Source organism: Sorghum bicolor, chromosome 4 (assembly GCF_000003195.3).
Source record: "Sorghum bicolor cultivar BTx623 chromosome 4, Sorghum_bicolor_NCBIv3, whole genome shotgun sequence".
NCBI lineage: Eukaryota > Viridiplantae > Streptophyta > Magnoliopsida > Poales > Poaceae > Sorghum > Sorghum bicolor.
In genome coordinates this window covers 27,281,872-27,353,960 of record NC_012873.2, presented here as the reverse complement: position 1 = coordinate 27,353,960, position 72,089 = coordinate 27,281,872, and the positions used below count along the sequence as shown (strand labels likewise).

At 45.5% G+C, this 72,089-nt stretch overlaps 1 protein-coding gene across 4 annotated transcripts; it reads left to right on the top strand.

Annotated features, from left to right (window-relative positions):
- Nucleotides 32,629-65,756, top strand: LOC8077788. Of its 4 annotated transcripts, none has more exons than XM_021460144.1 (13): nt 32,631-33,085; nt 33,176-33,273; nt 33,344-33,430; nt 33,530-33,674; nt 33,766-34,149; nt 37,981-38,120; nt 38,203-38,394; nt 38,736-38,826; nt 38,905-39,052; nt 39,323-39,439; nt 39,532-39,625; nt 57,553-57,632; nt 65,367-65,756. In XM_021460144.1, exons 1-12 carry the CDS (start codon nt 32,906-32,908, stop codon nt 57,587-57,589), a joined length of 1,713 nt encoding a protein of 570 aa, XP_021315819.1. In that variant the 5' UTR covers nt 32,631-32,905; the 3' UTR covers nt 57,590-57,632; nt 65,367-65,756. The 4 variants fall into 4 exon arrangements, with proteins under 4 accessions (XP_021315821.1, XP_002453760.2, XP_021315819.1 ...); XM_021460145.1 differs by having other exon boundaries at nt 32,791-33,085; nt 33,769-34,149; XM_021460146.1 differs by lacking the exon at nt 38,203-38,394 and having other exon boundaries at nt 32,629-33,085.

Genomic DNA, 72,089 nt, shown 5'->3' with positions numbered 1-72,089 from the left:
CTCGAGCTGGGTGTATGTCGGTTTTAGTGGCATGGTTCCGAACAGGAAGTGATAGGTGACTGCGGCCATTATGTTGACGCCTGACCTAGTGTCGCAGAGTGTCTTCTGAAGAGAATATCCATTGATTGTGCACTCGATGCTTGGAACACCAGGGTCGTCCTTCTTGATCAAGAAAGGCGGCTTGAGTTGACGATCTTGACCTTCTTGAGCTGCAGTGACCATCTTAGCTGACTCAGTCCACATTTGCTTGTTCCTGTTCCTCTTGTTGGTCCTCTTTCTTGGTTCATATCGGGATTGCTCTGAGATTTGTGTAGTCTTGTTCTTGAAGGAAAACGTCTCCTTCCTCCCTTTGATGTAGAAACTGATCTTGGCAGCACTAGCGTAGATGACAGCTCCCTAGGTGTTTAGGAATGGCCTCCCCAGGATAATGGGTGCCCTCTCATCAGTACCAGTCTCTATCACTACGAAGTCTGCTGGGACGTACAAGGTACCAACTCGGATGTAGAGGTTCTTCAATATTCCCCTGGGCATAATGTTGACGCTGGAGCCAAAGTTGTAGAGTGCTTCTGGGAAGTCCACCATGCCGATGGAGATCGGGATGACAGTGCGTCCTGGATCGCCTCTCTTAACTAGCAGAAGGTTAGTAATTACTTCCACAACGGGGTTACTCTCATAGTTACATCCTCAAGCATCTCATGGCAGTGATTGCCTGAGTGTCCAGCTCCAGTGTGTGTACTCGTAGATCTAGGTTCTTCACTTAGTGGAGTCTAGGAGTTATAAAAGTTCTTCATAGTTTACTTGAAGTGTACCTGCTCATAGAGACAAGGCAGAGATCAAGTGCATGGGCCCTGTTGGTGGAAAACACCAACAGAACCAAAAGTGTATTTGTTCTTCTCTAACCTTAAGCATAGTGAGCAAGACAAAGTTGATGGATAATAAGATTATGAGTGTAGCATTTAAAACATTTGTCAGATCAGATCGCTCAACCTAATGGAAAGATAATCTATCTATATTTATCTTTTTTTATATCTTCCAAAGATTGCGTGTGCAACATTTTAGCTCATATGATTAGGAGTGTGGGATCACAAAGGTGGAAGGACTAAACATGTTGAACCGATTAGGTTGGTTAATCTAGAGTTGTAAATCATACATGTTTGTCTCTTTTATTCATGTGAATGCCAGAACCAAGGAGAAGCTTATAAAAAGTGTTAGTCAAGTACCTTAAGATGTTACCTTACTTGAAGAGTGATGGTACAGTATCACCTTGTGGAAGCTTTCCTTTCTTAGCGGTTGTGCAACGTGTTTGTGGCATCCTCCATGGATCATCTCTTATGAGCTATGCCTTCCTTGTGTAAATTGTTAAACTTCATGTGTCTCTCTCTTTGTCTCCAATGTGAGTTTATCTCAGGACTTCCCAGGTCGATATTGAAAATTTTCCTGCAGGGGTTAGTCCAACAAAATATCCAATATCTACTATAGCATACTATCGGCTCAAAAATCAACCTAGACATCATGTCTAATTTGATTTAGGAGGGCATTTTAACCTAAGCATCTTGCTTAATTTAAAAATCCTTTGGAAGTAAGATCATCATTCCTAAACTAAGCACTATGCTTAATTAAGAGATAAATGAAACTACTCCAAACCTAGACATATACTAAAGCAAATAAAGGTAGCATGAAAGCATTTATAGAGATCTACTCAAGTGGAGATGAAGTAGTGTGATTAGTATTTAACAAGTTGAGCATGTCTCAAAGGTAGGGACAACCAACATAGCAACATGGCAAAGGATGTTTTTATGTAAAGTACTCCCCCAAGCTTGAATTTTGCAAAATTCAAGTTTGGATGAATTTAATTCAATGTTGTATGATGGTTGGTTGGACATACCTTGTGCTTGTCATTCATCCGATCTTCTTGCTCCAATCCTGGAAAGGTTAGTGACAAGAATACCCAAAAGAATTTTTTTTTACAATTATCCTTATATGCTCAACACACAAGGTAATGTTGCAAATAATTAAAAGCTCATGTTACAATCTGATCAGTGCTTGTTTTAGGACACTAAGCTTGTCCTTGGAAAACCATCAATTTATGTCGGCGAAGTGGTTTCCCCTCCAACGCTGACCTATATCAGGATCAACTCAACGAGATCTGCAATATTTAATATAGACATATGCATCGACAACCACCCTTTTAAAGTTTTTATAAATAGAAAGGATGAGGGGGTTCGAGATCTCGAATGTGGTGATGTTGGAAAAACCAATGGATTCGGAAGATGTTGCATATGAGCATGGAGTAAATGAAGTGGCTATGAAATAAATTCCATGCTCATTAATGCCTAGAGTGAAATCCATGTGGTATGGTGAAAATGATAAGGTGAGTGTGGCAAAAAAGGAAAAGAAAAGGATACACGGATGACTTGGTTCGAAACTAGCACAACTACCGTTCCCCGGCAACGGCGCCAGAAAGCTTGTTGGGTATTTTAAACGCAAACAGAAAAAAATCCGCAAGCGCATGGATACCGATGTAGCTTTCACCCGGGAGTATTCCAGAGTATCGATTTTCCACAGAGAACGTGAGTGTACTAATTAAGATTCAAGATCGCCCAAGGATAACTATACAATTATTTTTGGTGGGAAGAGAGGAAGTTTCCTGAGAGTTCTCTAGTTGATCTAAGAATCAAGAATTACTTCAAGATTATCTATTTCGGGACATCAGAGCACTAACCAAAGAAAGAGATGAGAAGGGGGCTAGGAAGGTCTGACTACGGTCCTACAAACACCGATCCGAACGAGGTGGAATACGTCGACCGTTAGGGCTGTCACTACCCTATGGCTACCACAACAATCCGCAGGATTGGGTGCAATTCTAGGTAATTGCAAGACTAAACACCACGTCTAATCTATTAATTACTACTCTAGCGTTATAAAGACTAGAGCACTTGATGCAAGTGGGAATCCAATAAATAACTTGAATGTAAATAAAAGTAATTAAAGAACTCAGGAATTATGAATTGAAGAACTTGGAGAACGATGAAGAACGAACCAGTTGCTGCAAAAGTATAATGTTGAGGAAGATCCGACAGATCCGGCTTCTCCTCCTCCGCTCTCCTCTTCTCTCTCCCTATTTTCTAGATTACAACTAGAACTAAATAGAACTAGAACTAGAACTAGAGGAACTAGAACTAGAACTAGATGAACTAGAACTAGATCTAGATGAACTAGAGGTAGAACTAGAAGAACTATAGGGATCCTCTCTACTTGGATGAAGAATTGAAACCCTAACTTTGATTCTGTAGAAGAGGTATGATCTCCAGGGGCCAGGGGGACTGGTTTTATAGTCCCTTCAAATGAATCTAGGTCGTTGGATCAAACCGACATTGATTGAATGGTTATCCTTGATCCTTTAGGTTGGTGGAGCAATATCCCGAAAGAGAGTCCTGATTGGACTCTATGTGAGGGCGGGCGCCCAGGTCAACTGGGCGGGCGCCCAGTGCCTGGCTCTGTTTGGCCTCCGCTTCCTTCCCGTGGCTTCTGGAGTCTTCTAGATGTAAGATAATTGCGCGACACGTTAATATCTCTATGTAAACCCGACGTGTGGGCCTTTCCTCTGTATTTCCTGATAACCCCCTGCAGAAATAGACAAATACCAAAACTCGTGGAATTCTGTCAGATAAAACCTAAGTCTAGGTGTTGGTTGCATTTGGATCCTTTTCCATGATTAATTGATGGTTAAATATGAGCATTAAGGACCGTCAACAATAACATGCCCCTACTCTACTTTGGATGGTGGTGCATGGCATCTCTCTTTCTTGGATGAAGTGATGAGAGCAAAGAAAGCAAAAGAGAGGGGGCAAGACAAGACTAGGAGTTAGTGGCATTTTGTGTCATGAGTTCTCATAGGAGAATCCTCCTCATCCTTTTGTGATTAGCTTAGTGCTAAATAAGCTCGCTTAGCCAAAATGAATGGTGGATTGGGGCATAAGTGAGGTTAGGGAGATGGATTGTCATTAAAATTTTCCTTTAGTCCCTTGGATTGCTTACGGCCAATTTGTTAATTCTATTTTCCTAAGCAAGAAAGTGAGGGAGAGCCACTAATTCCTAGGAATGCAAGTCGATAGCCACCTGTCTTACATTCTTGCAACACTTATCCTAGAGCCATAAGATCACAAATACAAGAGCTAGAGGGAGGTGGACCCAATATCATGGTCGGCCGACCATGATTTGGCCTCTCCCAGGCTCTGGTGGCACTCAAACAGAGCAAACATGCATTGTGCAGTAAAACTTCTTTGCTTAAAGTCACAAAAGTTACCAAGCTAGCTTCATCTAGATTCTCTAGAAGGCATGTGAAGCAATTCATGTCATGAAATTCAGTTTTCACTTTGGCACAGACATCAGCATGGGACTGTGTGATGATGGAGCAAAATTGAGCAGGTGGACCCACCAAGGGTAGGTCGGCCGACCTGGCCTTGGGCCCCACCTAGTGTCCATTTGCTTAGCATGTTAAGTAGAGGTTGATTTTAGGTTTTATTATGCACAACTGTGGTCGACAGAAAAAATGTTTTGAATTAAGAAAAACTAAGAATTAAATGCTGAATTTTAAAAGTTTGGAAACTCACCTTGGTTTGACTTACCTGGATGGAAGAGCAGTTGCCTCAGGTCCTTTCATCACTCCCTGAGGTGCTGTAGAGGCCTTCTTGGGCGGACGCACTATTTTTCTCTTCCATATTTGCTTGGCTTTTGCCTGTGGTTTTGATCTAGCCTTCTTTTTGGTGTGCATCAGGGCAATAATTGTAGCCAGCTCTATAGCCAAGATCATTGAGCACTGCTCAACTTTTGGCTTGAAGTTGAATTTCTCCTAGGCCCCATTGATGGTGAATTGAATTTCTCTGGCTCCAACATCAATATGTGCCTTAGCAGTGCTGAGGAATGGTCTCCCAAGGATGAGGGGGACCTTTTTGTCAACTTCCATGTCAAGAACTATGAAATCCATAGGAATGAGGGAATCCTGTATCTTGACAGGGATGTTCTCAGCTACTCCCGCTGGATGGTGAATCGACTGATCCGCTAGCTGCAAATATATTGATGTAGGGGACAAGGTAGTATGATTTAACTTGTCAAAAATTACCTTTGGCATGACATTGACGCTTGCTCCCAAGTCGCACAGTGCATGCTCAAAGTGATGTGTCCCGATGGAGCAATCAATGGTGGGGCACCCGGTGTAACACCCCAGTGTTATGGTTGCATCAATCATGTGCATAGCATGAGCATCATCATCCATTCAAGGCATCCATGATCATCATCTATCTTGAGGCATGTCATTCTATGCAAAAATGTGTTTTAAATTGCTTAAATAGGTTTCCTATGCTTATGTTTGAGTGAACAATGTTCATGTTGATCACTTTTCCAAAATATGCTTTTAAGTCATACTTATGAAAATAGGCCCTAGAAACCTCTTTTGCTTAGGCTTTTAAAAAGTGCTTCATAAAATGTTTGCATGTCAAAACTTTCTACAGCAAAGTTGTAGCAAATTTTATATGGAACAAAAGTTGTTTTATGGCCATCTCATGAAAATGATCACAAATAGCTCAAAAGTGGTCCACAAGGCAGATTTGGGGCTGTTTCCAACACTTAGAAAATTTTCTAAGTCCTGGATAGAAACCAGTTTGCTTGTTTGATTTTGAAAACTTCATAACTCTCAATCCAGGCCGATCTAGCTCTTGCTCCAGTTGACAAAGTTGTAGATCTCGCTTAGTACTCCAAGTTTGTCAACTACGCCATCTCCTAATTCGCTCTGGTTTGGGAGATAATCATCGGCAAAGTCACTCTGTCAGTCGGCCATTGCTTTCTCTGAATCGACTTGGAGCTCGCCGACGTGGCCGACCGGCGGCAGCTCAACGGCGACAATTGGCGCCCATACGCCGTTCCTGGCCCTGCCTGTCAGCTCTCGTCGCGTGCATGACCTCCACGGCGTCGCCCGCGCAGAGTGGACGCGTCCACTTCGCTCTTCCTCGCCTCCACTCGCCAGAAAAGCTCCCGCAGCGAGCCCTCCGCCGCGAGCTCACTCCGGCGAGCTCGTGTGCGCTCCTCTCAGCGCCTCCGTCCACCAAACTCCACCCAAAGCTCCGCCGTGAGCCGCTCTCCAAGCTCCACCCTCTAACTCGCCGAGAAACCCACCGGTGAGCCGACATTCTCTTCTTCCCCCAAATCGGTCCGCCGTGACCTTCTTCTCCGGCGAACTCAATGCCGAGCGCTGTGAAGCTTCTCATCGTCTCTGGTTAGGTCCTAGAGGTAGCTTAGGTCCTTAGCGAGCTTTTGCGCCACCTGGTGGACGCTCTACCGGGTTCTCCGTCGCCGGACACGGTGCGCAGCGCCGCCGTGCTTCCGCCGGAGTTGGGTGCTCTCGTGGCCAGCGTGTTCCACGGGGATCCAGGCCAAGCCGCGCACCTAGAAAGCTTCGCCGTAGTCCGCTGGTGCTGTAGAAGGCCTTAGGTCACGCTCTACCGGCCTGAGGGCTCCGGCGTAACGCCGAGCACCTCCGCCGAGCCGCCATTGTCGACGGTGAGCCCCTTCCGGTGGCTCCGCCGTGGGAAAAGTGGGGTCAATCGAGTCGTTAGGGTTCGGGGATCACGTTGATGCCTTTGGTTTGGCCGGAGACCTCGCCGTCGCGGAGAAATCGCCGGCAAAAGTCGCCTCGGCCGTGAGGAAGAAGAGCCTGACAGATGGGACCCACTGTCAGCGACTCTCTCTTTCCCTCCTTTTCTTTTATTCAAAAATCCTGATTTTTGGCTTTCTTGCAAAAATCATATCTCCTGTTTCTGAGATCCAAAAATTGTGAAACAAATTTTGTGTTGTTTCTTGAGATGGCTAGTATTTAATAAAAATATAAAATGAATCATGTTTTCTGAGAAATTATTTATTAAGGAATTAATCTTGTTATTTATGGATAAATGCATATCTCTGGTTTTACTGCTTAGTTTGCTCTGAAAATTTTATGGTAGCCTTTACCTGGCATTAGAGTGCTCTAATAATTATTTTATGATTTTTGGAGCACTGCAGTTGAGATATGTAATTTGTGTTTGAAATATGGCTTGTTTCTTTAATTAAATCATATAAAATAAATGGTGCTTATGCTGGTGTTCTACTTTGGTAGTAAACTTGTTTATGATATTCCTAAGATGTAAATAATCTGAAATCTGTTGTTTGACACCATATAAGTCATGTCTATGAATTTATGAAATAAATGCCTTGATACATGTTAAATGCATATCTTTAATTTGGCATGTGCAATGGTCCTGAAATTTTTATGGTGATGATCTGATGTTATACTTGTGCCTCTGTAATTTTTGTAGATTTTTCTGAGCACTTTAACTAATATCTTGTAAATATGCCTTATCTAAAGTTAATTAATAAATGCCTTGTTAAGTAATTGTTTTGGGGTTTTCAACTGATGATCTGGTGACCTTGTAATATGTTTGTGCTCATGAGTCATATCGTTGGCATGGTTTGTGTTTTGGTCATGTCATTAAATAATTAACTATAGGGTTAAATGCTGTTCTGGACAGCAAGGGAGCAATGTAACTGTTACTTACTGATAACTTGACTTTCTGTGAAACTTGTCTAAATCAAAGTTGTACTAAACTTGTTGAACTAGCTGTGGTTTAAATTTGAGGTCATTTGGCCAAGTAGTTTGAAAGTTATAGCTGTTCCAAGTGGGGTTCCAGAAATAGGTGTTCTCTGTTTTTCTGGAACAGAACCTGGAACTTTGTTTAAATGACCAGTTTTAATTATGAATCTTGCTGTCATGTCTAAAGGTAAATCGTAGAAAATTTCATAAGCTTTCCAGAATGTCCTTACTCATGTTTATTGGACCTGTCTATCTTTAGTTATGATTTATTTACTGAGTATACTAGTTGTGTTGTTTGCTGCTTTAGTGTCATGATAGGTTTTGGTTATGTTAACTTGTTCTTTGTGTGAGTTAGTATAACCCTTGCTCCGTAAATGAGTGTCCAATGAATTACTTGTGTTATTAAGCATTCATCGTTAGCATGTGCATCTTCTTATTGTTCGAGCATGCAATAGGTGCACCGGACGTGGCAGTTTCCTTCGAGCTCCAAGCGAACCCCGAAGGTCAGGAAGGCAGCCAAGAGGTGGAGGTCCAGCAAGTCGGACCCGAGGAGCCCGAAGAAGAAGTTGAGTGCCCGAATCACGAGCCGGCATCGTTCGTGAAAGGCAAGCCCCGGAGCATTCTAAGTCTCCCTCTATTTTCGAAAGTTTACTTAATATGTTATATCTATCGATGCATTACGTATAGGAGTTGTGATGAAACTGTTGCTGCATTCTACTCTATCCTTGTCCAGATAACTCACCCTCCCTGGTTGTAGAGTTAGATTCGAGTAGCAGCTTAGCTATGCTTTAATCGGTAGAAGTCGGGTGATATCCTGTCATCCGCGCGATATAGGGTTGTGTCGGGTCACGATGGTCTATATGTGCTATCGTGGATGCAACCTGATTAAATTGACTTAAGCCGGGCGGAGTTTTGCAAGTGTGTAGTAACTCCATCTGTGGCAGCTAAGGACCGATCGTTGTACGTCCTCTTGTCATGTTGAACGCATGCCTAACACTTAGTTGGCCGGATAACTCGTTCCGACCGCGAAGCCGAGTAGTACGACTCAGGCCGGAAGACCAGCAAGTATAAAGTGCGCACTACCGGAGGAAGTGCGGTGTGCGGGGGACCATTGGCGTAAGTCCAAAGGCAGGTGAGTTAAAATTCCTGACCTCCCTGGCAGAGTGGTAGCCCTGGGAGTGCGGTGCTGATCGGAGCCGCGATTCCTGAGTTGTACCAAAGGTGACCCTTTGGCTCTCCGGCAGGGGATGCTTGGGTGAGTGCTAGGAATAATCCTCCAGCTGGATAGGAATTCGATTCGAATCGCCGTCTCTCCCGGTTAGTGAGAACTTGACAGAGCAGCGGCAAACGTAGCTTTCACTAATGAATTTGGTTCACGATAATGATGATAGCAAGAAGAACATATGATGAATTTGATATGGTTATTATTGTTTGTAATAATCAAGTGATGTGTTGTAGTACAGGTGCTAATCTAGTGGTAGGTTGATGATAAAATCATGATGATGCTCCTAAAATGATTTAGTTGTAAGTTAAGCTTTTGGCAAAAGGTGAGTCAACCAGCTCCACTTGATATTTAGCCTTGCATGATCCTTGGTGTCTTTTATGTTTTACTAGACGGGTAAGTCTAGCTGAGTACATCCTCGTACTCAGGGTTTATTCCCACCTGCTGCAGATGACATCTTCTATGACGGTTTCTGCAAGACCTGTCTCCATCCCGCTGGGGATGAGGACTAACCGTTGGGCACGGCTCTCTAATCTTCTCGTCTGTGATGCTTTTGGAAGGATGGCATAGACTCTGGCAGTAACAAAACTTGTGAACTGAACTTTGAACAAGCGTGTGTAATTATTTTGCTTCCACTACTTCGAACAAGTGTTGTAATAACCTAAATACTCCGATGTGGTGCCGCTTCGACGGCAATGTATGACTATGTAACATTCGTTGTGTTTATGTTGAACTATTACGATCTTGGTTTGTTGCGAGTTGGTTTGAAGTCCTTCGCGATTTCGATTGACTACCGGGATTATATGGGCTCAAGTTTAGAAACTTGATTGCGTAGCGATCGTTTCTGCACTTGAACTCTTATAATTTGGTCGGTTCTGTGACAGCTGGCATCGGAGCAAGTTCAGCATTATAAATGCAGCGTTTGTGTATTTAAAACAAAAGAGTTTTTAAATAAAATGGTGTAAAACAAATAATTAAGTTATGCCAGTGGTCGAATCCTCCTTGGTCGAATCCTCCTTGCCCACATAAGGACTCTAGGTGGCTATTTAAGTACTGACTTGGGGGGGTTTTATTTATGCATCTCCGGCAGTACTCAGGTATGAATGTGTGATGACCGCACTATGCTACCCTGTGGTCTAATAGTGGAGGTAGCCTTCATATGTGAATTAGCCACATATGTCGCTAGATTTAAATTATGCAACGTCGCACCTACGCTCAGGTAAGTGTGAGCTGTGAGAGCATGATCGTCCAAACGGTGGTCTAGGGGAGTGTTCGCGGTGGTTTTCTGGAGTGGTTAGATGTCGAACCATGGAACCACGAAAGAAACTTAATTGGGGAGCATTTAAATTCTCGGGTAGCTGTGGTGTCATTGTTTGTGCATGTTGGGCATGTCCAAGCAATGTGCACTTAGTTTACTGCTTTCTTGAGTGATATATTGGGAACTGTTGGGCTGAAATGAAGTTTTCTGCAGGTACTCTAACAGCGCACGTGTAAACCGATAGTTATCGTATCGAGAGACGAATGTATGCCACCGTATATCCGTTAGAATATTAATTTCTAAGTTTGTGAGGACGTACGGTTCGCGCATGCATCATGTCGCATTCATACATACATTCTGTCTACTCCTTCCCTTACAATTTCGTCCCTTTTAAATAAATAAATGTTGCTTCAACTAATCCTCTTTTACCCATGGTATTCCCATTCCTTTCCACAGATGGACGCACCCGCTTCACCCCGTCCCAGTGACACTTTCTTGCACGAGTTTGGCACTCCTACCCTGCTCTGGAGAGTGTTACGGACTGTTGGGTATACTGAGCCACCTTAGTATTCTTGGTGGGAGATGGAGAGCACAGGAGGGATCCAGTGGTTTGCTGTGCAGGGAGTTGTTCCTCCACATGGGGACAAGCCTGCATGGACAGGCTGGACTTGCAGCTCAGATGGGCAGACTCCCTAGGAGGCAGCTCAGGTTGCAGCCCAGACTATCCTGCTCGATATCTGTCAGAGGTGTGGTGACGAGCTGACAGGAGGACCAGCGGCCTCCATTCCTAGTGCTGACCCAGCAGCCGCGGAGTGGAAACAGGCTGATGGTTGTGCTTTGGTTCGAGGCAGGGGAGAGAGAGCTGAGAGCTCTAGTCCTGCTATGAGTGCTATGATGGCTGTGCTCAAGCTGATCAGTCAGCGAGAGGGCACCTATGCACAGGTGATGGTGGCTGTTCGCAAGGCCCAGGAGATGCAGCGGAAGACTGAAAAGCGTGCTCGCAAGTTTCGCAAGCAAGCTAGACTCCTGGAGCAAGCTCAGAAGGACCGCAATGACTGGGAAGACATTGCGGAGTACCGTAGGCAGCAGTGGGTGAAGGCCATTAGAGAGAGAGATCATAAGCAGGATCGGATGAGCCAGTTAGCTAGAGAGAGGGAGACCTTGCAGGAGCACTTGGTGCAGCTCACCCGTGAGAGGGATACTGCACTCCGCGTGTCGGAGAACAGGCGCCAAGCATGGGAGATGCACCGAGTTCAGTCGCTTGAGCGGGAGAACTATCTGCAGGATCAGATTGAGGCTAGTCTTGTGGAGATTCACCATCTCAACAACTTGCTACACCCTATTCCTCGCCCTATCCCAGTGTATCCAGAGGTGGGACCTCAAGTGATTGTGGCCGATGATGATGGTATGGAGGTCGATGGACCAGCAGCGGCTGCACCACCTTTGCACGAGGACGTGGAGGACGAGGAGTTTGAGCCAGTTAGCGACGAGGATGGAGAGGTGATCTTCGACGCTGACTCGGACGACGAGCCTGGAGTGTAGGGAGTAGTGGGTAGTGTGATGCCAGGATCTTTTGTAGTGTGCCAGTCGGCCGTGGTGCTTTGGTAACCATGTTGTAATCCGAAACTTTGACCTTGACTCATGGCATGTACTGTAATGGTGTAATAACTTTATGGACCCCTTGTGCAATCTAATATGATCGTTATGTTATGCCGATGTTTTCCGTTGTGGTGCGTATTGCGGATATCTATGTCATGTGTTGGATTGGTGATGTTGTTTTGTGGAATTGAATTGTTGTGCCTTTTCTGTAAAGATATTCTCTCGAATACTTTCAGGCATAAATATAAGTTCTTCTACGGCAAATCTTGTCATCATCAATGCTCACTGACTGTGTCTTTACAGATGTCTCGTGGCACCCGAGGTGCGGAACAGCGTGCAAACATGAATCCACCCCCTCCTCCTCCACCACCAAATCCAGCTGAATTGATGCAAATGATGGTGGAAAATCAGAGGATGCTCACCGAGACCATCAACCGGATGGCAAATCAGGGTGGTCGTAATGCATAGGAAGGGCCAGCTCCTAACCAGTACAGTAGCTTCAAGGACTTCATGGATACGAAGCCCCCACCTTTCAGAGAAGCCGAAGAACCCCTTCAAGCTGAAGAGTGGCTGAATACGGTGGAACAAAAGTTTCGCCTACTTCGGTTGACTGAAGGTTTGAAGGCGGAGTATGCAGCTCACCAGCTGCAAGGTCCGGCAGGCATCTGGTGGAATCAGTACCGGGAAGCTCTTCCGGCTGATTCGGTGATCGATTGGAATCTTTTCCGTGAGGCTTTCAAAGGGCATTTCATTCCTCCTGGTGTAATGGAGATGAAGCACACCGAGTTCATGCAGTTGACTCAGGGCAACAAGACTCTGAAGGAGTATTTGCATGCTTTCAATCACTTGTCAAGGTATGCTCCTGAGTTTGTGAACACGGAGACGAAGAAGATCGCTAGTTTCAAGCGGGGTTTGGGTCCCAAATTGCTGAAGACTATGGGCCGCACTAAGTGTGCAACTTTCAATGAGTTTGTCAGTGATGCTCTTACTCAAGAGAACTACAACATTGTGTACACTGCGACCAAGACTCGCAAGAGGGCTTTTGAGGCCGGGGCAGGGTCATCTCAGTCCAAGGCTCCAGTGGCAGCTAAGCCCCCATTCCGTGCTGCAACCCCCAACCAACGATACCGCCCTCCAGTGAAGAAGAATCGCCAAGACGGGTTTTCGCAAGGGGTACTCTATTGCTCTTCCTAGGGGCAATACGGGTCCCAACTATGCCAAGACTCCACCTGCCAACCGTCCATGCTGGAATTGCAATCAGACCGGGCATTGGCAGAGCAACTGTCCTTACCCGCCAAAGAAGGGCAACCAAGGGAACGTCCGTCAGGGGCGTGTTCATTACACAACTGTGGAATCAATCCCTGCTGGTGAGGTAGTCACGGCTGGTAAGTTTCTGGTTAATCAACATGATGCACTTGTGCTTTTTGATTCTGGAGCATCGCATTCTTTTGTGAGTTCTGAATTTGTATCTAAGCATAGCATCAAGACCATCACACTTGATAAGGGCAGTTATTGCATTAGTGCTGCGGGAAATGATATTTCCACCAATCAAGTGGTTTTGGGGGCAACTCTGGAAATAGGAGACCGTCAGTTTCTTGCTGATCTGGTTGTTCTACCCGGTGTGGGCATAGATGTAATCCTGGGAATGAAGTGGATGAGTGGTAATGGAGTTCTTATCGACACCACCACTCGTGTAGTGATGTTGAGAGACCCAAATACCAAGGAGGCATTTCTAGTGCAACTCCCTCGTGATATTCAAATCCGTAGCACTGTGAATGCAGTTACATCTAAGGCTATTCAGGATATTCCGGTGGTGTGTGAGTTTCCGGACGTGTTTCCTGATGATTTGCCCGGGCTTCCTCCGGATCGGGATGTGGAGTTCAAGATTGAATTAATTCCAGGCACCGCTCCTATCTCTAGGAGACCTTATAGAATGCCACCCAATGAGTTAGCTGAGCTTAAGACCCAACTTAATGAGTTGTTGAAAAAGGGTCTTATTCGTCCTAGTTCTTCTCCTTGGGGTTGTCTGGCTATCTTTGTGAAGAAGAAGGATCAATCTTTGCGCATGTGTGTGGACTATCGTCCCCTAAATGCGGTGACTATCAAGAACAAATACCCTCTTCCTCGCATTGATATCTTGTTTGATCAGTTGTCTAAAGCTAAGGTATTCTCCAAGATTGATTTGCGATCTGGGTACCATCAGATCAAGATCCGTCCTGAGGATGTACCTAAGACGGCTTTTTCGACGAGGTATGGGTTGTATGAGTACCTTGTCATGTCCTTCGGGCTTACGAATGCACCTGCTCACTTCATGTATCTTATGAATTCGGTGTTCATGCCCGAATTGGACAAGTTTGTGGTGGTCTTCATTGATGATATCTTGGTATATTCGTGCAATGAAGAGGAGGATGCAAAGCATCTGCGTGTAGTGTTGTCGCGTTTGCGCGAACATCAGCTTTATGCTAAGTTTAGCAAATGCGAGTTTTGGCTAAAGAAAGTACCTTTCTTGGGCCATGTCTTATCTGAAGAAGGCATATCGGTGGATCCGGCTAAGGTGCAAGAAGTGCTGGATTGGAAAGTTCCAACTTCGGTGCACGAGGTTCGGAGTTTTCTCGGTCTTGCGGGGTATTACCGTCGATTCATTCCGGAATTCTCCAAAATATCCAAGCCTATGACTCGTCTATTTCAGAAAGATGAAAAGTTTGTGTGAACACCTGAGTGTGAAGAGGCATTCCTCAAGTTGAGGACATTGCTGACATCAGCTCCTGTCCTAGCTCAACCGGATATCGAGAAGCCCTTCGATGTCTTTTGTGACGCATCGGGCATCGGTTTAGGCTGTGTGTTGATGCAAGAAGGTCGCGTGATCGCGTATGCCTCGCGTCAACTTCGAAAGCATGAGGTCAATTATCCTACTCATGACTTAGAATTGGCAGCAGTTGTTCATGCTTTGAAAATCTGGAGGCATTATCTGCTGGGTAATCTGTGTAATATCTACACCGATCATAAGAGCCTCAAGTATATCTTCACCCAACCTGAACTGAATATGAGGCAGCGAAGGTGGCTTGAGTTGATTAAAGATTATAATCTCCAAGTGCACTATCATCCGGGCAAGGCAAACGTGGTGGCGGATGCCTTGAGTCGGAAAGCGCACTGCCACTCAATCCAAGTGGAAGATCCGTTGTTGTCACATCTTATGCATCCACTTGTACTCAACCAGATTTCTCTAGAAAGTACCATTCGCAATCGAGTCATCGAATTGCAGCAAACAGATGTAGGCATCCACCATATCAAGAGGAAGATGAAAGAAGAAGAAACCAAGCATTTTCGGGTTGATGAAAACGGAATCCTTTGGTTCAAGGATCGACTTGTGGTCCCAAAAGACCGCGAGCTGCGAAATCAAATCCTATCTGAAGCTCATTCATCCAAATTGTCTATCCATCCTGGTAGTAGCAAGATGTATCAGGATCTGAAACCTTTGTTTTGGTGGACAAAGATGAAAAAGGAGATAGCTGCTTTTGTCGCTCGTTGTGACAATTGTTGTCGTGTGAAGGCTGTTCACATGAAAGCTGGTTTACTTCAACCCTTGTCAATTCCTGGTTGGAAATGGGAAGAAGTCAGCATGGATTTCATCAATGGACTCCCAATTTCTGTTAAGGGTTATGACTCCATCTGGGTGGTTGTAGATCGTTTGACCAAGGTTGCTCGATTTATTCCAGTCCGAACTGACTATCGTCCCCATCAGTATGCGGAGTTGTATTTCGAGCACATTGTTCGTCAGTATGGTGTGCCTCGAACAATCATATCTGACCGTGGACCCCAGTTCACTGCTCGTTTTTGGGAATGTCTGCATGAGCAAATTGGTACTCATTTAGTCCGCAGCTCTGCTTATCATCCCCAAACAGCTGGGCAAACTGAACGAGTTAACCAGATCCTTGAAGATATGTTGAGGGCATGTGCTCTCTCCTCAAAAGGTTCTTGGGTTAAGTGGTTGCCATTAGCAGAGTTCTCCAACAACAATAGTTATCAGGAGAGTATCAAGATGGCTCCATTTGAAGCTTTGTACGGTCGGAAGTGTCGAACCCCGTTGAATTGGGTAGAAGCTGGAGAGCGAAGGTTTTATGGCATCGATTTCGTGAACGAAGCGGAGCAGAAAGTCCGTATTATCCAGCAACATCTGGAAGCTGCTCAAGCTCGTCAGAAAAGTTATGCCGACAAGAGAAGGAAGCCAATTGAGTTTTCAGTTGGTGACCATGTGTACATCAAGGTGTCTCCAATGAAGGGTGTACAAAGGTTCGGAGTCAAGCGAAAGCTTGCACCTCGCTATGTGGGACCCTATCGGATTCTCGAAAAGAAAGGGAATGTGGCATACAAAGTTCAACTCCCAGTTGCGCTTCGAGCTATCTTCCCTGTATTCCACGTATCACAATTGAAGAAGTGCCTTCGTGTACCGGAGGAGCGAGTGGAAATTCGAGATATCAAGTTGAAGTCAGACCTGGTGTATGAGGAGAAGCCCGTAGCGATTCTGGATCGCAAGGAACGGGAAACGCGTAATCGTGTGGTTAAGCTCTACAAGGTGTTGTGGAGTAACCATGGAGAAGAAGATGCCACTTGGGAGACGGAGGATTATTTGAAAGAAGTTTACAAAACCTTCTTCGAAAATCAGTAAGCTTTCAAATCTCGGGACGAGATTTTTGTAAGGGGGGAGGGCTGTAACACCCCAGTGTTATGGTTGCATCAATCATGTGCATAGCATGAGCATCATCATCCATTCAAGGCATCCATGATCATCATCTATCTTGAGGCATGTCATTCTATGCAAAAATGTGTTTTAAATTGCTTAAATAGGTTTCCTATGCTTATGTTTGAGTGAACAATGCTTGTGTTTGTGCTTAATGCTTTGGTAATTAGTTTATCTATGCTTAACTTAATCTTGGGAACAATGTTCATGTTGATCACTTTTCCAAAATATGCTTTTAAGTCATACTTATGAAAATAGGCCCTAGAAACCTCTTTTGCTTAGGCTTTTAAAAAGTGCTTCATAAAATGTTTGCATGTCAAAACTTTCTACAGAAAAGTTGTAGCAAATTTTATATGGAACAAAAGTTGTTTTATGGCCATCTCATGAAAATGATCACAAATAGCTCAAAAGTGGTCCACAAGGCAGATTTGGGGCTGTTTCCAACACTTAGAAAATTTTCTAAGTCCTGGATCGAAACCAGTTTGCTTGTTTGATTTTGAAAACTTCATAACTCTCAATCCAGGCCGATCTAGCTCTTGCTCCAGTTGACAAAGTTGTAGATCTCGCTTAGTACTCCAAGTTTGTCAACTACGCCATCTCCTAATTCGCTCTGGTTTGGGAGATAATCATCGGCAAAGTCACTCTGTCAGTCGGCCATTGCTTTCTCTGAATCGACTTGGAGCTCGCCGACGTGGCCGACCGGCGGCAGCTCAACGGCGACAATTGGCGCCCATACGCCGTTCCTGGCCCCGCCTGTCAGCTCTCGTCGTGTGCATGACCTCCACGGCGTCGCCCGCGCAGAGTGGACGCGTCCACTTCGCTCTTCCTCGCCTCCACTCGCCAGAAAAGCTCCCGCAGCGAGCCCTCCGCCGCGAGCTCACTCCGGCGAGCTCGTGTGCGCTCCTCTCAGCGCCTCCGTCCACCAAACTCCACCCAAAGCTCCCCCGTGAGCCGCTCTCCAAGCTCCACCCTCTAACTCGCCGAGAAACCCACCGGTGAGCCGACATTCTCTTCTTCCCCCAAATCGGTCCGCCGTGACCTTTTTCTCCGGCGAACTCAATGCCGAGCGCTGTGAAGCTTCTCATCGTCTCTGGTTAGGTCCTAGAGGTAGCTTAGGTCCTTAGCGAGCTTTTGCGCCACCTGGTGGATGCTCTACCGGGTTCTCCGTCGCCGGACACGGTGCGCAGCGCCGCCGTGCTTCCGCCGGAGTTGGGTGCTCTCGTGGCCAGCGTGTTCCACGGGGATCCAGGCCAAGCCGCGCACCTAGGAAGCTTCGCCGTAGTCCGCTGGTGCTGTAGAAGGCCTTAGGTCACGCTCTACCGGCCTGAGGGCTCCGGCGTAACGCCGAGCACCTCCGCCGAGCCGCCATTGTCGACGGTGAGCCCCTTCCGGTGGCTCCGCCGTGGGAAAAGTGGGGTCAATCGAGTCGTTAGGGTTCGAGGATCACGTTGATGCCTTTGGTTTGGCCGGAGACCTCGCCGTCGCGGAGAAATCGCCGGCGAAAGTCGCCTCGGCCGTGAGGAAGAAGAGCCTGACAGATGGGACCCACTGTCAGCGACTCTCTCTTTCCCTCCTTTTCTTTTATTCAAAAATCCTGATTTTTGGCTTTCTTGTAAAAATCATATCTCCTGTTTCTGAGATCCAAAAATTATGAAACAAATTTTGTGTTGTTTCTTGAGATGGCTAGTATTTAATAAAAATATAAAATGAATCATGTTTTCTGAGAAATTATATATTAAGGAATTAATCTTGTTATTTATGGATAAATGCATATCTCTGGTTTTACTGCTTAGTTTGCTCTGAAAATTTTATGGTAGCCTTTACCTGGCATTAGAGTGCTCTGATAATTATTTCATGATTTTTGGAGCACTGCAGTTGAGATATGTAATTTGTGTTTGAAATATGGCTTGTTTCTTTAATTAAATCATATAAAATAAATGGTGCTTATGCTGGTGTTCTACTTTGGTAGTAAACTTGTTTATGATATTCCTAAGATGTAAATAATCTGAAATCTGTTGTTTGACACCATATAAGTCATGTCTATGAATTTATGAAATAAATGCCTTGATACATGTTAAATGCATATCTTTAATTTGGCATGTGCAATGGTCCTGAAATTTTTATGGTGATGATCTGATGTTATACTTGTGCCTCTGTAATTTTTGTAGATTTTTCTGAGCACTTTAACTAATATCTTGTAAATATGCCTTATCTAAAGTTAATTAATAAATGCCTTGTTAAGTAATTGTTTTGGGGTTTTCAACTGATGATCTGGTGACCTCGTAATATGTTTGTGCTCATGAGTCATATGGTTGGCATGGTTTGTGTTTTGGTCATGTCATTAAATAATTAACTATAGGGTTAAATGCTGTTCTGGACAGCAAGGGAGCAATGTAACTGTTACTTACTGATAACTTGACTTTCTGTGAAACTTGTCTAAATCAAAGTTGTACTAAACTTGTTGAACTAGCTGTGGTTTAAATTTGAGGTCATTCGGCCAAGTAGTTTGAAAGTTATAGCTGTTCCAAGTGGGGTTCCAGAAATAGGTGTTCTCTGTTTTTCTGGAACAGAACCTGGAACTTTGTTTAAATGACCAGTTTTAAGTATGAATCTTGCTGTCATGTCTAAAGGTAAATTGTAGACAATTTCATAAGCTTTCCAGAATGTCCTTACTCATGTTTATTGGACCTGTCTATCTTTAGTTATGATTTATTTACTGAGTATACTAGTTGTGTTGTTTGCTGCTTTAGTGTCATGATAGGTTTTGGTTATGTTAACTTGTTCTTTGTGTGAGTTAGTATAACCCTTGCTCCGTAAATGAGTGTCCAATGAATTACTTGTGTTATTAAGCATTCATCATTAGCATGTGCATCTTCTTATTGTTCGAGCATGCAATAGGTGCACCGGACGTGGCAGTTTCCTTCGAGCTCCAAGCGAACCCCGAAGGTCAGGAAGGCAGCCAAGAGGTGGAGGTCCAGCAAGTCGGACCCGAGGAGCCCGAAGAAGAAGTTGAGTGCCCGAATCACGAGCCGGCATCGTTCGTGAAAGGCAAGCCCCGGAGCATTCTAAGTCTCCCTCTATTTTCGAAAGTTTACTTAATATGTTATATCTATCGATGCATTACGTATAGGAGTTGTGATGAAACTGTTGCTGCATTCTACTCTATCCTTGTCCAGATAACTCACCCTCCCTGGTTGTAGAGTTAGGTTCGAGTAGCAGCTTAGCTATGCTTTAATCGGTAGAAGTCGGGTGATATCCTGTCATCCGCGCGATATAGGGTTGTGTCGGGTCACGATGGTCTATATGTGCTATCGTGGATGGAACCTGATTAAATTGACATAAGCCGGGCGGAGTTTTGCAAGTGTGTAGTAACTCCATCTGTGGTAGCTAAGGACCGATCGTTGTACGTCCTCTTGTCATGTTGAACGCATGCCTAACACTTAGTTGGCCGGATAACTCGTTCCGACCGCGAAGCCGAGTAGTACGACTCAGGCCGGAAGACCAGCAAGTATAAAGTGCGCACTACCGGAGGAAGTGCGGTGTGCGGGGGACCATTGGCGTAAGTCCAAAGGCAGGTGAGTTAAAATTCCTGACCTCCCTGGCAGAGTGGTAGCCCTGGGAGTGCGGTGCTGATCGGAGCCGCGATTCCTGAGTTGTACCAAAGGTGACCCTTTGGCTCTCCGGCAGGGGATGCTTGGGTGAGTGCTAGGAATAATCCTCCAGCTGGATAGGAATTCGATTCGAATCGCCGTCTCTCCCGGTTAGTGAGAACTTGACAGAGCAGCGGCAAACGTAGCTTTCACTAATGAATTTGGTTCACGATAATGATGATAGCAAGAAGAACATATGATGAATTTGATATGGTTATTATTGTTTGTAATAATCAAGTGATGTGTTGTAGTACAGGTGCTAATCTAGTGGTAGGTTGATGATAAAATCATGATGATGCTCCTAAAATGATTTAGTTGTAAGTTAAGCTTTTGGCAAAAGGTGAGTCAACCAGCTCCACTTGATATTTAGCCTTGCATGATCCTTGGTGTCTTTTATGTTTTACTAGACGGGTAAGTCTAGCTGAGTACATCCTCGTACTCAGGGTTTATTCCCACCTGTTGCAGATGACATCTTCTATGAGGGTTTCTGCAAGACCTGTCTCCATCCCGCTGGGGATGAGGACTAACCGTTGGGCACGGCTCTCTAATCTTCTCGTCTGTGATGCTTTTGGAAGGATGGCATAGACTCTGGCAGTAACAAAACTTGTGAACTGAACTTTGAACAAGCGTGTGTAATTATTTTGCTTCCGCTACTTCGAACAAGTGTTGTAATAACCTAAATACTTCGATGTGGTGCCGCTTCGACGGCAATGTATGACTATGTAACATTCGTTGTGTTTATGTTGAACTATTACGATCTTGGTTTGTTGCGAGTTGGTTTGAAGTCCTTCGTGATTTCGATTGACTACCGGGATTATATGGGCTCAAGTTTAGAAACTTGATTGCGTAGCGATCGTTTCTGCACTTGAACTCTTATAATTTGGTCGGTTCTGTGACACCCGGGGTCCTTCTTCTTCTCTGGGAATTTATTCAAGATGACTTTGCTGCATTCTTCAATTAGTTTAACTACCTCAGTTTTAGGCAGCAGCTTCTTGTTGTTGAGGATGTCTCTCAGGTACTTGGAGTAGGTTGGAACCTGCATTACATCAAGTAACGGGATATTGACATATAATTGTCGAATTACCTCAACAAATTTGCTGAATTGTTCATTGATCTTTTGAGTCCTCGTCCTAGGGAATGGCATCAGTAGGTTTGTATCATAGAACTCATGTGGTGCCACTTTCCCATTGAACTTGGTACTTTCTTCTGTTGATGGAAGCTCTACTTCTTCTACCTTGTCTTCTTCATCCTGCTTGTCCTTCCTTGCCAGTTTCCTTGTCATGTTAGGATATGGTGGATCACGAGTGGTCTTACTCCCTCTCGTGGTCACCGCATTTGAGGAATAACAAGAATTAACAGAAGCAACAATTTGAGTCATCCGGGACTCTAAGACCTTGTTAAAGTTCTGTTGATCCTTAACAGTAGAAGCTAGAGAGTCCACTTTAGAAGTTAATAATTCAAGAGTCTTGTCATTAGCTAACAACCTCTTATTTATGCCTTCATTAATTTTAGCTTGATTAACAACAAGATCTCTAAGCGTAGGCCAGCTAGATTTTTGAAAATTACCTTGGCCTTAGAAGCGTGGAGTCGGTCCGTTTTGTTATGATTGCCCATTGTCGAATGTGGAGACGACCTCTAGAATTTCTTCTTGCACCTCGCACCTTTGGATTGCTTCAACAGCACGTGCTGACGTGTATTGTTGGATGGCCTCTCGATCTTTCTTAAAGTTGGATGTTTCTTCCATTTTCTTCATCAAGAGTTCCATCTTTTGAGAGATGACTTTCACCTCCTCAATGGTGTGGGTGCCTCTTTTCTTGGGTTTAGGACATTCATCATTCCACTCTTGATTTGTTCACAATGTTCTCAATGAGCTTCGTTGCTTGTGCGACATTAAGGGATGTGAATGATCCTCTTGCAGCAGCATCAAGGTGACTACGGGCGTCTAGTGTTAGCCCATGGTAGAAACCTTGGATCAGGAGCCATTCCTTGATTTCATGATGAGGACATTCCCAAATGTACTCCTGGAGATGTTCCCATGCTTCAGGAATGGTCTCTTTTGCCTTTTGACGGAAGCTAGAAATTCTTACCCGCAGAGCTGATGTTTTGCTCCTTTGGGAAGAACTTGTTGAGGAATGTTGTAGCACACTTGCTCCATGTGTCAACATCATCAAGGAGAGTGTACAACCATTGCTTTGCTTTCCCAAGCAGAGAGAATGGGAATAAGCGGTGGTGGATGGCTCCCGCTGTGACTCCTTTGATAGCGATGGTGCTACACACTTCCAGAAAGTTCTGAAGGTGTGTGTTTGCATCCTTGTGTGGTTTCCCACTAAATGTACTAGCTTGCACCATACAGATTAGTGATGGCTAGATCTCAAAGTCGATATCTCCAATCTCTGCTTGTGGTCCCAATGAGATATGGGTCGGAGAGGGAGATGAGAAGTCGGTGATGGGCTGATGGGTTGGTTGACCATCGACATCCTGATTCTTGGTGCTAAGCTTCCTTCCTTGAGTGAGTTCAAGTGTGAGCTGGATCTCTGACGGTGGACTAGACGAAGTCTAGAATTCCTTCGAGATCTCTCTGAATCGGCTAATGTGGTTGCCTTGAACTGGAAATCACTCATACACTACCTAGTTTCACAATGAAGAGAAACACAGGCAAGGGTAACTGCCTACAACTAGTTGATCCTAAGTTGATGATGTTTTACCACATTTGTTTCTGCTACAAATTTCTAGGCTATGCTTTCTCCGGCAACGGCGCCAGAAATGCTTGTTGGCAAATCTTAACGCACACCGGCTAGAGTAAGATGTGACAAGTATCTAGAAATGGTGGCACCTAACCAGCACTGCTTAATTGCAAGCCTAAGCTATTACTAGGATAGGTTGTCAGGCTACCCTGAGCAACGGCTCTAGAAATGCTAAGCAATGCTAAACTCTAGCGATGACGCAAGATGTACTAGGGGTAACTCTGCAAGCACACAGATACCGATGTAGCACTTCAACCGTGGTGAGTATCCGCGGTGTCATAATTTATAGTTCGTCCAAGGGAAAGTGTGCTAGAGGAGATAGCAAGGAAGGGAAATCCTATCTCAGCTAGGATCAACTAAGGTAGTGAGGTAACGAAGACGTAGAGGAAGGTTGATGTGGGTCTGGATAACTCTAAGATAACTAGTGTAGTGTAGCTAAGTGGGAGGACAACGAGTGAGAAAAGACTCCTATGACTCTAACTTTACTCCTGTGGACCAATCTAGTCTAGTAGCGGACACACACTAACGTCGCTAAACTTAACTACTTGTTTGCTGGAAGTCAACTGCAATAGGAGGACGAAACTCCTATCCAAGCAGACTCGTTTCTTATGGGCGCCTACAGACCATACCAGACGTGAATAGAACCTACTGGGAAGCAGAGGCCTGTCACGCTTCGCCATTGCCCGCTATCACGTTTGATACGATGGTATTCAAGGGTAGGCTTTAGCCTAAGCACCACGCTTATGCTAACTCCTACTACTCAGACTAAGTATACGACCTAGTCCAAGCACCGTGTTCCCGGCAGGGAAAACAACCCAAGCACTTAAGACTAACTTAGCTAGTATATAACAACTACAAGACAGACTAGGACACTAAAATAGAATATTGCACTAAGTAAATACTGAAAGTAAATACTTAGAAAAGTAAATGAAAAGTAAATATATTAAATACTCAAAGTCTTACAAGAGGAAAGGTAAAGAGGAATACCAGACTCTCCAGAAGACGACTCCAGAGACTTCAAGCTTCGCTCGACTCAACTCTAACTCCCACACTAGACTAACACTAACACTTACAACTGGAAAGCTAGAGCTAACTTAAAAACACACACACTAAGAGGGTGGATGTAGCCTCTATTTATAGGGGGAGTAGAGGGGGTGCCATGTCAGTGATCCATGTGCTTTCCACTTTTCCACCCTTGGATAAACCGTCATTAGAACCGCCTTAGATGGACATCCAAGATCATCTACACATGTTGCCAAAGTCGGTGGAGTGTAACCGACCTTGAGTTAGTCCATAGCACAGGTCGGTCGACCTGATATTCTGTTAGGTGGGGCCACTCTGAGCCTTCTAGAAGGTCCTGGAGGTCGGTGGAGTGAAGCTGACAGGTGGGTCCCACCAGGGCCCGGTCGATCGACCAAGGTTTGGTGAGGTGGGCCCACCAGCTTTGCTCCATTGCTGTCCCCATCTGTCATGGAGTGCAACATGTGTTCATCTCTGGTTTGGTTCTTCTGGTGGGTCCATGGATCCTTGTACCTCCATCTTTCACCCTTGAACAGAAACACAAATGTGATCTGAGGGTCGAGATGGACTTGGATGTGTTGTCTTAGGATCCTGGAATTGAGTCAGCACCTGGACCACCCTAAGTGTAGGTCGGCCGACCGGGACTTGGTGGGTCTAGGGGCTCATTTTCTCCCCAAATGTAAGTGTTCCTGCATCCAAATACTTAGAGCACAAGTGGAACCTCTTAGTGATGAAAGATACCTATGCTATGCCATTCTTCCACTATTTCCGGCCTATTGACGGTGTTTTCATGTGTGGATTTTATAGCTTATCCACCGTCAACAATGTCGGAAGTTCGTAAATCGGTCGTTTTATTACGCTGCATAAGATATAAAATAGACAAACAATGGTAATCCTGCTTGAGCAGGGGTTAGTGGTTATCTCGATCACAAAATTAAGTATAAGTCTATCAATGTTCTTTAACTGCCTAGCTACCTTCCCTGGCAACGGTGCCAAATATGCTTGTTGGTATAAATTAACTTCACTCCTTTAAATAAGATTTAAGTAAGATTATCCGCAAGCGCATAGATATCGTACCAATGTCACATTTTACCCGGGGGGTTTAAATATCGTATCCACAGGGAAGGTCTATATGTAGGACTTATAACTATAACGTATACTATTGATGTGAACGATAAACCATAACTAGAATCCTACTCATAACACGGATAAGTCACTTGATAAAAGATATAAGATAAATAATGATCAGTCATCATAAATAGATAAATATCAGAGCTCTTCTAGTCAAAGTAATAGCTAGCCAATGGATAAACTCAAGAAATAAATACTAAGGTAATTCTATAACTACGTTAATGAATAACTCTAATTAGTGCAATTACATCTAGAAATCATTGTTAAGTCAACCCTATATCATAATCACATGCAAATAGGCATCAACTAATGAGGGTTTTAAGATGCAACCATCACCTCCTTCGCAACCGCGCCCAAGCTAGTCCTACATACGAGGGGTGGACTATAGAGGAACCAACACAGCTGTCACCTGCGCAGACTACCACCTGACCCGGCACATCAGGGTGCCCTCGCAGATAAACAAGATATCTAGACACCACGTCTACATATTGTCTACCATCTACCCACCCATGGATTGGGTAAACGCTATACGAGCAATTACATGGATTCAATAAGATCAAACCAACTATCCTAGACATATAATCAAAGTAAACAATGACTATTGCAGTTAAGAATATATAAGAGATTAAGAACAATATTGTCTGAATCATAATGTTGAATACAATAAGAGAAAAGAACTAGACAATACCGAACTCTGCGCTCTAGACAGACGCCAGGGGCTCCGGATCCCGCTGAAGAACTAGAACTCTTCTACTTCTAATCTAACTAGGCTAAAACTATGAACTAGAGAGGCTGTGATGAACTAGAGAAGGCTCTTGATGAATAGATCTCCAAATGAAGCGCCCCTGGTAAACCAGGAACTCAAATGTGATACAATACTAGTCCCAGGAGGCTAGTAACACATTTATTATATCAGATAAGTTTCAGCGCAGTAGTCTCGGGAAGCGTGGACAAGAAAGGCACGCTATAATAATAAGACACCAAAATACAACATAGGTCCAAAGGACCCAGAAACAAACGATATCACAATCGAACATCTGACGAGCCCCAATGCCACAGGCTTAGTTGGGTGCAGACACGACCTTACTCAAACGCCACTTCGGGATCGAAGTCCGGATCTTCCTCTGTTTAATAAAGCAAGGGTGAGTACAAAGTATTCAGCAAATCCAACCTTACCCTACAGAAGGGGTTAACAGTATATATGCATATGGATAAATCAAGGATGAGGCTTAGTTTTATTTGCATAAAGCTATCTTTTTTACACATGCAAGGTTTCATTTCACAAATACTGTTGTAAAAGACCTCTTTTTCCACATATGATAGTATTTGTAAAAATGGGGGTTTGATCACAATTTTAAGTGTTGTTGAACCCTTGTTCCCACAACACAATGGCAGTCAACCATTTATTTCCAAAATCACACTCTCTCACATGCTTTCACTCATCCCAACCAATCTAGTTGTTGAAACCAAACCATAACCCGTCCGAGACCGCGGACACGGCTATCCAGATAGATTTACACTCTGCAGAGGTTGTACACTTTTTCCACAAGTAGGATACCATAACTTACACCGTCGTGCAAGCACAGATCCATCAAAGTCATTACCCTCCATAGCTAAGTAATGGCGCTCACCACGGGAACACTAAGGCCACATCTCATGATACCACAATAATTCACAAAGCTCTTTTCATATATTTCCACAATTTCACATACATCACTTAGTGTCCCGTTGCACACCTGCCTTCAGGTGATTGCCATACTAACTAGAGGGATTTAGACTAAGCCTTTCCCATGCAAGGCGAGTGGTTGTACGATAAATGAGTTAGGCAAGATGAATCATCAACTCAGTCCTTAATCGAGACAAGGCGGATATCTTCACGCTTAACCCCGCAAGGTATAAGCCACAACACCAGGGCATCCCCAAAAGAGATCCCATCCGTCCCATTTCCATAGTTATCACATCTATAACTTGTTCATTAACCCTTTCACAATACCCACAATTTATTTTCACCACTCACACCTTTTACTTTTAAAATCATTATATTTGGGAAAATATAGCGATGAGTATCCAGGATGAGTAACAAGTCCTAAGCATACTAAATAATAATATTTCTGTCATAGCATATTATTTGTTCCTAGGTTCGAACAAGACAATTACCGGGTAATATCAATTTAAGGATGGCTATTCAACAGGTTTTAACTAAGCAGCAAAAATACTTCGTACATATATCGTACATGCAATATTTAAAACGGCTTCTACGGGTTGTGTTTAAAAATAGGATCAATATGCATCAAAGGGAATCGGTTGGACTTGCCTCCGTCGGCGTCCTCAGCAAACTCTTGCTGACAGTCCGGGTCCTCGGCGTCAAACTCGCGGTACTCGTCTCCAACGTTCTCGTTTTCCGGCTCGTTCACCCCGTCAACTAAAATACGCGACGAACGACACAGACAACAAGCACAGATAAATAATCACATAAATTCAAATGAGCTCCAAAAATCATGAAATTAATATGGGAGGTAGATCATGATTTTAGATGAATTTAGGAAAAAGAATTATTAAAATCAGAGTTAGCATGTGGCATTTGTGAAATGGCCGGACTTTAATCATGCGAAAAAGGCTAACGATGATTAAGAAATACATGCTTCACGAGATGAATTTTGGCTGGTAGTGCATGTTGCATGCATGCATGTACTATTTGGAGTTAATGCTCATGGCCCACGCATGCATGGTTAGAGAGAAATTAGCAGGGGTCATTAGAGCTCTTCTGTATGTCATGGTTCTATTCGTGGAGTTCTTGGCAGTGAATCGGTACAAACAAATACAAGAAAAAATACAGGAAAAATACTACAGAAAGACAGAGAAGAGTAAGGAGATGCTCATGAGCTGCTCACCTCGTCTTGCGACGACAGTCGAGCTCGGCTTGTGCGTATGGCCGTATACGGTATACGCAAAGTGAGAGTGAGTGAGCGAGTGAGTGAACGTGTTTCTCGGGTGGTGAGAGTGAGCACCCGAGGCTGGCTTTTTATAGGCCAAAGCGCTCAGCTGCGTGCCATTAAAAATGCTACTGTAGCGCATGGTCGGTGCCTAATTTGCATACACGATGCATGCAAATGGACGGTGCCTAATCACCGTGTCCTTGCATGCAGGTGCATGCAAATGGACGGTGCGTGCTCGTCCTGTATGCATGCATGCATGAGATATATATTCATGTAGGTGCACTGCTATATTTTCTTGCATGTAAGCTTGCTGGTACTCGTTGTTATTTGTGCGCGAAAAAATATGGATGGATTAGATGAAAATACTATAGAGCTCAAATTATTTTATAGTTTTTGAAATATATTTTGAAAATAATTTTTAATACGAGTGATTTTTGAATGTGAATTTTTGGGATGTTACACCAAATGACTTGATGCCTCCACGGAGGGGGGTCTGCCCCTCTATTTATAGCCCGGTGGGATCGACGTGCGCCGCAGGATCAAACCGACTTAACCAAGGGCCAAGATGACTCCTCGGAGGCGGTGGAGGAAGCTTCCAGAAGGGGGGCCAAAACCCTAGAGTTGGGGAGCCTGCCGGCGCCATGGTGGGGCCGACCGGTCCCACCTGGCAGCCTCTGGCCCCCGGTTTTCTCCGGTGTCTTTTTCGTGGCGGATAAGTTTTGTGGTAAATATGCACTTAAATCCCTCTTTTCAGCTTTTCTAGAAATAGACCCTAGAAAATACAGAATATGCAAAACTCGTGGAAATTGTCAGTTTAAACCCTAGACTAGCGTGTTTTCATGTTCTCCTTCAGGTTTAAAGTTCTAATAAAAGTTGACATTATTGACCGTCAACACTTGTGGAATAATCCAATAGACATAAGAAGTACACATATAGGCGCATTTGTTGTGTCATTGCTGAGAGTAGATTTAAAACTCTATTCTTAGTAGTGACGCTAAGATTTGCCAACAGTGTCCAAGCTATGAACTAGATGATGACGCAAGACAAAGACAAGGATTTTATCTAGGTTTGGCCATCGTGAGGGCATAATACCTATGTCCTATGTGATTGTATTGTTTTGTATATGAGAGATGATATGAGATGTTCTGAGGGGTTCCTCTACCTATCCTTATATAGTCTAGGAGGCAGGGTTACAAATCTAGAAACTAATCCTAGTCAGTTACAATTACCATAGATAGCTAGATATTAATTCCTATTCTAACCGGCTAGGATCTTGCTTGATCTCTATGTCCGCCTTCCTTCGTGACGCAGGACTTCAAGCAGAGCAATCAAGTCATACGTCATCTTCTAATGGGCCAATTTCTTTAGTATGAATCTGCCTAATCTTAGCTGTAATTCTCCCACACCTTCCACCCACTAATTCTCCACACTCATCCCAAGGATCCACCTACCTCACCCTCTTGTGGGAAACAAATAAATTCGACACCTGGTACTCCCAGGCGAAGTGCTACATGGTAGTTCTATGCGCTTGCGGAATCCCTCCTATCCTGCAGAACTATCATTACATATTTTTAGTGTTGGGATTGACAACCCCACTAAGTGACACTAACAAATACCAATAAGCATTTCTAGCACCGTTGCCGGGGATAGGGCTCCATTCGATTTTCTTTTCCGCCGTACTTTTCTGCCAGCCAACAGTGTTTTTCTCTCACAATAAATCAGTAATTTCAACCATGACTTTTCAGACCAGCGAATAGAGGTTTTCCACCAAATAAGCAAACTCAAATGCACACACTAAGGTTTTCCTCAATCCTCTCTCAAAATAAGCCATGAGGTAGGAGAGGGAGGAGATCCACTTGAAGCTCTTAGATCAATCACTGGAGTCTAATCTCTCATTAGATTGAAGCATAAATCACTAGGAGTGAGAGTTGGAAGAGAGAGAGAGAGCTTCTTCTTCTCTATTCTTGGTTCACTGGATGCACGAGTGAAATGTGAACCAGAGAGAGCAGGAAGGGGAAAGGGTTGGCCTTATCCTCTGCTAGCCAGAGGTTCCCCAATGGGCAGAAAAACAACAGCCATTAGCTAGGCGCTGTTGCAGCTCTCAGGTGCATGTGTGCCTCCCTTGTCAAAAAATAGCCTCTCTCTCTCTCTCTTAATTCAAACATGGCCCCATGAGCAATAAATAGAAGCATATCTCTTTCTTGCATATACACCTGCAAAGGAAAATGGAGGGCACGAAGCTTCCTGATGCCACTCTCCCTCCAATAAATAGCCATGGGTCTCGCACCAATAAATAAGCATAAACATTTCAATTTCTTGGTCCAGCATGCGAGCATGCAACTGTAACTTCCTTCCAACTTGTTCCAACTGCTGTCAATTCCTGTCAACCTAGACAACAACACTTCACCTTATGTGAATTTGCAGTACCTTTTCAAGCCTTTTCATGTTACTAACTTCACCAAAAACATTCCAAAATAAATTAGACACTTAAGTTAGCTTTTCATAATTTTTTATTATAGAGTTAAACATGCATCTCACCATGTCACTAAGTGCTCGGTATATGTAAATAAGACTCACACTTAGTGACACTAGATAACCATTACAATTAAAGATTTTCCCTATTTATAATATGGTTATCTATCCTAAATCCACTCACACCCACTCGGTGTCTTAAGTGGCAAAACAAAATAACCCTATTAATATAACTTTGCCTTCAGCCCATTTTGTTTTTGTTTTTCTTATTTTTCAAAGCTGGAGCACTTGAATAATATATCATTTGGTCACCTCCATCACCATGACCATCATCTAGCTCTATTACTAGGTGTGTAATAATGTATCTTTGTATTTCACTCATGTCAAAGGTTAGTACATTTAGGTTTAATCAATTATCCAAAACCAAACTAAGGTTTTCAAAGATCCTAAAAGATAGTGCGATGTCTAAGGCCTAGTTTGGTAGTGATTGTTCCTAGCTTCTCATAAAGCTAAAAAAACTTCTTCCACCAAATGTTCCTTCGCTCATCTACTTTCATGGGTGATGTTGCGGATTTCCCACTAAGAGAAGATAAGAGAGAGAGAGAGTAAAAGCTAAAAAGTAGCCATGGGTGGATTTCTTCTAAGTTTTAACACATGTGGTTCCCAATGGGGACGCGAGAAGATTTGCCCTTGATGATGCTAGAGTCAACCTAGGGTGGAGTCACTGGGCTGCGGGGGCAAGCGCTGGCACGGGGTGGAAGCGTGCACTAGAGTGGAGGTCGTGCATTGGGGCAGGCCTGTTGTGGACGGGGGGCGAGGGCAGGGTGTGGGGACATCGTCATAGCGAGGCCGTGGCGAGTTGCTATACTGCGGAGGCCAAGGTGGGGGGATGGGGTGTGAGAGGGTTGCCGAGTATAGGTCAGGAGCAAGTCACCATTGTAGAGGTTGCTGTGGGTGTGGTTCACGTGGGGGCGCCAGGGGCCGCACGAGTGGATAAGGGAAGGAATGAGGAAAAAAGGGTGAAAAAGGAAAATTTGAAAAAGATAAGGGCACTACGAGTATTATACTCTTTTTAATAATTCAGAAAAGCTATTTTAGTGAATGGTTCACCAAAATAAATTCAATTTCAACTTTAGAGCTATTTTTAATCCAAATCCAATAAAAACTGATTCACTGGTGAAGCTAACCTACCAAACAAGTCCCAAAAAAGTTTTATTTTATGGCTTCCTAATCTAGTTCTATTTGTCGACCCGAAGTTATGAAGACTCATGCAATTGTGTTTTCCAAATACTAAGCATGATAAGATGATATTATTTTTGATAAAGATGTTAAGATGATATGATGCGAATTATGAAGTTATGAAGAGTATTCTTTTTGCTTGTATCAAAGTATATTTTTCATACTTTTTATGATGTTAATGTTATCACACTAGACCAAGCGAACATTAATCTCGGCCATGACTTTTGAGTCAAGCGAACAGGACCATAAATATTATGTAACTCACATAACAACTCACGAGCATAAATCACAAATCAATCATGATATATTTTATTCTTTTTAACCAGATCTGTTTACTCTTTTGAGTGTCTTTGTAGAAAAAAACATGAAAGTGAGTGAAAAAGAAATAAGAAAATTCAGAGCTACTCTAACGGTTTTGCATTTTTTGTTTGGCAAAACGTTGAGTTTGCCAACTTAAAAATAAATATGACAAAGCTAAAAAAGTCTATCTTCAACCGTTTCCCATAATATTTTTCTAAAAAATAGAATTATGGACCTACTCGTTGCCCTCGCTTTTTTCTTCGCACGCAGCCACCAGTTTGTACGGTTTTTCTTTTCCTCCGTTGCCAGGCCAAGGCTATTCCCCCGTCGCCGCCATCCGCGCGATGTTGCTGGTCGCCAAGACATCAACAAGAGTCCCTGTTCGCTGATGATTGCATCCACCGCCCACTGGATGGTGGGCGACGGTGACACCATGGAGCAATCGTGCGGGAACTCTGACGGTGGCGCTCGGGAGAAGGAGTAGGCGCGTGGGAGGAGTCACTTCGTCACACAAAAACACCAATACCAAGTCTTGTGAACTTTTACGTATATGCACAGTTTGATCCTCTATTTAACAAGTTGCTAATTTTGTCAAAGTCAATTACCAAATCATTAGAGATAACTTTTAAGCTTTTTTTTAAAAAAAAACAAGAATGCTTAACTCAAAGTACAAAAGCTCTAAACGCAGGGGCGCATGTGTTGGATTAATAGACCGGTGTCTTGGGCTCATGGGAGACGGAACAATTTGAAAAGCTTTTGGCAATTCGGCGGCGCCATGATCTTCTTTTCCCGCTCGCTCTACCAAAATTGCGCATCCAACATCTTCTTTTAATTGGAGACCCACCGGAAACGGAAGAAATCCCCGCATAAGCCTCTCGCACCACGACAATCCAGCATTCCTTCATTTCGAATCTGAGAGCCTCCACGACCTAGCTGCATCCTTCCTTCCTCCGAGCTCGTCGCCGGTCACTTTGGATGGCCGCACCACCGGAGGGGAACGCCCGCTTCGGCGAGGGGACGGCCGACGTGCTGGAGCCGCAGCCGCTGGAGGTCATAGCGCCGGAGGTCAAGGCCAAGAAACGCAACCCGGCGCCCGGAGTCCGGGTTGTTGGTCGCCGGATCTACGATCCAGAGAATGGCAAGACCTGCCACCAGGTGAGCTAATCTGCCCGTCCTTCCTGTTCCCCTGCTTCTGATTTACGAGGTACTTAGATTTGACTCGTTTTGCTACTCTGTTCTCTGCAGTGCCGCCAGAAGACAACGGACTTCGCAGCGGCGTGCAAGCAAGTCAAGAAGAAGGGTCCGTGCCCAATCAAGTACTGCCGCAAGTGCCTCCTTAACAGGTAATAAATGGCCATCCTCAATTTCTTCCCAGCGGGTGCAATTTCTTTCTCAGTGGTCTGGTTTCCTTAGGTACGGCGAGAGTGCCGAGGAGGCGGCCAGCAAGGAGGACTGGATCTGCCCTAAGTGCAGGGGCATCTGTAACTGCAGCTTCTGTAGGTGAGCCGTGCATAGATGATTCGGGGGTGCTGGTGCTCAGTTCAGTTGCCATGGTGGGGAATCTAGATCTTCTTATTTGTCTTGTGGGTGTTTGACCAGAAAGAAGAAAGGCGAGATGCCAACTGGGATAATGGCCCACATCGCCAAGGCTTCTGGGTGCACCTCTGTCCATGATCTCCTTGAGAAGGGGTCAGATGTGGTGGCTGCTGCGCAAGCGATACTCAAGGTTAATGCTAGTGACAAGGTATTGCTGTTTTACTCTCTAATTCTATGTTGTGCCTTGCAATAATACTCTTGTTGATATGCTTTACTGACACACTGTTACAAACATGCAGCAGGGCACAAAGAGATCCCAAGGGACAGATGCTGCTGATGAGGTGGCCACTGAAAAGGATGTAAATATAGGCATTGATCTCAATACAGTTCCAGCAGATGAAGGGGATGAAAATATAGGTGTTGATCTCAACTCACTTCCTTCTGTTCATATCAAGAAAAGACAGAAGCTTAAGCACAGGGCAAAGAAGGATCCTGCTGATGAAACGTCACATGGTGGAGTCAATAGTGAACCATTGCAGATGGATGAGAACCCTGATTCGCTCAATAGTAACACTGTGCTACCCAGGGGTACCCCAGTCACAAACATTGCAGGTGCACAACTTGACGATGAGGATGTTGGGGCTGCAATTCAGTTTCTAGAATTCTGCCGTGCATTTACAGAGGTAGTCAAAGGCAAGAAAGAATGAGCTTAATTTTATAAATATAATGGTGCATGCCTTGTTTTGTTAACACTTGGTTCTGTGTTCGGATATCTGAGAATTTGACTTTTGCCATGATTTTGCATCTTATGAACTCTAGCTGCTTAAGTAAGTTTGGGTTTTGATGCCAAGCGGAATCTTAATTAAAATTAGAGTTTGCTAAAAGTTTGGAATCCTAGCCAGGCAAGGAGAGGTATTTGTGGGTGTTGGACTGAGGCATCTAGAACCTGTTTGTGGGGATGCAAACCATCAATGGAAAGGGATGTTCGGGCTGGCGTGTGATTATGGAGCCTGTGGCTGGTGAGGCAAGATGTGAGAGAAATATGAGCTTTTCTTGAACTTACTGCTGGTTGATCTTGAGGAAATAGGGGCAGACGCACAGATAGCGCAGTGGTTGAGCACCTGAGTTGTGGAGCTCCCCACCAGGGTTCAATCCCTGGTGCTGTATGGTTGTGTGCCCACCTCCGTGGTTGAAACAGTGCAGATGGTTCCTTGGCCGCCAAAGAAGCATGCACGTGTGAGTTTCCTGCCTGTTCTGGGTTTGGTGGTCCCCTTCTTAAAGACTAAAGTTAACAGGGTGTCTCTCCCCTGAATCAAGTCTTTTTAAGAAAATAGGGAGGTCCTGCAGCTGGTCTAGCAACTGGCCATCATGTTTTGTTGCTTGGAAACCTTGATTACATGACTCTGAATTTAGGCCTTGTTTAGATGCACCCAAAAACCCAAAACTTTACAAGATTCCCCATCACATCGAATCTTGCGGCACATGCATGAAACATTAAATATAGATAAAAAAGATAACTAATTGCACAATTTACCTGTAAATCACGAGACGAATCTTTTAAGCCTAGTTACTCGATTGGATAATGTTTGTCAAATAAAAACGAAAGTGCTACAGTGTCAAACTCCAAAAAAAATTTGGATCTAAACAAGGCCTTAGTTTTGAGTAGCTCACGCATAGCTTGTTTTTTTTTGAAGGCAGTCACACATAGCTTGTTGAAGCGTAGTTGTTACTTAAGGTGACCGTGCTTATTAGGCTTAAGTTGTGTCCAGAAGTAAGCAGCTCTATTGATAGTTTACATGGCCATCATTGTTAAGTCTATATTAGAAGCTTAGCCCATGAAACATCAAAGAGAGTGCAGATGGGTATTTCTAGGTTTAAAATTAGTGGGCACTCTCCCCAAGAGAGTCCTCCTCCAGGCACTTGCCCAACCTGGATGGAACTTGCGCATATCTTGTAAGTTCTTGAAAGTGCCAATACTTTACTGTGTATGTTGTCTGAACTTTTTTCGTCTGATGCAGATCTTTTTGGTGTTTAAGTTTGCTAATTAAGGAACATAATTACCATCAGAGTATCACCATTGTTTGAGTCAATTCATGGCCATATTAATTTGCATTGGCTTACCATCAGATAAGTAGGACCACAAAAAGGAAATAAAAAAAATGTAAAAATACCCAGTATCACAAAAAGGATTTTCAAAAAGGGAAAGACAAACAACATCTTGATTCCTTCCTTGGACCGTGCCTTTCGTTTCTTACACCTCATGAATCGTGCAGAGGAGTTGACCCTTCTCTCTCCTGTGTTTTATTTGACTACTCCAGTGGTCATGATTTAGTTCAAAGGTTCTAGACTGGCCTATGCACATTTGAGATGGCATAATCTATAATTGTGTCTTGTTTGTATTGTGTGCTCATTTGGAGATTGAGGTTGCACTTAATTTAAAGATTCTGATACTTAACTCTCCTGCGTGTTCTAGAAATTACTGCAAATTTAGTATTTTAGTTTGAAAACAGGCATATGTTGGTGTTTTGAAGTCTACCATACATGTGTCTGTAGTTCTGCATGTTGTGTCTTTGTTCAAGTTTCAAGTCACTATAGATATAGTTATTTACAAAGATGGATTTTTTTTAAAGAAATGCCATATCTTTTAATTTTCTTATTAAAGACATGCCATATCTTTTAATTTATTTGAAAATTGATAAATCATTTATAGAAACGATGAAAGTGCACTAGGACAAGGCATATATAGTGCACAATAAATGTAGAAAGTGCCATGCGATGTCAAGTGCATAATAATAGAATCTGTTTTTGATGCTGTGCTACCGTATTATTTTATTTATTTTAATCTTTGACACATAATTATTCACCTTATGGATAACACAGAGCCGGGGAATGAATTTTTTAAGAGAAAAAGGTACAGTGGCAAATTTGTGGCTTCAACATACTTGCCTATATGTTTAATATGTCTGCAGCATAAATGGTTAATGAAAAAAAGGATATGATTCTTTTTTTTAAGACATTCATCATTAGTCGATGAAGCTGGTGGACGGAAGTTATGCTTGTTCATTTTTATTTTTGTTTATGTTGATAGTTCGATGGCACATTTTTATTAATGTTCTTTGTTGACAAAATTCATTGTGTTATAACTTGTTCATCCAGATGAAAGAATCTGAGCTAAAAGAAGGCTAGAATTTGTCATACTAGGCTTAATATATCTTGCACTGATGAGTTGTTACATATCACTGTCGATTTAGCTGGCTACTCTACCTCTCCAATTGTGTCCAAACACTATAACAACCATTTTATGGCGAGCTAGTGACTATGAACCCTTGTCTGTTATAGCAGTAGTATACTGCAATCTCTATAACAAGAATAGCAGTGAAAGTATTTTGTTAGCTGTGACCTGTTACAGCATGAAAAGTTGTTCACTAACAACTAGAAGAACAGTGACTTCTTTCTTTCGTTCTTTCATTCATTCTTTTTTCTTTGAAAGTTGATATTATGAAAGTGCTCATTGCAGGAGTAATGCAAGCATAATACATTATTAGTCGCCTAGTTGGTATAACAAGGCATTTTCACAAATGTGTTAATTATTTTCGGCATAATATGCAGAAATCAGACATTTATTATCATGGTAGAATGGAATCATCGCTAAATGAACATATACAACATACTTAAAGTGTTATAAGGTTCAAAATGTTTTGTTTTCGAGCCTGGGTCCCTAGTATACAAGTTGTATGTGAACTCTACTCAACGCACACACACGCACTGATAGGATTGCAGATCCTACTGGGTTTGCTGTGGAGATTGTAGGGATGAGTGATCGGAGGTTGAGGACGAAGGCGGTGCTGGGGCGCCGTGATCTAGAGCTCGTGAGAGAAAGAGAGAGACGGCTAGGGCAGGGGTTAGGTCTCCCGGCTCCCTAAAGGAAGCCGAGCAAATATGATTGCTCTTGCTTAATTATATCAATAGAGTTACAGATATTTATGTCCCTTCTACTCCCTATTTTGCTAAATAACTTATCTGGGACTAATATAAATTGTAAATACAAAGATAACAGAACTTATAAATATAACTGGGCTGGGCTATCAGCCCATTAATCATACGTTGTCCATAACACGCACACCCGTAGAACTACAACCTATACACATCTCATGTCCTTCTGGAAATCACCGAAGCCGCATGGACCTCATAGATGATGGGCACGTCGTAGTCCCATTGTGGCGCCATGCGAATATCCAGGACCTGTAGGAAACAAACCCGGGAAAAATCCCAAGGTGCGACACCCGAGTCGTCCCAGCTGGGAATCGAACTCGGGTGGGGGTGGCGCTACCACTGAGCGGCTTCACCACGGAGCCACTGGCTCGTCCGCAGGTTCAATATGAATTAGGATTCTTTAATGTAGTCTTCATAAATTGTTTATTCTTTCCACTTAACATTTTAATTTCCCTAGCATGAACACTTACTTTCATGACACATTAAATTTTTAATAACATCGAACATGTTCTTTCACACAGATTTTTCAAATAAAGAAAGGGCAACCAGAAAGAATTCTTCAAGATTTAGTTGGAGGCCGTGAACTTCGGTTGGTGTCCTCAGTTGTTGCTGGGTTTCACATAAATTTGTTATCTGTCATTCGAGAAGGAAGGGGGAAAAAGTAAGTACAATCGAAGTTGATAGCTCCTTGCAAATTTGTTTTAATGTAGTTATTAAAAATAAAAATGTTGTTTTTTCTCCAGGCCTCTGGCTTATACAAGAGATAGGGATGCATGGGTAATTGATGTTGGCAAATATATAAGTGAATCCGCATTTATATCAAAAGGATTTCCTCTCAACTATATCAATCAGGGGATATCAGGATATAAAAACTTGAGCCCTTCTTGTAAGCTGCGTGTTCTGAATTTTCTTTGTGATGAGACCCTCTCTACTGAGTGAGTAGTGTCTATTACATTTAGTAAAAATTTATATACTTCTGCAACTCTCTTTGTTTGTATTTTTTTGTTTTAACCCTCTATTGAGTAAGTAGTGCTTACTACATTTACTAAAATTAATTCACTTCACTGCCACTTTCTTTGTTTTTTTTTATTTTAGAAGGGAAAAAATGTTTTTTATTATTCTTTTTTAGAACATAAAAAGTTTATATGACTGTCTGTTATACGTTCGCAGGAAATAAATTAAATTAATGTGGTAGCACAAGTCTATAACATCACATTTAAAATAATGGTGGAAATATATTATTATTCTATATTAATGATTTATTTACTCTGTTTAGCAAGCTGAGGAACTGGATTGACATGCAAAATGACATAGCTGCTGAACCAATGAATGCTGCTAGAGAAAAAGCTCGTGCTGCAAAAGAAATGGTATTCAGCTTAGCGTGCCATCTCTTTCTAGGGTCATGACCATAAAGCATTCTACAATACCTTTGTTTTGTTTCTTAGGAAAAGGAGCTAAAGGAAAGGCTAAAGGACAACGTGGATAAAACAATGCTTTCACCAAATGAAGCAGCAGCCTTTAGCAGTGAAGAAAATAAGTATCTTCTTTCCCAAATAAAGGAGGCACAGGAAGCCAAGCGTGCAGCCATAAATGGTCTCAACAATATGATTGGATATATCTAGAACTTTCCACTTTACATTTGTTAGCTTTATGCAAATTTCTCAGTTCTCTATCTGTTTGATTAGTTGCAACTTCTATTTATGTGTTTTCACACCACACTTCCTTTTTTCTTCTTGAACACGATGGAAAGTTGTGTATCATTGCATTAAAAGATGGAAGTTGCAACACAACCAAACACCCTGAAAAAAGATATTTACATCCGAGCTAGTTGTTTAGTATGAATGTTCATCTTTTGCTTCCCAGGTATGGCAACTATGGAGAAGCAAGGAGGTCTTTGGACCAAGCCTCTGATGGTAGAGAAAGGAGTAGCATATTGGAAGCTAGATGGTTACTGTGAAAACTCAGCAATATTGCTTCAAGGTTTGTTTGAAGTCCTTATGCAATAAGGTTTAATTTACTCTTCTAGCCTCTAGAATGCTACACTACTGATTTTTATATCATGTTTATGCCAGAGTATGGTGATGATGAATTAATGGCAAATAAAGACAAGTGGTTTATGTTTACTGAAGACGAAGAGAAAGTAATTGAAGAACATGTAGCCACAGGGTAAGGAGTTTATCTTGCCACATTTGGATGCATTTCTATCTTTCCAATGATGGTGAACTTCTCTTTTGTTGCTTGTATATCATGAAAGTTATTTGATGGAAACTCTATCTGTATTTTCTTCTGCTGTCGATCCTCCAATTACTGCTATCAAAGCTCATTTTATGTGGTGTTTTCATGATTAGACAGTCTGAAAGTAGCTTAGTAGCATCCTAACAAATGTGGCACACGATTCATTCCAGTATACCTGAACTATTGTGATCAATAAAGTTGAATATGTAACGAGTGATTAGAGTATTCTGGCAATCATTCCTTCTACAAATACCTTGCTTCTAGGGAAAAGAAGTTCTTGGAGCTCTATTGAAAAGAGTTTTATTTTTTTCTGGACTTTAGGTTGACAGAATAATCACTCCTTTTTGCAATACATTGAACTTGATATCTTGACCTGTTTGGTTAACTTCTGGGTTAAGAGCTAGTGCTTTAGGCTGGGCTTGATTGTCATTGTTGTGCTGCGGTAAGTACTTGTTATTTTAGGTTTACACTTACCGCTAGAGCAGATTATCCGTATTACAGTTATCTCCACACTCCACAGTGCATGTGTTATGTGTGTTTTGGAAATGAAGAGGGCATAATAAAACAGTATGGTATTCTGAGTGATGGGACTGTGAGCTGAATCCTGAATAATTTGAAGGTGGCATCCTTCATTCCAAATAGATTACAATACTCCCTATTTATAGGGCTCCCTGATAAATAATATGATGTATTGAACCCAATCTTAAGCAGGGTAATCTTTTTTTTCTTTGAACCAGGAAAACAGCAGGGGAGGCCCCCACTGTTAGAAAACAGTGTAATCTTATCTCTGCGTTTTAGAATAAATGTTATGTTACCCCTGGCAACCATGTATTTCCTAACTTAAAAGGCTAATTATTTATTAAGAGAACTTGAAGCATGTCATTAGACAAGAAGTTCTGCTATCATCTCACAGGATGAAGTAATGCACACACCTACTCCCTGGCTTTTCTAGATACATAGATTATGCAACACACTTAGATGTACATTATGTCTATATATACAGTAAAGGCAATGTATTCATAAAAGTCAAAACATCTTATAATTTGGAATAGAGGGAGTACTTTGGGTGTATAAAAGCCTCATTTCATCAATTATTTTCTTCTTTTAATATCTTTGAGTATGATGGATCCTATCTTTACTTCCATTCTAAACTAAACCTTCTTATAGAAGGTTACTGCTAGCTACGTTACATGGATACGTTGCTCAGACCATGTATCGCGTATCGGATACGTATCCGATACGGATACGCGTCCGATACGCCACCGATACGTATCCTTGCAGTATCCGATTTTTTCCTATTTTCGCAATTATTGGATACGGACATGGATACGTATCTGCCTTGCCGATACGCCCAGCCCTGCCTTATCCTCTGTCCCCGACGCCCGCAGTCGCACGCCCGTGCCTCGTGCCGCATCCCCGTTCCCCGCTCGGTGACGCCGCATTGCCGCTCGCTGGCCGCCGGCGACTGGCGACGAGCCTCCGCCTCCGCTTGGACGCACATCGCAGCCAGCCGCCAGCCTAGACGCATCGTTGCGCGCCCATATGCGCCACGGCGCCAGTGCTGCTGAGGCGCCGACGCTGCCCGCTGCCTGCACCCCGCAATCCCGAACGGACGCCTCACGTCTGGGCGCACGATGGCATGAGCACCACCGCCCCATGAGCCAGTGCGTGCCTGGCTGCCTGCACTCGCAAGCGCTGACGATGCCTCCGGCCTGGCTGCCCACCCACCCCAGAGGCCGTGACGACCTCCTGCAATTCCCCGTGGTGATACAGCAGCAACTTCTAGTGATTTCCCCTCTCGATTTCTTTCTTCCCCTCCTGATCTAGTCACTAGTACTTTCTCAGTGGTGACCTCCCGTTTGTTTCTTGCTTTTTTGGTCTTCCCGTGTGGAAACTGGAATGGTGAGAAGGAAAACGACTAGGGGAATGAGCGGTGGAGGGGTGACTCTGCTTTTTTTAAGGTGTCGGTGGGGATAAGTGGTGGACATCAAAGAGAGCTATGCTTGTTATTATACTAGTACTATAGTAAGTAGCTATTAGAAGTTGTGAAATAATTGTAGTAGTCACTGATCAGCTGCCAGTAATTTTAAAGTATATTATTATTTGTGCTGCATAGACTGCTAGAGTTGCCAGTAGGATGAGTGCTATGTCGTCAAAATATAGATATAGGAGTGATTTTGCTTGGTTTGGAAGTATAGATGGTTGGAATTAACAAAATGGAAGGAACATGCAGATCAAATTATTACCAGAAAAGGAAGAATAATAGTATTAACATGGACAATCAAATATATGAATAGAATATTAGAATAATGCCTACTTCCCCGTTAAATGAAGTTGAGTCCCTATTAAAAATTTCTAATCATAACCAATGAAACATCAATAGTCATGTAGGATTTTCATACCACCCTGCTAGTATTATGTGATTATATCACCAAAGATTCTTGTACCGTAACTGTTAGAACATTTGTGTTTTCAAATAAGTTTATTATGAAAATATATTCAATGATCTATCTAATGATACTAACTATTTACCAAAAATACTAATATTTTCTTATATATATTTGGTCAAGGTTAACTTTTTTTGACTCCTCAGGAAATGAGAATGACACTTTATTGGGGCAGAGGGAGTACCTCCCTATGAGTCCAACTTAAACAAGGAACCAACTAAACCTTAACCTAAACGAACTGATACATAATGCACGGACTCCTTGTTGTGACGCGTGGTCTCTGGTCGCGCCCCTCTGGTGTGGGTGCATGTGCTGAGCCACTTTGGTCTAGGTGTTCCCTGTTCTTTCTCCTTGCATAAGCCTTGCCACAAATGACATTTCTCCCTGCCTGCACAAACCTGAACTTCGTCACCGTCATCCATCTTCGCAAGGTGACCTTTTCGGTGTACCTTGAATGCAACGGGCAAGGCGTGCTTTGATCACTGCCACTAGTTCAGCACAAGCACGGCCATGGTTTATTGCTGGCATTGATGGTGTCGATGCAGGAGGCTCACTCTTGTACGCCTTCAGCAATCCAACATGAATACATCATGGACCTTTGCTCCTGCCAGCAGCTGAAGATGAGGCAATGTTGCCTATCTGCTCTAAGATTCCGAATGGACCATAGAATTTAGGTCCCATTTTGCTCCTGCCACATACATCCAATGATGCTAGTGGATGGTGATATGGAAAGTCACCTCTTGATAATGCTTGTCATATTGAGACTTGTGGTACTGCTGAGCTTGCTCCATTCTTTCCCTGATCTCCACCAGGAACTCATCAGTCTTGAAGTCTACATTACATGGATACGTGAGGTTGGCCACGTATCCCGTATCGGATACGTATCCGATACGGATACGCACCGGATACGCGGCAGATACGTATCCGTAAAAAAATAAAAAAAACAAAATTCCGATACGTGGACTTATACGTATCCATACTATGTGGGCGTTTGGCGATACGGCCTAGCCCACCCATCACCGACCTGCAATATACTGCGTGCTAGCCGCTCGCCGGCCACGCGCCGCGCCGCACGCCGCTCAGGGTGAGCTCCGCACCGCACCCCGCGCCGGACGAGCTCCGTGCCGCACCTGTGCCGGCGAGGTCCAAGCTGCATTCGTGACGGGTGGGCTGCCTGCCGGCCACGCATCGCGTCGCACCCCACGCTGGGCGAGCTCTGTGCCGGCGCAGTTCGTGTGCTGCATTCAGGCCGGGCGGGCCGCCCGTTGGCCACGCGCGTGGGGTGGAGTGGGGCGCAGCCATAGTTGCTCGGCCGCCTGCGGCGAGAGGGACCTCGTTACCGGCATGGGAGGAGAAGGCATGGCGCCGGTGGAGGAGAAGCTGCGAGAGCAGGCCAGCAGGAGCGCAGTCGCGCAGACAGCTGAGTGAAGAGGCACTGTATGGGGAAGGATGTTGGGTAGAGAAAGAAGATAAAAATATCTAATCTTGGGCCCAGCTAAGCACAGGCAGGGAAGACGTGCTGTACATTTACATGCCAAAAATACCCCTCCAACTGCCAGCACAGGTAGAAGTAGCAACTAGAAGCTGTGAAATTATTCGAGTAGTCTCCGGAGAGCATCCTTACATTCCGATTGACTGCCAGTATTTTTAATGTCCTTTATTATTATTATTTTTAAAAAATAATAAAACGTATCCACGTATCAGGTTTTCTCAAGAAATGGCGTATCCACGTATCCGTATCCGTCCGATACTGATACACGTATCTGTATCCGTGAGCAGCCGGAAGGTGTGCTTCACCGGGCTCATAGAACGTAGTGAAGGCAGGTCTCGCCCAAAGAGGTAACCGTTGCAGCCAATGCCTTGGTCGGTCTCCAGTTAAGCAGCGAAGATACATCACGATAATGTTATTAGTGGTTTCCAACTGACCGTTTGATTGCGGGTGGAAGACAAAAGACATTTTGTGGTGAACCCCGGCTAATGTGAATAAATCGTGCCAAAAGGTGCTTGTAAAAACTTGGTCTTGACCACTGACAATAGAACTCGGAATACCATGGAGCTGGACGTTATCAACAAAGAATGCCCAAGCTACTGAGTTCGATGTGTAAGGGTGTCCCAGGGCAATAAAATGTGCTGATTTAGAGAATCTGTCCACTACAGTTAAGATGACTGACTTCTCACTGACGCATGGTAATTCCTTGACAAAGTCTATGGCATTATCGGACCACAACACTGATGGTACTGGCAGTTTTTGGAGTTGTCTGTCTGGGCACAGCTGCTCAGTTTTATTTTGCTGACAAGTAGTGACGAATCAGTGTTCTGTCACCAGAGATGCAAATCAGCATGCAACCTATGAAGTGTTTTTTGAATACCTTCATGCGCTGCTGCTATTACTGTCTGTGCCCAATGTAATGTTGCAGGCACAAACACTTTGTTGTTTTTAAGCAGCAACCCCTCTTATCTCCTGCCAACCTTCCACACATGCTGTTGCCTTTGCTCTACTATCTCCTAGGACCGTGTGGATATCATCGAACATGACTAGCCTGGGTGTCGATAGTGCCGGGCAGGCAGCTGACTTCTCCGTGTCATGGTGGGATAGTGTGTTCGTCACCACATTGGTATATCCTGGTTTGTATTCGATTGAGAATTCAAACCTGAGAAGCTTGCTAGCCTACTGGTAATGCGGAATGGTACATCTTTGATTGAGCAGGAACTTCAAACTCCAATGATCTGTGAGCACGACAAATGGCCTCCCAGAGAGGTAAGGTCCCGAATGGCGAACAACTTGGGCAAGACCTATTAGCTCATGCTCATGTGCTGCTAATTTGGCGTGCCTGGATGTGATTGGTCGGCTGAAAAAATGCTACTGCTTCTCAGCCTAGCCCCGAAGCATGATCCTAGTGCATCACTCTTAACTGCAAAGTCCATGGAGAAATCTGGCATTTGTAAGATAGGAGCCGTTGTGAGGGCACATTGGAGTTCTTGGAATGCGCTCACTGCCTATGCTGTCCAGCTAAACCCCTCCTTCCATTACAGCTTTGTTAATGGCACAGTGATGATTCCAAAGTTCTTGATGGACTGGTGATAGTAAGTTAGTGGCCAGTGAGGCCAAGAAAACCTCGCACTGCACGTACTGTCTTTGGTTTGGGCCAAGACGGATTTACATGGACCTTAGCTTTGTCCATGGTGACAATGGTGCTGATTGTATGGCTGAGATATCCCAGCGCCCCAAAGGAACACTTGGAGCGTTCCTCAATTTTTGCATAACTAGTTGAACATGCCACAGATGCTCCAACTAGGACGAACTGATCAATATGTTGTAAAAAAAGCATGTAACTGATAGGATTCTGGATCCTACCAGGCTTGTTGTGCAGGTTGTAGGGATGGGAAGGAGGAGGACGATCACGGCGCAGGGGTGCCATGCTTGCTGGTCGCGTGAGAGGGAGACAGAGAGGGGCGGCTAGGGTTTCCCGGCTCCCTTAGGGAAGCTGATCAGAATAATGCTCTTGCTTAATCCAAATAAGTCCAAAGTACATGTATTTATACTATTGCTGGTAAAATATAAATAACCCCCCGTCTATCTAATAATTCTAATGAATATGGTGAAAAGATCCCCTGCGGCTGGCGCCTATTAGCCACTTTTGGGCTTCTTCCGCTTGTAGTAAACGCTGATCATAACATCTCTCCCTGCCTGAACAAACAGCTCGTCCTCGAGCTAGAAGTCGGGAAAAGAAGCATGAAAGTTGTCAAGAGGCTCCCAAGTGGCATGTTCGGCATACAAGCCATGCCACTTGATGAGGACGTGCTAGGCACCTCGGCGTTGCTGTGCGCGCAAGGCCTACTCGGGGCCTGCAGGCGGCGGCTGTCCATGGCGGCACCGTACCAGGCGCAGCTGGCTACTTGCCCTAGTGACGCTTGAGGAGGCTCACATGGAAGACGTCGTGGAGGCGGGAGCCCTTTGGTAGCTGCAGACGGTAAGCCGCCTAGCCAATGCAGTTGATGACGCGGAAAGGACCGGCGTAGCGAGGCCCCAACTTCCCTTTAGCGCGTGGGTCGAGGGAGTAGGTGGTGTGGTTGAGGAGGCGCACCCACACCCAGTCACCGACCGTGAACTCCACATCGCAGTGCGAGGCATCGTAGTACTTCTTCGCTAGTTGCTACGCCTGGAGAAGCTGTTGGTGAACCTTCACAAGAACCTTGTCATGGGAGTGGAGGAGGGCATCTGTTGTCTCGGTCCGGGCTGTCCCAAGGCGGGGAGGCTGGCTGTAAACCACCTCGAAGGGCGTGGCGCGGAGGGTAGTGTGGACGGAGGTATTGTAACAATACTCTGTCCATGCACGCGACCGATCATTTGTGACACCACGCAAATACATGGCATTAACTTTGTTAACAACTTTGGACTGATACATGGCAATAACTTTGTTAACAACTTCGGACTAGCCGTTCGTCTGTGGATGGAAAGACGTGCTGAGGCGTATAGTGACGCCCCCCATCTTAATGAGGTCATGCCAGTGTGAACACATGATCCTGGTCACTGACGGGAACCCATGAAGGCGGATGATGCCGTTGAACAAGGCGCGGGCGACCGAGGTGGCAGTGTAGGGGTGGCTGGGCGCAATAAAGTGGGCGTACTTGGAGAAGCGGTCGACCACTGTCAACATGATCGACTTGCCGCCCACCTTAGGCAGCCCCTCGATGAAATCCATCGAGATGTCCGCCCAGATCTGGGATGGCACGTCGAGGGGCTGATGTAGACCCGCCAGCGGCACCGTCTTTTTCTTGTTATGCTGACACGTGTTGCATGACCACACCCAATCCCTGACCAATATACGGTCTCTCAGGATGTAGAAGTCAGAGCGGAGGTGGTGAAGCGTCTTCTGTACTCCCTCGTGTCCAGCCGAATGGGCCACGAGTCCTGATGCCAAAGATCGCTGTGGTCTAGCACGAAGAGACAGGAGCCATGGATGACTCGCCTAGGTCCCCTGCCTGGAGGCGTTGCATGAGTAGCTGGGCATCAGGTGCCAGCGTTGTGGCCTGTCGAATGTCATCGATGAAGGCGAAAGAGGGACCCGACAGGGCATGCACGACCCCCTGTGTGGCTGCCTCTAGAGGCGCGCCCTTTAGGCCGCCATCACGGCGGGACAACGTTCGCGATGGTGTTTAGTTGCCCGGGTCGATACTCCATGTTGAAGTAAAAGCCGAGTAATTTACTGATCCACTGTGCTGGGGAACAGTCGACAGATGCTGGTTAAGCAAAAATTTGATACTGTAGTGGTCACTGCAAACCAGAAAATGACGTCCCCACAAGTACGACCGTCAATGCCGCATCACCTAGACTAGCCCAATGAGCTTGCGCTCGTAGGAGCTTGAGGTGGTGGGCGGCTGAAGTAGGCGAGAGGGCCAGCGCCCTGGTGGAGGACGACACCAAACCTGACGTCCCCACAAGTACGACCGTCAATGCCGCATCACCTAGACTAGCCCAATGAGCTCGCGCTCGTAGGAGCTTGAGGTGGTGGGCGGCTGAAGTAGGCGAGAGGGCCAGCGCCCTGGTGGAGGACGACACCAAACCCCGCGCCTGAAGCGTCGTAGTCAATGAGGAAGACCTTGTTGAAATCGGCCATCTGCAGTACTGGGCTCGTCATGACGACAACTTTGAGCCTTTGGAAGGCCGTCGTAGCCTCGTCGTCCCACTGGAATGTGTCTCGCCGCAAGAGTCGCGTCAGCGGTGCGGTGATCAGGCTGAAGTCCCGGATAATATTTTAGTAGTAGCCCGCGAGGCCTAGGAAGCCACGAAGGCCCCGGGCCGACCACGACATTGGCCATGTCCACACCACGACCACCTTGTCCGCATCCATGGTGACCTCGTTCGTTGAGATCACGTGGCCCAGGTAGGCCATCGAGCTCGCACGAAAAGAGCACTTGGAGCGCTTGAGGTGCAAGTGGTGCGCCCGTAGGGCTGTCAAGACAATACCCACGTGCTGCAAGTGCTCCGCCCACGAAGAACTGTAAATGAGGATGTCATAAAAAAAGACCAGCACAAACCTCCGTAGAAACGGCCGCAAGACGTCATTTATCAGCGCTTGGAACGTCGTGGGCGCATTGGAAAGGCCGAACAACATCCCCAAGAACTCATAATAGCCATGGTGGGTGCGCAATGCCGTCTTGGCCACATCGTTAGGGTGCATCTAGACTTGGTGATAGCGCGAACGCAAGTCCAGCTTGGTGAAGAATCGAGCCTCGTGGAGTTCATCAAGGAGCTCATCCACCATAGGAATCACGAACTTATCCTTGGATGTTTTGCATTGAGGGCTCGATAGTCGATGCAAAAGCGCTCGGAGCCATTGGCCTTGCGCACCAGTAACACCGGCGCAGAGAAGGGTGAAGTGCTCGATCGAATGATGCCCTAGGCCAATAAGGCTGAGCATTGCCGCTCTAGTTTGTCCTTCTGGAGCTGTGGGTAACGGTAGGGATGCACCACGTCCTTGCGGCTTGTCGAACACCGCGCCATGCTAGGATAAGAGTCTAGCAGGGGGTGTGGAGCTGAGGCGGTGGCCACGGCCAGGCGGTGCTGGGGTCCCGGGGGCGCCTGCTCGCCTACGCCCCCACCAGGTGATCTATTGTCCGTCCTGGGAGAACATTGTCATGGCCTCGAAGTCCCACAAGATGAGGCCTGTGGGGGTATAAACCCCTATACCCTCATGGGTCGATATGGGCCGCACCATCAGAGGTGGCCTGACCCATAAGATGAAGACGTGAGGCGCACGACGCTGCTCGGCGTGCACCGCAAGGCTACAAGATATTGTACCAAATAGCATACTTTACTTGTAACTCTGTCCCTTCATGATATATAAGGAGGGGCAGGGGTCCCCTAGAGAACAAGTCATACACAATTCAATTCATCTCAGATCAATACAATCAGACGCAGGACGTAGGTATTACGCCCACACGGCGGCCGAACCTAGATAAAATCCTTGTTTGTGTCTTGCGTCACCATTGAGTTCGTAGCTTGCGCACCTGTCTACCTATAAACTACTACCGTGGGTATACCCAAGGTAGACTGCCGACTAGCTTTCGTCGACAGGGCCCAAAGTTCGGAGGAAGTTGACCCCGATGATGAAGTCGAAGCAGCTGAGGTCGAGGCCGACGTATATGATGGAGAACGTGTTAGCACCAATCGTCATGGGCACATGGCGCGCGATGCCCTTGCAAGGGAGGTGGTCTGTTAGCCATGATAACCTGAAGCTGCTCGCTCGTCTTTAGGGCGTTGGCTACCGCTGGGGCCTTTGGGATGGTGGCGTCCTCTGGTTGCGGGTCACCTTTGGCCTTCGCGGCCAGATGCTCGTCGTCGATGTAGTTGTCGGCCTCCAGGTAGAAGAGACGCAGACAAATGTGCCCGTGGTCATAGGGCTCGTCACAGTTTGAAGCAAAAGCCTTGACGCTGGCGTTTCGCCATCTTAGCCGGCGAGAGATGGCGGAAAGGTCGAGCAGCAGCTGCTAGGACCCCGGCGTGAGTGCCCTTTGGCGTAGTTGCTCCTCCATGCGCAGGCGCGGCTGCCAGCGCTCGTGGTGGAGCAGGAAGGGCCAGGCGCTGGAGAGGCCGGTTGTCGTGCTAGGGAGGCGCAGGAGCGGCGGCAGCCGCACACCGCTCAAACGCCCTGGTCAAGTACATCGCCATTTGTAGGATCAGCGGCTCACGTAGCTCAACGTCCACCTTGATGTGTTCCGGGAGGCCGCCCACATCAAGGTGGCAGGAACGGCACACAACGCAGTGTTGAACCGCTCGGAGTAGTCCTGCACTGTGAATAGGAACGACATCCGCGCTAGCTTAGATAGGCGAGAGTTGCGTATCGCCGGCCTGAACTGGAGGTTGCAGAGGGTCTTGAAGCGGTCACAGGGCGGCATGCCCTCATCCTACTCCAAGGCGTAATACCAAGTTTGTGCCGCGCCGTTTGAGTGGTAGGAGGCAAGCCACGTTCGATCCGAGGCCAATGTATGGAACCGTCGTACGTGGCAAACTCCAATTTGTAGAACTTTGGGGGGGGGGGTGAAGATCCCTAGGTGCATCAGCCTCCACTATGGCCACAGCTAGCACCGAAACCCCTCGGTGCGGCGGAGGCATGGGGGTACTGGGGATCAGGGGACCATTGAGGCTCCCGTACAGCGTGCTAGAGACGAAGGGAGCTCCGAAGGCGTCGGACGAAGGAGCCCTGGACAGTTGGCTGCGGGGGCACTGAAGAGTACACTGGCGCCGCGGTGCTCAACGCCCACGATGGGATCGGCGATGGGGACGGCGGAAAGGACATCTGGTGGATTGGGGCGTGGGTAGATGGCGGCTGCGAGGAGGGCCCTGGGGGTGGCTCCGCATAGTAGTAGGGCAGGACAAGGGTGTGGTGGTTGGGTTGCGGCAGGGGCGGGTAAGCAGCGTACAACGGCGACGGTGCCTTCTGCTGAGCGAGGAGGGCTTGTAGGGTGTGCTGCACCTGACCCATGGCATGGCTGAGGTCGATGACCGCCCTTGTCATCTGCTCAGGAGTGAGGACAACGGTTGGGTGGCTGCGGCGGCGGCCGATGGTGACTGTGAAGATGAGACCAACGCTGACGTGGTCGCCGTGGAAGAAGAGACAGGTGGTGGCGCGGTGGTAGGGAGGTGCTTGGCGGCGGCGGTGGTAGGGTGGAGGTGGGAGGAGAACCTGACATCGCCAATACTAGAATGATAGGATTCTGGATCCGACCAGGCTTGTTTAGATTGTAGGGATGGGAAGGAGGAGGACGAGGATGATCACGGCGTAGGGGCCCCGTGCTTGCCGGTCGCGCGAGAGGGAGAGAGGGGCGGCTAGGGTTTCTCGGCTCCCTCAGGGAAGCCGAGTAGAATAATGCTCTTGCTTAATTCCAAATAGGTCCAAAGTACATGTATTTATACTATCATTGGTAAAATATAAATAACCCCCCTTCTATCTGATAATTCTAATGAATATGGTCCGAAGACCCCCTTTTGGCTGGCGCCCATCAGCCACTTCTGGGCTTCTTCTGCTTGTAGTAAACGCTGGGCATAACAGTAACCTTGTTCATCAATGCCTGAAATGTTGCCAAGGCGTTCATGAGTCCAAAAGGCATTACTAGAAACTTGGGGCTGGTGTGTTCTGAATGTGTACATCCAGCAACTCTTTGACAAACGGTATCGCGACCTGGTCTTTAATCATATCAACGTTGAGAGCGTGATAGTCAATGCTCATGCGCCAAGATTTGTCTTGTTTCTTGACAAGCAATGTTGCAGAAGAGATGTGAGACACCTTGACGCAACATCTCCGTGCACTAGCGTTCAAGCTCATCTTTCTGAACTTGGGCATATCTGTAAGGTTGAACCGTGCTTGACTGCAGCCTGATTTCGTGACTAATGTTGTGGCTAGGAGGCAGCCAGCAATGTGTTAAGGTGGCTTGCTGAAAACCTTTGTAGTCATCCAAGAGGTGCTCCATCATGTTGCTGGATTCAGCCAGGAATGTGTTAAGGTGGGTTGCTGAATCTCTATCGAGCCCAGTCCATAGGATGCGGCATCACCTTGACAGAAGCATGGTGTTTGCTCTGTGAAGATCCACAGAATTGGACCCAACCCAAAGTGTTCAGGAATTGCAGCCCCCAAGTTGACATCATGGCCACCCAAAGGCATGGCATAGCAGTGCATGGCGAAATTCTCAGACCTGATCACCACTGCCATATCTGGGAACATACTTGGGCAGTCCATGCGGCCTCCATTGCCCATGGTGACACGTCCTGTGCATGCTGTGTATCCGGAGGCTGAGCTGGCAAGTGACGTCTTCGTCCACAAAATTGTGATGACGCAGAGTCAAGCAGAGCAGTGAGGTGCACTGGATCAAAATAGATTACAGTCCTTGTAGTTCTGAATGTGGAGATCTCCAGTGACTGCCTGAAGCAAGATTACTGGTGTCTCGTTGTTTGCCAAAGTCGATGTCCACAACCTCCTCACTGACATCTTCAGGCATGATCTCAAGCACGGACACACATTTGCACTTGTGTCCATACACGAACATCTCATCGCAACTATAACACTAGCCATCTGCATGCCTCTGGGCCATCTCAGCTGGTGTGAGGTGCCGCTGTGGATGTGTGGCTACCAGTGGCTTAGAAGAAACTGAAGATGCTGATGCAGATCCTGAGGCCGGTATGCTCACAACAGGCGACATTTGTCTCAGAAAGGTCAGCACTGTCCTGAGTCCACTAGCACAAACGGGAGGTGCTGTTCATACGCGTGTGCATACATGATGGCGTACTTTAGGGTATCTGGCTTCCGCATCTGTTTTGAGGGGGTTCTCAAGACTGGCTGTGTACAATTCAATGAGTTGGGACTGCATCAGCTCGGGGTTTTGGCATGAGAGGGACATGAAGTGGTTGTTGTAATCCTCCATAGACCTTTCGTGCCCCAACAACTTCAATTCACCAAGTGGCGCGTTTGTCATGGGAGGACTGAAGTGCTGATGAACCATTTGTGTTAGAAACTGATTTTCCACCCATTGGGCTAACCCTAGATAGGGTAGCCATATAGTTCCATACATGGGCCTCATGGGCCTAGATTACTCAATACTCCAACAGCCCCCCGCAGTCTGAACTACCGGCGCAGCGGAGTTGCAGACTGGACTGGAAAAGAAGTACACACACGAGCCCCCCCACAGACACAACTAGCCACCGGTGATGTTGAGGCTGGAGCAGAACTCAGCGAAGGTCGAGGACGGGAGGCCCTTGGTGAAGATGTCGGCGAACTGGGAGGTGGTCGGGACGTGGAGGACCCGAACATCGCTGATGGCGACCCGATCACGAACGAAGTGTAGGTCGATCTCCACATGCGTGGTCCTCTGGTGCTGCACAGGGTTGGTGGAGAGGTACACCGCACTGACGTTGTCGCAGTAGACCAGCGTGCTCCTGGAGAGAGGGCTGTGAAGCTCGGCAAGGAGCTGCCGGAGCCAGGAAGCCTCAGCCACGCCATTAGCAACAGCGCGGTACTCTGCCTCGGCACTAGAGCGGGAGACAACCGGCTGACGCTTGGACGACCAGGACACGAGGTTGCCGCCTAAGAAGATAGCGTAGCCGGAGGTAGAGCGCCGAGTGTCCGGGCACCCGGCCCAGTCAGCGTCAGTGTAGACGACCAGCTCGGTGGAGGAAGACCGGTGAAGAAGCAACCCGTAGTCGATGGTACCGCGAAGGTAGCGGAGGAGGCGCTTGAGAGCAGTCAGGTGGGGCTCTTGAGGATCATGCATGTGGAGACAGACCTGCTGCACGGCGTATGCGATGTCCGGCCCTGGTGAAAGTGAGGTACTGAAGTGCACCAGCAAGACTCTGGTACGCAGTGGGGTCTGCCACTGGACTGCCCTCGGCCTCTGACAGCTTGCCCTGAGTGTCAACCGGAGTGGGGCAGGGCTTGCAGCCAGTCATCCCTGCTCGCTCCAGGATATCAAGAGTGTACTGCCGCTGGTGTAGAAGAAGTCTAGTGGAACGAGGCTCAACAGTGACTGAGAAAGTGATGGAGGACACCGAGATCCTTCAGAGGGAACTCCAGCTGAAGAGCACTGATGATGCGGCGAGAGGTAAGATCATAGCACCGGTACCCCTTGTGGTCCGTGGAGTACCCGAGGAAGACACAGAGAGTCGAACGGGGTGCCAACTTGTGGGGAGCAGTGGCCGTGGTGTTAGGGTAGCACACACACCCGAAGACACGAAGATGGTCATACCGAGGAGGGGTGCCGAACAGAGCATGGTGAGGGGTAGGAGCGGGACAAGCAGTGGAAGGAAGGCGGTTAAGGAGATAGGTGGAGGTGTGCAGGCTCTCAGCCCAGAAGCGAGTGGGTAGGGACGCCTGGAGTAGAAGGGTGCGTATGGTGTCGTTGGTGGTGCGAATCATGCGCTCAGCCTTGCCGTTCTGGGAGGAGGTATACGGACAAGACATGCGCAACTGGACACCGTGTGAGAGAAAGAAGGCACGGGAGGTGGAGTTATCGAACTCCCGGCCATTGTCACACTGGACGGCCTTGATGGTGAGGCCGAACTGAGTAGACACCCAGGCGAAAAAGTGGAAAAGAGTGGGGAAAGCATCAGACTTGGCACGCAGGGGAAAAGTCCAAGAATAATGAGAAAAATCATCTACCACCACTAAATAGTATTTGTAGCCAGAAATGCTGAGGACAGGAGAAGTCCAAAGGTCACAGTGAACAAGATCGAACACCCGAGAGGCATGAGAAGAAGAGGACTGAAAAGGAAGGCGGACATGACGGCCTAGCTGGCACGCATGACACAAGGGCTCATCGTGAGTCCGAGGGCACCGAATGTCAGAACTATGACTCAGCTGTGTCAAAGCATCTCGACCAGGATGGCCGAGACGACGGTGCCAGGTAGTGGAGGAAGGTGTGGTGGCAAAGGCAGTTGACAAACCAGGAGGCGAGGTAGAGGACGCAGAGGTCGTAAACTGAAGGGTATAAAGGGGCCCCGTGCTGTCACAATGGAGAAGAGGCCGCCGGGATGCCAAATCCCTCACAGTAAGACTAGAAGAATCAAACTCAACCGAGCAGGAATTGTCCGCTGTAAACCGACGAATAGAAAGAAGGTTGTGAACCATAGAAGGGGCAACAAGGACATCGGGAAGGCGAAAGGAGCCATGAGTGCCGGCAGCACCCACAGAGGTGACAGGAAGACACGAGCCATTGGCGACCATGATGGACGAAGGATGAGAGGAAGAAGGAGGTTGAACATAGGAGAGGATACCCGGGACGGGAGTGGTGTGGTAAGTGGCTCCCGAGTCGGCGACCCAGTGAGGTCCGACAAGGTGGAGTCATGGCGCTGAAAGAGTTGGCCAAGGCCGTCGGGTCCCAACCGACAGGCCCGGGCGAGATGGCGGGAGGTGCGGCTCTAGGAGATGCGGAAAGAGACCCTGGAGGAGCATAAGCGAGCATGGCCGCCGCCGGGTGAGGAAACACACCGCCGGGAGGTGGAGGCCACTGAGGTGCTGAGAGAAACACCGGAGGAGCACCTGCGACCATGTTCTCGGCGAGCAAAGCTCACCACGTCGAATTCGGCGGCGACGGCGGCGGCCACCTCGGCCCCCCCAACCCCCGCTCGGCCCGGGGGGAGGAGGGCCAAGAGGAGAAGCCCGGGCGGCGACGAGGGCGGTGGCGAGGGCCGAGGCAGCAGTGCCATGGAGGGGTGCACCGGTTCCTGCAGTGCCAGGAGAACCGGGAACCGCGTCCGGAGTAGAGGCCACTCCCATGGGCGGAGCGGCCGCGGTCAGAGCAGGGACCGCAGCGCCAGCGACGGCGGATACGGTTCCAGTTTCGGTGCCCACACCCACGGCCATGGCGGCGACAGCAGCGGGCGGCCCCTGTAAACTGAGCTGACAGCCGGTGGGCGCGGCGACTTGCTGTTGGCCGGGCGGGCGAGCCCCAGGCGTAGCTCCCTGCGGGCGGGCGAGCGCAGTGCCCCCCTGCGCTAGCGCTGCAGCCTGGCCAGTGAGCGCGTGGGAAAGCAGACCGGCAGCGCGGGCCGGTGCGTCCTGGCCGACAGCAGAGCGCGCGGCCATCACCTGCGCCCAGGAAGGAGGGGGAGGAGCCGCCAGTGCCCAGGAAGGAAGAGGGGGAGGAGCCGCCATGGTGGCTGGCCAGCCGGCGGCGGCTTGCCTGCCAGCGGCTACGTCCGCTGCTCGCACGCCGAAAGCAGGTGGCAGCGCAGCCGTGTACGCTCCCGCGCCCGCCGGGCCCGCGCGCGCGGCCCGAGCAGCAGCCGCGGCGACCAGGGCGGCGGCGGCGCCAGGATAAGTGGGGACGGCGGCGGGCTAGGGGGCGGCGGCGGGTCTGGGTGGCACAGGTAAGAAATCCTGCGCCCACGTGTAGGCAGGGAGAGGGGGGAAGGAGATAGGAGAGGTAGGAGGAGAGGGGCAGCCTGCCATGGCTGCAAGGGCAGCGGCGGCGGCGCGCCGGCCGCCGGCGACTGCTGCCTGGTGGCTGGTGGCTGGGAGAAGGAGAGGGTTAGGCTCATGTTAGAAACTGATTTTCCACCCATTGGGCTAACCCTAGACAAGGGAGCCATATAGTTCCATACATGGGCCTCATGGGCCTAGCCTCGTGGGCCTAGATTACTCATACTCCAATTTGGACGAAGCGACGCCAGGCGACATGCTTCCAAACAGCTCGACAAAGCTGTGCAACGACACATACTACACTTGCTTGTCATCTGGAGTTTGCTGGCCCCTGAAGAAGGTATCACATCTGTTGAGCCGTAGCACATGGTCTTCTTTGCTATCGTAAGTGAAGGAAGATATATTGAATCAATCTTAGATTACAGAGGAGGGATTACACATGTATATATATAGAGGGGGTAACCAAGGAGCCAAGGTGTGAAACCAGCTCTTGGGATCTAGAGAAAGTAGCTAATAACTATGGCACATAAGTGCCCAGGTGCAGCACAGAGGTGCCAAGGCGCCTGCACAGTTACAGAGTCATATTAAATGCTAACAGTAAGTTCAGAAATCCAGCTTTGGCCTAGGGTGGAAATTGTCATCGTCGTTGGAATGCTTGGATGATCCTGATGAGTGAGACGGCTTGCCGAGGATACCAGTGCTGGAGATGACTGTGTGACCCGTGCGGCTACTTGTTGGTGGTGGAGCCATGTTCTGGCTGATAAACAGTGAGGTTGAGGGCCCAAACATGCTCAATGTGCGTGACGTGTGGTCTCTGGACGCGCCCCTCTGTTCTGTGCTCAGCCACTGTGGTTTGAGCGTGTCCTCTTCTTCTTCCTTTCTTAAGCCTTGCTAGACATGGCATTTTCCAGTCTGAATTTTTTTCCTGTCTCATCTTTTGTTGCTTCATATCTTCTAATAGCTGCGTGTACAGGGTGGGTGCTGCACTAGAAATACAACTTACAAATTTCTAAAACTACAAACTTCCAACTATGTTGATACTAATGTATTTGGCATCAATTTGATATATTTTCTTAATTGGTATCCTATGTACGAGGCACAGCTGATTGGGAGATGAGCTGTACCTGCATATTTAGGATCAAATAGCAATGTAGAGGATTATGTAAATTATTCTGCCGCATGCATTTTGTGTAATTCACATGCTGCACTCTTGCTGATGTGATATCATAAAACATAGGATAAGTTACAGAATAGGCTAAAATGATCCTTGCAAATGAACTATGGCTGTTTTTTTTCTAACTTGCCGTTGCTTTTATCATTTGAAAATGTCTTACTACTTTATTATACTTTTGAGTTTTAATCATCTTTTACCGCTTTGCTCGGTTGATGGCCTAAATAGTTGATATTGTGTTTCTCCACCTTCACATAGTGCTAAGATTAATTTCTATTCACACATTTTATTGTCTCTCATCTGCAATCTGATTGTAACTGGTTATTGTAGGTCCAGACATAAGATGAGGAAGCGTATTAGAGTATAGTGTTCTACTCATTTGAGTCTCTGGATTCTTGAACTCAGTGAAGGTATTTGTACTTTTGGGTCTAAAGATTTGCATCCATCATCCATACATAACGAATTGGCATCACATATTCATACGATAACATAAAAATAATAAGAACTTGAATTCTTATCAGTACTGGAACTTAGCAGAATTTATTGACCTTATTACCTCACTAATTGACAAATTTTCTTGTTACCTGTCTAGAACAAATTAACGGGTGTGTTTGTAGCTAGGTTCTTTTTCGGATAAGGGTGTGGTGGGTGGCGTTTGTGTTTTGTATTATCCTTTTTTCTTCTTAATGCGATGATACACAACTCTTCTGCGTATTCAAGAAAAACCAAAATAGTTTTCTGTATTTATCCATTCTTTGTATTATTGTAAGTGGTAGGAGATACAATGACAATGTTTTTTATTTGTGGTAGCCCCTAGATATCTGTTTGGGAGCAGCCTATCAATTCAACATTCAACATTGTTTTTACTTATAGCTCTTTTGCATATATTGCCATTATTTCTACCTTGTACTGACATGCCTAGTTTTGGCTAAATTGCTGGGCAACATTTTCTTTTTGCATAAATATAGATCCCTGATTAGTTGTCTGCATTATCCTATACCCAACCTTATGTAGTGTAGATGATCATGTTTGGTTTTGGTTGCCTGTAGAGGCTCTTGTTAGATTGGGCTAGATTACTGGGCAACCTTGTGCAGGCTTATGTAGCATTAGCTAGTACGCCGGATTGGATCATATTAGTCATTGCAGATTAGCATAAGCCAATGGGAAATACAAAATAAAATATTCCCACGTCCGTACCTCTACTAGATGAAAGGCTAGTAGCTCTGTTGGCAATTGAGCTCCCTGCAGAGGTGAGCAATTAGCTCACACACACACAACAGAATTACAAGTTTGCTAGTGTAGAAACCAAAGGCGCCCAAGTGGCTTCATGAGGATGTCTGCGAGTTGTTGGCTGGTCTTGATGCACTCTAGGATGATTTGTCTCCATCGATGCAAACATGAACGAAGCGATACTTGATGTCGATATGTTTGTTCCGGTTGTTGAGGACGGGGTTCTTGGCAAGGGCAATGGCGGAGAGTTAGCGGGTGACCTTCCCTGATGAGCTCGCCTAGCAGCCGGTGCAGCCACATCCCTTGGCATGCCACCGTGGCCACTGCAATGTACTTAGCCTCGCAGTGCCACCACCTTTTGCTTCCGTGATTGCCACATGATAGGGGACAAGCCGAGGAAGACGAGCATGCCAAATGTGTTCTTCAACCCATCAATGTCGCCCACCATGTCCGCGCTGCTGAAGCCTTTCAGTCGCAGCTTTGCTTCGCCGGTCTTGGGGAAGACCATGCCTTGATCAGTCGTCCCCTTGATGTAGCGCAGCAGGCATTTCACCGCGGCCCAATGATCCTCCTGAGGATCCTCCATGAACTTGCTCACTTACTTGATGGCGAATGAGATGTTTGGCCACTTGTCAGTTAGGTAGCGCAGCCCGTGATGATGCTTTGGTAGAGCGTGGCATCCACCTTCGCTGCGGCTTTCGTCAGCTTTAGGCTTTCTGTTGACTGCACGGCTTGCAATCTACCATGCTGCTCCATTAGTAGCTTTGCTATGTACGTGCGCTGACATGTGGTGGTGGAGTCCTTACCTTGTTTCACCTCGATGTTGAGGTAGTAGGAGATCAAGCCGAGATCGCTCATGCAGAAATGAGCCACCATCTCATGCTTGAAGTCATCGATCTCTTCTCCTCACGCTCCTGTGATGATCAAGTCATTCATGTACACTGATGAGTTGCTCCTTCCCTCATCGTTGTGTGTACAGAGCATGTTTCCTGGCTTACTTGGCGAAGCCAAGCCACCAAGCGTGGCGTCTAGCTTCGTGTTCCAGGCACATGGAGCCTGCCACAACCCGACCCATAGAGGTCCTTATGTAGCCACAACACCTTGTGCAAGTGGCCCTTAGCGATGAACCTTGGAGCCTACTTGATGAAGACCGCTTCCGAGAGCTCGTTGTTGAGGAAAGCGGACTTCATGTTCATGTGATGGACGTGCCAATCCTTTGCCGCCACTAACGCCAGCAGGAGCAAGATAGATTCCATCCGTGCCACCAACACGAAGACTTCCTCAAAGTGGATCCCCTCCCGTGGGATGAAGCCCCTGGTGATGAGTCGTGCCTTGTGTCTGGCAACGGTGTTGTGCTTGTTGCGCTTGACCTTGAAGACCCATTTGAGTGCAATTGGCGACACCCGACCGGCAGATCGACGAGCTCCCACATCCTGTTATCCTTGACCCCCTTCATCTCCTTGAGCATGGTTTGCCGCTAGTGTTGATCGTGCTCAGCGTCAATGAATGTGGGCGGCTCCTCGGCGTTCATGAGCAGAAGTTCCTTGTCATCAAGCCCTCTTGCTGCACATGGGATTGTAGCGTTGCTGACGAGGTTCTCCATGGTGTAGAAGCGCACCTACCCACTTTGGTGGCGCGCGTCAATGTGGGCATCCACATTGCTTGGTAGAATTGCTAACTCGGCCAGGATTGGCGTATGAGTCCCTTGTTCTTCCGGAGTAGGGGGTGGGTGTTGGTGGTGTTGCACTATCGTTGGAGGGGTCTGCTTGCCTGTGCACACCATGGGCGGGCTTGCAGACCCTTCTGGAGCCGTCGCTGCTACTAGACTTCTTGCGCCCACAACCGGCTGCTCTTGTCCCATATCTCCACTAGCGTGGATGATAGGATGTTTGATGATGAAGGTGTCGCTCACTTCGTTGGCTTTCCCCATACCTGAACATCCCTAGTCCTAGGTCGCCTTGTCAAGCACGACGTCGTGTGAGATCACCACTTTGCCTCTATGCAGGTTGAACAACTGATATGCCTTGCTAGCGGCCTCAAACCTAGGAGCACTATTGGCTTTCTCCTGTCCTTTGGCTTGGATAGGTGCGACTTCGTTGCCTTGACATGGCCGACACACCCAAACGTTCTCAGGAAAGAGATGTCAGGTTTCCTCTTTTGTCGGTGTGTTGTTGCGGATGAACACTGTTGTGGACACTGCCTTGCCCAGAACACTGCCATGCCGACGTCAGTCTCATTCTGCCGCTTCATGACTTCGTTTTGCTACAGCGAGTAGGGCGTGGTGAGGTGGCGTGCCACGCCGCGATCGGAGCAATACTTCAAGAACTCCACCAAAGTGAATTCATCTCATCGATTTGTCTTTAGCACTTGCAGCTTCTTCCACTACTCTGCCTCAGCCCGAGCCTAGAAGCCTTTGATCGTCGCCGCCGCCTCATCCTCTCTTGCTAGGAGCTGTAGCCACATGAAGTGGCTGCAGTTGTCGACTAGCAGCAAGGAGTACTGCCGCCATTTGTGCGTCACTGGAATGATTGGCTCACGAAGGTCGCTGTGGACGAGATCTAGCATGTCCCCTATGCGGTACCTGGCTGCCTTGGGAAAAGTACCCTCCTTTGTCACCAGGTAGCTGGCACACAGCTTGCTCGCATGCTTGTTGTGAGGAAGCACGCACAACATCTTCTCCTTCCCTCCAGAGCACGTTGAAGTTGAGATGCTCGAAGCGGCATGGCACGGCCACGGCTCCGCGCCGTGCTGCGCTGCCGAACACACCGGCTGCACAATCTTCAAATAAAGCGTGTACCAATGATTTTGAATGGCCTGTAGAGCATGATTATCGAGAGATGTGAGGGGACGATGCATGAGATGCAGCCACACCCACTCGCCCAATTGAAAGATAACACCACGCCAGGGGTGATCACAGGTGAGGCAACGGAGGTACATGTCAATAATATTGTTGGTTGCCTCAGATTGACTGTTCGACTGTGGATGGGAAGCCGTAGACATATCACCTGCTAGAGAAAGCAATTTGCTCCAGATAGTCGCGATCACGCTAGAAGTTGTTGGTGAACACAGGGTTAGGGTTGGGATCACTGACAATTGAAGATGAAATGCCATGAAGTAGCACAATCTCTACAAAGAATATGCGCATAGCTATGGTAGCCGTGTATGGATGTCTGATGGCAATGAAGTGCACAGACAAGTAAAGCGGTCGACCAATGAGAGGATGACTGATTTTCTATTAATCCACAACAAACCTTCAACAAAGTCCATTGCAATGTCACTCCACATCATGGAAGGAACCTCAAGCAGTTGGAGTAATCCGGCTGACAAGTAATGTTGGTGTTAACATGAGAACGAACCAGGGCGCGATCGCTGGGGATGTAGAAGTCAGCCATGGCGTGATTGTGGGGATGTAGAAGTCAGCCTGGACAACGTGGAGGGTCTTCTGAATGCTTTCATGTCCAGATATTGTGTGACAGGTTGGCAAGTTATCAGAATCTGCCTGGACTAAGCATCAGCCACCACATTAATGTAATATGTATGGGCGGCAATGCCGAACAGGCCAGTGAGCTGCATGGCGAGTCGTCAATTGACTCGTTATCGCAGAAGGAGATTGCCTCGTACAACCCATCCTTGGTTTTTGGCCACTCACCTTCCGGGCATGATTAGAGATGACATGCATCGTCTTGTTCACATGCTTCATTCACCACACGCGAGCATACTATAGCGGTTTGTTTGCCTGCATAAGGTCTATTGGCTAATGCAAGTAATTAATCAGTGAAACCTATAATGGTTTGTTTGTGTAATGTGACATTTTCACAACTTGCAACCAATGCTTACTCCCTCCATTCGAAAAGAGGTACACTTCTAGATCTTGTTTAAGTCAAATTATAGTGTCAATAATTATGATTCTAAATAGGTATACTATGAAAATATATATTCCATGGTAAATCTAATGATCCTTATTTAATTATTCAATATAATAAATGTTTGTACAGTTTTTTTCCCCAAAAATTTGGTCAAATTAAAGATTGTTTGACATAGCACAGTAGCTAGAAGTGTACTCTTTTTTAAACTTAGTGAATACTCTATCCCAAAAAAAAGATGCAATTCTAGAATAGTGCTTAGTCAAACTATCTTAAGATGCACTAAGTTTATATACAAAGATATTAATATTTATCATATTAAATAAGTACAATTAGATTTTCATGGAATATTTTTTATAATATATTTAGAGTAAAGTCTTGTCCTTAACTTGTGTTGTTATGTCATTCTGGTCCCTAAACTTACAAAACATCCATCTAGGTATCTAAACAATGTTTGGGTCTCGCGGTAGCCCTGTTGGGTCTCTAGACGGTCCTCCCAACTATTTTAATCGTCTCATTTTGGTGCCAAACTATCAGCATGTTCGGCTCTGGGCATCTGGGTGTGCTTCTGTGCTCGTCTCTCGCCGCGAAGCAGGAGCTACGGTCACCGTGAAGGAGAAGCTCAGCTGCATGGCTCAGTGATCATGGTGGCTGGTGCAGACGGGTCTTGGCCGGCGCGGTCGGGTGCCGCGTGAAGCACCACGACCAGCACCAATCATAGCCATATTCTTAAAGTTGCAAGCAATTCCTTCTCTGCTCCTTTTCCACTCCACGAGCAGAGCACCACGACCAGCCCTCTCCACTGAATTCCATCTCACCTCTGCTCCATGTCTCAATCCCCAACTTCGAGAACTAAATCAATAAATCCATCTCGAATCATTCGCTTTTAGTCCGCATTGACAAAGAACAGCAGCTTCTTCCTCTTGAGCACAGGGTGGCACGGCAGGCCTGACAGGATTTATGCGTTGACTGTGCCTGTGTTGGACTGGACGCCAAGCCTGACAGGAGCGTCGTTGCTGCAGTGGCAAAAGAGGAGCAGGAGCCGCAGCTAAAGACTCGGTGTCAAAGGTCCAGTGGAGAGGCGAACTGCAGGTCTGCAGATCAGCGCGTACCTCTGTGTGATGATGCAGATTGAGCCTGGTGTTGGCGATATCCACACGAAGGTTGCAGCACTGCAGACGTTCAGCAAGGGACAATGGCCACAGGCGTGCCTGCCCGGGTGCGGGGCTCTGTTCTTTGCTGGCGTCGAGGGCAGGCGCTGCTCGTCTTCTCACTTCCACACCGGAATGCGTGATTGCTGGCCATCATGCCAGAGAAGTGGGTGAGTTGGAGTGGGTCGCTGGTGAGCTTTCGGCAAGGGTTCAATGAGCGTGTCTGTAACAAGTGTGAGCAACGGCAGTGAGCACGCAAACAATCAGGGGAGGCGATTGTCCCTCCCCTGGTTCAATGAGCGCGTCTGTAACTAGCAGAGATTGTGCATGAGGGTGGTCATGGTGCACACGCGAGCAGCCAGGGGCGAGTGGCGTGGTGGGGAGCATTGTTCTTACGGCGTAAAGGCGAGGCACGGCGATGGAGGGGGGGGGGGCACGGCAGCATCGGTGAGCCCACGCGGTGGGGGAGCGCACACGACAGCTGATGGGTGAGCACAGACAAGATGCGGGGTAGACGTCACAGTCGGCGTGAGGAGCGGTCTGCGCGGTGGTGCAATTGCACGCGAGGCGTGTTGGCGAGTGCAGGACGGTGACCGCGCGGCTGAAGCTAGGTGCATGCTAGCGTGTCGTATGTGGCGGTGGGGCTAGGCGCGGCTGCATGCGACGACGTGAGGTGTGACCTGTGCGACGTCAGTGCCGGTGAGCGTTTGGCTGGAGTGAGGTGCACATGAACGCGGTGCCTGGTGAGCGCACGCGCGTGGCAGACGGGCCCCACATGTGTAGAAACTATTGGTTTCCTCCCAATGCTAAAATCTTCGTTTCTTGCTGCCTCGTTGTGAGGGAAGACTTGGTTTCTCATGTGAAATGTTTTCTCTTTTTTTCTTCTTTCCTCGTTAATTGAAGTCATGTTAGCATTTTGCTTATGTGACTCCCATTTAATAGGGCTACTGTCCCATTGGGACCGCCCTTTTAAGTTTAGGGACCAAAATGACACACCAACACCAAGTTTAGGGACTGGTATAGACTTTACTCTTATATTTATTTGGACTCCTAAATGTTGGTGCTATTTTCCATTAGTGTAGTCAAATTGAAGTTAGTTTGACTCTGACTAATCCTAGAATTTCATCCTTTCTAGGACAGAGGTAGTATTATTTACATGTCACATTGATCTCCATGACTTGTCACATTACTCTCAATGACTTAGTCAGTAGATATTTGATTAGCTCTCCAACAAGTAAGGAAGCTATTTATCATCTATTAACAAGCAATGTTTAGACTATTGAAAAAAGTAATCTTTCCTGCCTTTTACATGTACTTCGCTTATTGAAAGGAAAAAGCTAGGTATGTTTCACCAATTTATATTTATATTGGTCTCTTGCCCGTGGAACTAACTGTTATAACTCTACTCCCTCCATTCCAAATTATAAATCTTTCTGGCTTTTCTAAACACATAGCTTTTTACTGTTGTAAGGAAAAAGCTAGGTAAGTTTCACCAATTTATATTTATATTGGTCTCTTGCCCGTGGAACTAACTGTTATAACTCTACTCCCTCCATTCCAAATTATAAATCTTTCTGGCTTTTCTAAATACATAGCTTTTTACTGTTGTATCTAGAAAACCTAGAACGACTTACAATTTAGAATGGAGGGAGTATAAATAAAAGGTAAACAAAATGATGAGAATTATTTTACAATTTTTTGTTTCTACAAATCCCACCTAGTTGCATGTGCATAGGAAACGACATTAGTGGCTGTTATTCACAGAATCATTTTTTTCACTATATATAAACCATTGGCTTGTTTCTCATCAATCTATTACAACTATTTGTGTCTACTAATGGCATGCTTATGTTTGAACTAATTTTGCTCTTTTGTTGAAACTATTGATGTCTTTTGGCAGGTGGATTGGCTATGCCTTAGGTTGCCTTAGTTGAAGCTTGAAGGTTGCCTTAGGTGGATAGGCTTTTTGCTACAGAAAAAAGGTTGTACAAATAGACAGGAGCCAAGCATTTGAAAACTTGCCATATTTTGGCTGCATGAGAACACAGGCAAGGTTATGTATGCAGTTTCGCAGTACCGATTAAGGCAGAAGTTTGCCGTGAGCTGCTTTACGTTAAAAAGTAGCGTTGTATTTGAATTTGTCATGTTGCAGTTACAACTGTTGTAATCGGTATTTCTTTGGTAATCTGTAGCAACAACTAAATATCGATATGGCTTTTGCATTTTTGTTAGCTCAACAGCTTACCCCAGTTTCATATATCCTGAAATAATGTTTGCTAATGTTTTAGATACTCAACAAATACATATGTTTTCACACGTGGAATGAGTTCAAAGTTCTTGCAACCGCAGTCAGTAATTTTCTCGCCGCCCTGCAGTCCGGCACCCTCTTGTAGTGATGAACTGGATTGATACAGACGGATATCAATGATTTTATATTTTTTTTACCTATACTAGTAAATATGATTGTGTGTTACAACGGTTTGAAAAAAAGCTATTCTATACCTAATAATAAATTGTGAAAATTTCAGTTCACCATAAAATTTTGTTCACCATAAAATTCTGTTTACTAGTCCATCCGTATAAGATTATGATTCTTTACCTATTATTTAATCATGAAAAGTTTGCTCACTTTTTCTATCCACCTACAGTATATGAACAGCTCGGCCAGAGTTTGAGTAGAATACGGAGTCTGATCCGTAACTAAATTCCAACGTTGCAATAAATTAATCAATGCAGCGATGGACCTTGGTAATAAAAAATCTGTTGCAATAGAGAATATGTAAATCTTTACCTAATATTTAATCATAAAAATTTTAGTCTGTCCACTTTTTTTATCTGCCCATAAATAGCAAATTACCTAATATTTAATCATTAAAATTTTAGTCTGTCCACTTTTTCTGTCTGCCCATAAATAACAAATTAGGAAAAAAAAACATTACGTGGGCTCAAGGGCTTCAAACCAACACCTAACGAACCAAAATCTATCTAGATACAGATACTAGGAAATCAAGAACATAAATAATATCATTATTTTCTTTTTTAATCCTCAGCAAATAATTGTAAGAGTTTGCGTAGGGCGATCGATGGGGGCGTCATACTGGAGCGGTAGACAAGAACCTTATGGTTAGGGTAGGACGTTGTGGGAGGTTGGTGAGACAGTGATCATATGTGAGTTGCCGACTGTGGGTGTTAGAAGCCCAATGAAGAGGGAGGCAACCGAGGGGTGCATGAGACAGTGGACGCAAGCGAGAATAGGATTGGAGGCGGCGCCGGTAAGTAGAAAGAAGGATCATGCAGTTCCCAACCATATAATCGTTCTCCCGTAGCTAGTAAATTTTAATTGAAAATTTGGATGGAATAATACATATCTACGTATTTTTACCCTTTCTAGAACTATAATTTATTTTATATTTGGTTTTATGATCACTATGATATTTGTAATATAAGGGCGTATTTGGTGTGGCTTTGTGCCCAGTGCTATTTGGTTAGAGTTGAAGGACTACAAGCGGAGCCAATTTTTGGCGCTTCTGCTCTGGGTACCAAAATGGCTTTGACATTGTTTATGGGAGGGAAGAAGCGGTCCTATGTGCGATATCGTTTGTTGTGGCTTTGACTGCTTCGGTGTAAGAGCTAGTTAATATTGGCAATCTCTACATTTAAAAGATTATAATCACAGGATATTTTTGATCATTATTTAGAAAAACATATTTAAGTCAAGGTAGTGGTTTAAGCTTAATAGGAGGTTTAAGTCCTCTTCTTCGAGGAAGAACTGGGTATCATCTTCTAAATCAGATAGACTAAAATTATCGAATTCAGATGACTTAACCTCTTCTATTGGATCTAATTCACGAAGAGGTTCTCCTTTAACTTTTACTGCATGAGTTATAGACATTGAAAAACTAAATCCTTTCCCAAATTTAATGTCTAATTTACCATTACGACCTTATTGAAGAAGTTTTATTATGGGTACTCTAATCATTACATTTAAATCCCACACATCAAATATATAAAAATTTAGCAAAATGCGGAAATCATTAATAACAATAGGAAGTGCACTCAAAACTCTTAAGGTAGGAATAATGTGTCCTGAACAATTCTTTAATAATTTGTTTGTAGAAATTAATGGTATGTCTCTTAAAAATTCTTTAGCAAAAGTATATGACATAATGTTGACTCCTACAACTGGATTGTATAAAGTTTCAAAAGGATATGAATCTACCTACAACTTTATAACAACCGAGGGTGAATTAAAGCGAATTACTTCAGGGGATTGCTCAGATTCTGTTAACCAATCATCACCCAAAATAAAGATTAATTCCTTTATAACTTCTCTATGAAATTTTAAATCATCAGGATGTGAGAAATTATGATTAAAATCCCTAGATTGTTGGGGTTGAATAATCTTATGATAAAATGTAGTATTACCAAAATCATCAAAGAAATCATCCTCAATTTCAAACATCCAGTTAGAATTTGGAGTTATCTCCGTCTCATTAGCTAATTCAACTATAGATTGAGATGAATCAAGTAAAGGTTTATTTTCAGCTAACCGAGATTCTTCTTCTAACAACTCTTCTTTTTCTTCGGGGAGATCATTTAAAATATTAGTAAGAATAGTTTTAGCATGATCAACAGTAATATGCATAAATGCTCCTCCCGAGGCCAAATTAAGGTATTCTTGATTTCTATCATTAAGGCCTAAAAAGAAATGTTGTAAAAGCATGGGTACTGGTAAAGCAAGATTAGGTCCAGAATTTACAAAGCCATCAAAACTATCCCAAGCCATGCCTAGCGATTCATTTTCTAATTGTCTGAATCATATAATTTCAAAACAAAGTTTAGCGACCTTTTCTACTAGGAAGAATTTAAGGCAAAAGTCTTGTCGTAATATATCCCAGTCTCCTTGACTATTTCCAACATGGCGATTATACCATTTCTTAGCTCGACACGTTAATCAAAATGGAAAGAGTTTCCATCTTAGAGTTTCATTGACCATGCCGTTACTACTTAGACATGAACATGTTTGCTCAAAATCAGCTAAGTGGGAACAGGGGTTTTCGCTAGAGTTACCAGAAAAAATATGTTCTTGACCTAATTTGATTAGTCCCGGGTGTAGCTCATAGCGAGATGATGTGATAGGTTTAGAAGATTCCTTTGGCTGGAGGTACGATCCCGATGGTGCCCAATATTGATATAAAAGTTGAGATTCAATTTCCATATTTATATTATATATATATCTTTTTTTATAAAAGGATAACTATAGACTAAGATAGACTAATGTCAAAATCAGCAAACCATTCCCCGGCAACGGCGCTAGAAATGCTTGTTGCTATAAATTAACAGCACCCTAATAATGGTTATAATCAGATTATCCGCAAGCGCACAGATATATACCGATCAACACTTCACCAAGATCAACCTGATTTTAATATTAAACCCAAAGGAACAGTAGGTGATTTATGACCTAGCCTATAATTCTTAATCTAAGAGGGGTACAATCAATCTAGAAAACTATTGATGATGAGGAAATACTAATGTACTCTGGTTCCAATAACCGATAAACTTTGTATAGTATCGTCTTATCAGGCAAGTAACCCGAATAGGGGAAGAATCAGAGTAATCCCCTATCAGGCACCTATAAGCCTATCAATCCTATCAACGGGGTAGTTATATAGTCACCTACGTGAACTACCACTGTCCGGCTGATCAGGGGCATTCACAAGCAACCATAGGTCAGACACCACGTCTACGCTACGAATCACTACTCCGACCTAGGAGCTACCCAAATCGTAGTACTCAATATAATATAAGTTGCAAACCAAAGAACGAATACAAACAAGTTGCTTACTGTTGGGTATTTTAAACGCAAACAGAAAAATCCGCAAGCACACGGATACCGATGTAGCTTTCACCCGGGAGTATTCCAAAGTATCGATTTTTCACAGAGAACGTGAGTGTACTAATTAAGATCCAAGATCGCCCAAGGATAACTATATAATTATTTTTGGTGGGAAGAGAGAAAGTTTCCTGAGAGTTCTCTAGTTGATCTAAGAATCAAGAATTACTTCAAAGATTATTTATATCGGGACATCAGAGCACTAACCACAGAAAGAGATGAGAAGGGGGCTAGGAAGGTCTGACTACGGTCCTACAAACACCGATCCGAACGAGGTGGAATACGTCGACCGTTAGGGCTGTCACTACCCTAGGGCTACAACAACAATCCGCAGGATTGGGTGCAATTCTAGATAATTGCAAGACTAAACACCACGTCTAATCTATTAATTACTACTCTAGCGTTATAAAGACTAGAGCACTTGATGCAAGCGGGAATCCAATAAATAACTTGAATGTTAATAAAAGTAATTAAAGAACTCAGGAATTATGAATTGAAGAACTTGGAGAACGATGAAGGACGAACCAGTTGCTGCAAAAGTACAATGTTGAGGAAGATCCGACAGACCCGGCTCCTCCTCCGCTCTCCTCTTCTCTCTCCCTATTTTCTAGATTACAACTAGAACTAACTAGAAGTAGAACTAGAGGAACTAGAACTAGAACTAGATGAACTAGAGGTAGAACTAGAAGAACTAGAGGGATCCTCTCTACTTGGATGAAGAATTGAAACCCTAACTTTGATTCTGTAGAAGAGGTATGATCTCCAGGGCCAGGGGGTCTGGCTTTATAGTCCCTTCAAGTGAATATGGGCCGTTGGATCAAACCGACATTGATTGAACGGTTATCCTTGATCCTTTAGGTCGGTGGAACAATATCCCGAAAGAGAGTCCTGATTGGACTCTATGTGAGGGCGGGCGCCCAGGAGAGTAGGGCGGGCGCCCTATCCCTGAGTCCTCTCGGCCTCCGCTCCGGTTCCGTGGCTTCTAGAGTCTTCTAGATGATAGAAAATTGCGCGGCACGTTAATATCTCTATGTAAACCCGACGTGTGGGCCTTTCCTCCATATTTCCTGATAACCCCCTGCAGAAATAGACAAACACCAAAACTCGTGGAATTCTATCAGATAAAACCCTAAGTCTAGGTGTTAGTTGCATTTGGATCCTTTTCATGATTAGTTGATGGTTAAATGTGAGCATTAAGGACCGTCAACAAACTCCCCCAAGCTTAACCTTTGCTCGTCCCTGAGCAAAGATGGACTCAAGAGTTTCTGCAGTGGTTTCATGCCTTAAAGGTACACATGCGTTTACACAAGATCTCATCTCTGAGTTAGGGTAAACTGTTAAGACTTCAAACTTACTCATTTTACCTTCCACCATGGGGCTTGTAACCATCACCTGTGTCTTGAGCAGTTAAAAGATAGAACGGTCTAGTCAAGCGCCATGTCTCTTGTTCTTCGATTAACTATACCTCTGGAGTTTTTTTTGTAGATTTTCAAATAAAACTCAGAGATTCCTTGTATGACTCTCTCTAGTCTCTCTTTTGTGGTATTTCTGAATCCTTACCAAGGCAGTAATGGTGTATGCCTTCTCTCAAAGTATGTGGTATTATTGGTATGAGGCATAGTGGCATTGCCTTCTCTCTCACCCTACTTTAATAAGATTTTGATATCTGGAGCTCATAGGTGGGAGACAGCTAATACATACTTACAAGATATTTATTGCATAGTCAAACCATGGATCCAGAAGAACAAGTCAATAAGTCAAATCAAGATGTGCATGTGTGGCGAATGAATGGTGCATGGTAATGATGGTGATAACAATGGTGAAAGTCTAATTCTACTTGTGCTCTTTTGAGGGGATACATACCTTTCTTGCTCTTTTGAAACTTTTTGAGGGGAATGAGATGCTCTATATTTTCTTTTCTTTTTTTCTTTTCTCTCAGGTGTGTATCTTGTACCCCTAATTCTACTGTCGGACACTTGTCCATTTTTACCTCTCGTCTCACTTTTTGTTTTCTTTCGAGGTTCCGGGCACTTGCCCCTTTTTATTTCCTCATATTCACTTTTTTTCAGAGCACTCATCCTCCTAGAATAATGTAGCAAGTGGTAGTAACCAAAATATCTTGAGCATTTTTTTCACAGGGGAAAAACAGAAATATTTTTGGCTATTCTCTCCCGGATTAGGAGTAGAATATTTTTGGGTAGTTCTGGAGATGGAAATGGGTGGATATATGTGGATGCGTACTTCCAGAGTAGAAGCAGCATGTATGAGTGAATGTGCAAGTGAATCTTGATTTTAACCACATGACAAGATCCTAAGGGTCTACACAGCTTGACCACACTCAATGCTCATAAGCAGTACAAAGTAAATGTATGGTTCAAAGTCTAGCAAGCATGTATATATGGCTGTGGTAGGATTTTAAACTCTCGTCATACAGGAACTCATCATGCAACATTTTAAAGATTTTGAAAGATAAAATTCTCCAGAATTCTAGCATCTCTAGGAACAGATAAACAGCAGCTCAACCTTCCCATATCATATCCGTTAACGTCTTAGACTTTAGATCAAGTACTCTTTCCACAAGTTTAGGTTTAGAAAAAACTTAATTAATACCAGTCATTCCTAAACTTGAGAGAGATTTCAATTTTGAGAACTAGTCATGGCAGAGCAACTATTCATCATTTCCATGTGAGAGCTTATCATGAGGGTTCATAGCAAACTTTATTTATT

Coding starts and splice junctions, on each gene's coding strand:
- LOC8077788 (XM_021460144.1), top strand. CDS start 32,906: ATGGCCGCACCACCGGAGGGGAACGCCCGCTTCGGCGAGGGGACGGCC. Junction 33,431..33,529: donor TGTAACTGCAGCTTCTGTAG/GTGAGCCGTGCA, acceptor GTGTTTGACCAG/AAAGAAGAAAGGCGAGATGC. Junction 34,150..37,980: donor TCTGCCGTGCATTTACAGAG/GTAGTCAAAGGC, acceptor TCTTTCACACAG/ATTTTTCAAATAAAGAAAGG.